Genomic DNA, 72,089 nt, shown 5'->3' on the forward strand with positions numbered 1-72,089 from the left:
GTGGTGAGGGGTGGGGAGGGGTCTCGGGACAACTGACAGAGGACATGACAGGAGCAGACACGGGACGCGGGGCAACACTTACGGGACGCGGGGAGACGACAGCTGGACACGGGGAGACAACAGGACACGGGACATCAACTGGACACGGGCCAACATTCACTGGACACGGGGCTACACTCACGGGACACGGGGCTACACTCAGGGGACACGGGGCAAGACTTACGGGACGCGGGGAGACGACATCTACTGGACACGGGAGGACAACATCTACTGGACACGGGGGACCACAGGACACGGGGGGACATTAACGGGACACGGGGCCACATCAACAGGACACGGGGCCACATCAACAGGACACGGGGAGACAACGGCTGGACATTTGGGACTTCTGGGGACAGGGTAAGGGGACAAGACAGGACTGACGGGGATTTCTAAAATTTGGACAAGACGGGACAAATAATCAGAAAATGCTTTAGCAGCTAGGACAATTGGCATCTCCTTATGAGATGAGACCGACTGTACAAGAGTCTTTGCTGCAGAGTCGGCCGCGGCTCTCTCCTCCGCTCTCACGACTGCCGACTTGCATACAGCCCTCTTCTTTGCCGGCTCGGGCACGCTAGCGCTCACCGCTGCTGACTCGGGCACGCTCACTGCTGCTGGCTCGGGCACGCTCACTGCTGCTGGCTCGGGCACGCCACCGCTCTCCGCTGCTGGCTCGGGCAAGCTCACCGCTGCTGGGTCGGGCATGCCAGCGCTCACCGCTGCTGGCACGGGCACGCCAGCGCTCTCCGCTGATGGCATGGGCACGCCCACCGCTGCTGGTACGGGCACGCCAGTGCTCTCCGCTGCTGGCACGGGCACGCCAGCGCTCTCCGCTGCTGGCACGGGAGGAAACGGGGTCACAGGACCGGCAGGCCCCCTCTTCCTCCTCTTCCTCCTTGGGCGCGGTGCAGAGACCACAGCTGGGTCAGAGGCGGGTTGGGGGAGTTCGGTCTCTGGCAGGGCTGACTCCGACGATTCCGAGGCAGACTCCCACGATAACCGTCTCCCTCGCTTCCCGGGGAGACCGACGGGTGTGGGAGGCACCTCAGGACTCGGTGAGGGATGTGCCTGATCCCCCAGAGTGGCCACGGCCAGGATACGACCCTCTGGAACCGTTGGCAGCTGGGTAGGTGGGGACCTCTGGGGCTCCTCCTCTCGCCCGCTCGCTCCGGAACGACCTCCCCTGGTCCCCCGGAACACCACAAGGCGAGAGCCCTCGAAACAATCTCGCTTGCTGGCTGACAACATCCAGTATTGCCTCCTGTCTGCTGAGTTCCCTTTTGTTCGGTTCATTCTGTCAGGGTTAGGCAAGGGAGGAACTCAAGTGCAGACAGGAAGTACAAAACAAAGAGTTTATTAAATACAAAAAGGGGAAAACAAAAACCCACGAGGGGGAAAACAAGGGCTAGGGTAGACACTAAATAATTCTACAAAACTCAATAAACAAGGCAAACAAAGACTCAAGACAGGAGAACACTAACTACAAATAACACTCACGGCTATACAGGATACAATCTCAATCACAGGTGAGGAACACTCAAATCACAATGAACCGACGCAAGACAGAGCACACTAGGAGATCTAAATAGGGGGAACAATCAAGACACGACAGGTGGCACAGATGGGACAATCAAGACACGACTAGGTTAACAAGGGGGGCGGGGCAAGGGAACGAGACAACACAAGCACATGGCCCAAAGACAAGGCCATGCGCTTGTACACAAAACACGGGTCTGTCATGATCCTGCCTCAAGACTAGGAAAAACCAAGGACACGAGGGCAGAATCATGACACCTTCACATTATAACTTGTTACAGTTCATGTACTCATGACTAATTCAAGAGATGTATTGTAATATTAAATTGTGCTGGAGGCAGAGACCTGAGACTAGTATAGCACCAATCATTTGAGCAAAGTGAATACTGGAAACCATGATGATTAAGTCAAATGAAAACAATAATGCTTTGTTGTACATTTTTTCTAAACTTAGGAAGACTGAAATACAAATGCCCTGTTGTTTTTTTTAGATGTAATTAGATCCCCGGGGAACAAAAGGATGAGAACGCAACAAATAAAATAGTAATTAAAGGTGTATCTTAATAACATAGTGCAGATAAGTGGGTTTAAGTCCCTAGCCACTATAATAAGCAGCAACAAACACAGCCGAAAAAAAGTTGGCTGTGTACAATAATAGTCAAAAGGAGAAAGATATATTAAGGGGAACAACAAAAACAAAAAAACTAAAAGGTGAAAGAGCTCAGGCTCCTGCAGGTATACATAAAAGTAAATAATTAACCACATAGAATCTGCCAATAGTATTGATACCAACGATGAGGCGGTTCTAAAGTTAGTGATTGAACAACTTAGTATCTGTAATGAAATTTACTGGACCAATTCGTACCACATCAGTGTTTGAGCTTCAGGCACAGCCTACGTTTCAGTTTCAGTGGTTGTAGCGAGGATGGTCTTCTTTATGTAGTCCATAGCCTTAACGGCATCGCTGAACTCTTTACTATCCTCCTTGTACGTGATCTTGAATCTTGCAGGGTAAAGTAGTCCAAAACGCACGTCCCTTCGTCCTCTTAGAGCTTTCCGTGCATCCGTGAAGGCGGCGCGTGCCCTAGCCACACTGGTGGTGTAATTTGGAAAAATTGCTATTCTTTTACCATTGTAGATCAGCGGGGATTGGTCTTTGGCTCTCCTCAGGATGTCAGCGGCGTCTCCATCATAATGCAGCTTGGCAATGATGACACGGGGTCTTTCTGTATCTCTCGTTTTTTTGGGTGCGAACGCTCGGTGTGAGCGGTCGATTTTTACGTCCCGGTCCATCCGCAGAGCCTCTTTGATAATTTTAGAAACCTCTTTAGGGCTGGCAGAGTCCGGCTGCTCCTCAACGCTGACTATTCGGATATTTCCACGCCTCAGCCTTCCCTCCATGTCCTCACACTTGTCACGTAGTTTGACCAGCTCACTCTGAAGTTCATTCACAGTAGACTGTAGAGTATTCACCTCATCAGACCATGATGACAGATCACCTTTCACATCTTCAATGTCCATCTCGATGGTGGCGATTTCTGCTCGAATAGCGGTAGCATTACTGGCTATTTCGGCCCTCGCAGCGTTAATGTCGGCCCTAAGTGTAGTAAACATATCATATCAGCTTTTATCTCCTCGCTCATATCAGAGCTCGTAGATTGTGGAGCGTTGTCTTCTGGAGTGTGCTGCCTCGTGGATCTGGTGTTAGCCTCTAGCTTTGACGCGCTGCCGTGATACTTGAATTTGCGAAGTTTATCCGCCATTTGACATGAAACGTCGGCAAAGACCGACTTCTTTAAAGTCCCAAACTATTATCGATCCAGTTTAAGTACCCTTTAGTTATAAGTTGCCATTTTTAAAACATAAATGTTCATAAACCTGCAGGAGCTCTGAAATGTCTGTCTTTACTCCATCTTGGCTCACTAGCGCCCCCCGGAAAACTATAAGTCTGATCAGTCAGAAGAGATGTAGCACACTAATAGACATCGGGTATCTGACAAGTTTGGGGCTTATTGAGCATCACAGTCCCGCCCACAGCCCGAGAGAGCTCTGGTGCAGGAAGTAAATTTCCCATTCATTTTTCCCATTGACTTTCGGAAAAATCCGTATCTAAAGAGTTTTAGAGCATGTCTGAGAATAACCAGCTACGGCTGAACTCATAAGCATACAACATATCATTTCGAGTGAAAAAAGTAAGAGAAAATCCAAAAAAGTCAAAGGTACAAGACTGTGTACATATTTTCATTTCGTGCGCAGGAACTACTCATCCCATAAACCACCGCGCCTCACTGAATTCGACTGAAGCCCACAGCCGCGAACGAGCCTTTTGAGCGACTTCCAAATCTGATGACGGCTGCCCGCGCAAACTTTTTCCTCCAGTGAATTTTATTTTATATAGTGAATGTGCAGTAATAGCAGTTCTTTCAGTATTAATCGTGTAAATAAATAGTGTTTTATATAGGTATTGTGTATTGATTTTTATATTTATCATCGTGTATTTTATATATTGTTTGCGTGTTTGAAAGCGGTTAACCACAACCACAGCAACATGGTGCAGTGCTTTGTACCTGACTGCAATCACCGCTCAGTCGTCAACACATGTCGTTGCCATTACACAAATGTTCAGTAACTGGACAAAACGGTATGCCTAGTCTAAATATTGTTTTGACAGTGGCATCATAAAATGCTTGATATGACTCATACCATATGAAGGCTACAGTAGCCTAGCTAAAGTGGACGATAATGCTAACTAACGTTACCAACCTCCATGCGAAACTCACCAAAATTTTGTAGGTCTTGTCCCTAATGCTGGCCCTTACAAAACCCACAAGCTGACCCTCGGACACCCTACACTCAACTACCGTTACATGACCCTCTCTTAAGTGGTTTACACCCATTTGAACACTTGTTTTCCTCCTTGAAAAAAGCCATCATGGTAGCCAAGGAGCACACGATTGCACTGTTAAGTCTACCGTGCAAAAAAACACAACACTGGTTTTTATTTTATTTTTATTTTTTTATTAATGATCTTCAGTCTTCATGGACCTTCGGGGGGTTTAACCAGACGGTTACACGAGCTCCACCACTCAGATGCATCACTGTGGGTGTCACGGATTTACGCTGCCTGAAGGAATACGGAGTCGAGGATAAACGGAATTAGGCTTTTAATATATCCAACACAGGGGATATCCAACATGGAGCACAGAGGTAGACACACGTAAGTAGCAAGTGAAGACCCGACAAACCAGAACAGAAAGGACAAGGCTTAAGTACAAAGGATAATGGGGAAACACAGGTGGATGGAATAACTAAATTAACAGGGACATGGAACACATGAGGAATAGAATAGACACACCTGGGAACTAATTAAACTAAACACCGAAGACAGAAACTGGGTCACTGGGGCAAAAACACTAAATGAGTCCAGGTGTGTGACAGTACTCCCCCCTCCCGGTAGGTGCGTCCTCGCACCGTAGAAACAACAGAGGGAGGCGTGGGTGGGAACTTGGGAGGAGGTTCCGGTGGAGGACGGACTCCCAGGAGGGGGCCAGCAGACAGGGACCACAGAAGGAGGAGCCAGGGAGGAGACGACGGAGGAAGGAGCCAGGGAGGAGACAGGAGCAGGAGGAGCCAGATGGTCCACCAGAGACCAGCCAGGACGGAGATCCAAGGTGGAGTCGACGGCGGGAGGAGCCATGGTGAAGGAGGGGTCAACGACACAAGGGGTTGACAGGCGGAGACTGCACCGGTGGGTGAGGAGCCCAAGATGGAGCAGCACAGCCGCAGAGCCAGGGTGACGTCGAGGATCCGGAGGGCCTAGGTGGAGCTGAAGGCTCAGGCGACCAAGGCCGAGGCGGGGTCCTGGCAGACCGCTGTGGAGCCGGAGTGACCGAGGATGGAGGTGGAACTGGAGGGAAGGAGGAGCCTGACAGAGCCGGAGGGATGGAGTGACGAGGTGGAACCAGAGGAGAGGAGTCCCGAGGCGGCGGATGGTCGACGACTGACCAAGGTGGAGCCGGAGGGACGAGGGAGCCCGGTGGAGCAGGTGGGATGACAGGCCACGGTGGAGACGAGGGAGCTAAGAGCCAGGGCGGAGCCGCTGGGTCGAAGGACCAAGGAGGAGTCCAGGGCTCGGAGGCTGGAGGCGGAGACAGGGCCTTAACACGCCAAGGCGGAGCTGGAGACTGGCAGTCCAGCGGCGAACCACCGCGCCCCAATGGCGCGGACTGAGGGTGAGCTGCGGGACTGACTGGCACCAGCAGGGATGGCGAGGAACTGGCTGGTCTAGGAGGAGGAGAGAGGAGAAGGATGGGAGGAAGGACAGGAGGATCAGGACTGGACGGAACCAGCGAAAGAGGAGTAGAGGGACCAGCAGGTTTGGGAGGAGGCGGGAGAGGGAGGCTGGGAGGGAATACAGGAGACACAGAAGATTCAGGGCTGGGTGGAACCAGCGGAGACACAGATGATTCAGGGCTGGACGGAACCAGTGGTGAAACAGAAAAATCATGGCTGGGCGGAACCAGCGGAGACACAGAAGATTCAGGGCTGGGCGGAACCAGTGGTGAAACAGAAAAATCATGGCTGGGCGGAACCAGCGGAGACACAGAAGATTCAGAGCTGGGCGGAACCAGTGGAGACACAGAAGATTCAGAGCTGGGCGGAACCAGCGGAGACACAGAAGATTCAGAGCTGGGCGGAACCAGCGGAGACACAGAAGATTCAGGGCTGGGCGGAACCAGCGGAGAGACAGAAGATTCAGGGCTGGGCGGAACCAGCGGAGAGACAGAAGATTCAGGGCTGGGCGGGACCAGCGGTGACACAGAAGATTCAGGGCTGGGCGGAACCAGCGGAGAAACAGAAAACTCAGGGCTGGGCGGAACCAGCGGAGAAACAGAAAACTCAGGGCTGGGCAGAACCAGCGGAGAAACAGAAAACTCAGGGCTGGGCGGAACCAGCGGAGAAACAGAAAATTCATGGCTGGATGGAACCAGCGGAAATGGAGCAGAGGAAATGACTGGAGGAGGTAGGAGTGGGAGGCTGAGAGGGTATACAGGGGAGTCAGGGCTGGACGGAACCAGCGGAGAAACAGGAAAATTGGGGATTACCTCCATAGACCAGTCCATCAGATCCAGAACTTGCTCCATACGATCTTCAGAGACTGCATATAGCTCACCCTCAGTCGCGGGAGTGTGGGCAGGGCTTTCCTCCAAGCCCTCGATCTCCACAAGGACTCCCACGATGCACGGTGTTGCCGGCTCACACACCTGGTCAGTCGCTCTCTCGAGTTCCGGCTCCCTGTCGGTAAATGGCTCGGGCTCTGCGGCTGCGGTGGGCTCTGGCTCCGTGTAGCGAGATGGTGGCTGGCTGGTCTCTGGGTCGGGAGTGGGACTGGCGAGATCCTCAATCGGGCAGACGGTGAAAGGTGAGCCATTTCTCGCCAGAGTCCACTCCACAAATGCGGCAAAATCCTCCCGAGGACCATCTTCGGACGACAACGCTGACAGTACTCCCCCCTCCCGGTAGGTGCGTCCTCGCACCGTAGAAACAACAGAGGGAGGCGTGGGTGGGAACTTGGGAGGAGGTTGTGGTGGAGGACGGACTCCCAGGAGGGGGCCAGCAGACAGGGACCACAGAAGGAGGAGCCAGGGAGGAGACGACGGAGGAAGGAGCCAGGGAGGAGACAGGAGCAGGAGGAGCCAGATGGTCCACCAGAGACCAGCCAGGACGGAGATCCAAGGTGGAGTCGACGGCGGGAGGAGCCATGGTGAAGGAGGGGTCAACGACACAAGGGGTTGACAGGCGGAGACTGCACCGGTGGGTGAGGAGCCCAAGATGGAGCAGCACAGCCGCAGAGCCAGGGTGACGTCGAGGATCCGGAGGGCCTAGGTGGAGCTGAAGGCTCAGGCGACCAAGGCCGAGGCGGGGTCCTGGCAGACCGCTGTGGAGCCGGAGTGACCGAGGATGGAGGTGGAACTGGAGGGAAGGAGGAGCCTGACAGAGCCGGAGGGATGGAGTGACGAGGTGGAACCAGAGGAGAGGAGTCCCGAGGCGGCGGATGGTCGACGACTGACCAAGGTGGAGCCGGAGGGACGAGGGAGCCCGGTGGAGCAGGTGGGATGACAGGCCACGGTGGAGACGAGGGAGCTAAGAGCCAGGGCGGAGCCGCTGGGTCGAAGGACCGAGGAGGAGTCCAGGGCTCGGAGGCTGGAGGCGGAGACAGGGCCTTAACACGCCAAGGCGGAGCTGGAGACTGGCAGTCCAGCGGCGAACCACCGCGCCCCAATGGCGCGGACTGAGGGTGAGCTGCGGGACTGACTGGCACCAGCAGGGATGGCGAGGAACTGGCTGGTCTAGGAGGAGGAGAGAGGAGAAGGATGGGAGGAAGGACAGGAGGATCAGGACTGGACGGAACCAGCGAAAGAGGAGTAGAGGGACCAGCAGGTTTGGGAGGAGGCGGGAGAGGGAGGCTGGGAGGGAATACAGGAGACACAGAAGATTCAGGGCTGGGTGGAACCAGCGGAGACACAGATGATTCAGGGCTGGACGGAACCAGTGGTGAAACAGAAAAATCATGGCTGGGCGGAACCAGCGGAGACACAGAAGATTCAGGGCTGGGCGGAACCAGTGGTGAAACAGAAAAATCATGGCTGGGCGGAACCAGCGGAGACACAGAAGATTCAGAGCTGGGCGGAACCAGTGGAGACACAGAAGATTCAGAGCTGGGCGGAACCAGCGGAGACACAGAAGATTCAGAGCTGGGCGGAACCAGCGGAGACACAGAAGATTCAGGGCTGGGCGGAACCAGCGGAGAGACAGAAGATTCAGGGCTGGGCGGAACCAGCGGAGAGACAGAAGATTCAGGGCTGGGCGGGACCAGCGGTGACACAGAAGATTCAGGGCTGGGCGGAACCAGCGGAGAAACAGAAAACTCAGGGCTGGGCGGAACCAGCGGAGAAACAGAAAACTCAGGGCTGGGTGGAACCAGCGGAGAAACAGAAAACTCAGGGCTGGGCGGAACCAGCGGAGAAACAGAAAATTCATGGCTGGATGGAACCAGCGGAAATGGAGCAGAGGAAATGACTGGAGGAGGTAGGAGTGGGAGGCTGAGAGGGTATACAGGGGAGTCAGGGCTGGACGGAACCAGCGGAGAAACAGGAAAATTGGGGATTACCTCCATAGACCAGTCCATCAGATCCAGAACTTGCTCCATACGATCTTCAGAGACTGCATATAGCTCACCCTCAGTCGCGGGAGTGTGGGCAGGGCTTTCCTCCACGCCCTCGATCTCCACAAGGACTCCCACGATGCACGGTGTTGCCGGCTCACACACCTGGTCAGTCGCTCTCTCGAGTTCCGGCTCCCTGTCGGTGAATGGCTCGGGCTCTGCGGCTGCGGTGGGCTCTGGCTCCGTGTAGCGAGATGGTGGCTGGCTGGTCTCTGGGTCGGGAGTGGGACTGGCGAGATCCTCAATCGGGCAGACGGTGAAAGGTGAGCCATTTCTCGCCAGAGTCCACTCCACAAATGCGGCAAAATCCTCCCGAGAACCATCTTCGGACGACAACGCTCTGCATTTGGAGTTCAGGCTGGTGTTGTAGAAGGTGCAGAGCGCGTCGTCCGGGTAGCTGGTGGCATTAGCTAATAGGAGAAACTGTCTGGTATGGTCCTCGAGAGAACGTCCTTCCTGCTTCAGCAGGAGGATGAGGAATTCGGGACGATAGAGGGGATCCATAGAACACTATGAAACAAAAAGACTTTGAAAACACAAAAACAAAACGGAGGGGAAAAACACGCAGTTTTCTATTTTCTTCTTTAGGTCAGGTCTTCTGTCACGGATTTACGCTGCCTGAAGGAATACGGAGTCGAGGATAAACGGAATTAGGCTTTTAATATATCCAACACAGGGGATATCCAACATGGAGCACAGAGGTAGACACACGTAAGTAGCAAGTGAAGACCCGACAAACCAGAACAGAAAGGACAAGGCTTAAGTATAAAGGATAATGGGGAAACACAGGTGGATGGAATAACTAAATTAACAGGGACATGGAACACATGAGGAATAGAATAGACACACCTGGGAACTAATTAAACTAAACACGGAAGACAGAAACTGGGTCACTGGGGCAAAAACACTAAATGAGTCCAGGTGTGTGACAGTGGGATTGTGGGATTGTTTACGATTGTGGGTAATGAAGTACTTATCCAAGACATCGCGAATAAAAGGCATTTGTCTCAAAACAAGGTTAGTGCGCCATGAACATTTGGCGTTTATATAAGCATATACTATCGCTTAGTACAGCCGTAGCCGTTTTTAAGTCTACCATGTATGGTTACGCTTTTATGGCTTATTTCCCAAATGTCAATGCAGAAATTGCATTGAATTTTTACTTCCAGCACCAGATGTGGGCCGGACTGTGATGCTCTATTGCATTAAAGCACTAGGACGAGTTAGGCAATGCCTACACGAAGCCAGATATTTCCCTATCCAATCATAAAAAAAAAGAATTCTCAAGAAATATCTGCATCCACACGAAACGGACACAAAACTATGTAGTATACATGTCAGACCAGCAATTGCAGCTGTAATTCTGCCACAGAAATACACAAAAAATGGAGGAGAATACTTGGACTATGTGCATAAACCAAGCGTGTGGTTTACAAACAAACATGGAACAATACATTTATTAATTTTGTTAATGTTAGTTAATAAAAAGACAATTGTTGTGTGTTTTTGTTGCTGTTACATGATGTGGTGTCTGACTACGGACAAGATGTGGGCTGATGACATCATCATTTAAGAAAAAATACAGATTCACTAGCCTTGTCCAAATACCCACACTTACGGTTTTTCACTTGACTACTATGATGCATTTCCTGTTTTTGGTCCAAGTTTTCAAGTGCAGATGAAGACCACAAGTGTGTATAAAACTTGTCCCCTGATGCGACACACTTATAGTATTGTAAAAATGCAAGGGTTTACATAGCTTTATTATAATAAAAAAAAAATACTTCAACTTCTAAATGTCTGTTCAGAAGTCCCTGCAACATGACAATTTTGATTTGTGGTGCTTCTAACTAAGTGATAAAAAGCAGTTCCAAATGTTGTACAAAATAAATATATTAATATATGCAGCAATAAAAACGTGTAGCACTTTGTTTTACTACCAAATAATATGTAATATCTAATTATTATTAATATTTAACTTACATTGGAAAGGTTTCTGTGATTTCTTGTTATCTTGGCAAAAAGTCTCGGAATTTATTTCCACAACATGATGCATGGTGGGACACACTAAGCATTGAATACCACTCTGGAACAGTATTCGAGTGTGTATTTAGGGTGCTAGATTTTGGACAAGGCAACTGACAGGCGAAAACGGAAGGGCAGTATTTTAAAATGTAGCAAGTGTTTACTCTGACTACTCTAGTCTGGCAACAGGTTAAACCCTCTGATGGTTTTCGTTTCTGTCCACGCTCATGTTTTTTGGGGTCTCCAGAGACCCCAGACAATAACATTTAATTTTGTAACAAGATAATAGTTTTTATTTTTATTTTTACAAATGTAATTTTACTCTGTTTGTTAATGTTTTTACTCAACATTTGTGCAGTTTTTTGGAGGATTTATGATATCCTTTAAATTTCTATAAATAAATAAATATTTATTTACTTAAATAGGCTTTTTACAAAAAAAAAACTGCATTTGATGTAAAATTCACTTTATAAAAGACCCAGATTTCTAACTTTCATTCATGTGCATAACATGGATAATTTTAAATGATTAAAATCTAACATTTATACCCATTTTTTTGTGTGGAAAATGCAGTTTTAAAATAAATTTAAAAAATCACTTTAACCACTAGATGGCTATAGAGCTCCACTATATGCTATTTGCTATTTGACTAACTGAACAATATCTTTTCACAAGTTGGATTCAGTTGGATTCATATCTAAATATTATAAAATCACAATTATAACAAAAATAAAATATTTTTTTGTCAAAGTTTAGTATTTTTTTTACTGAAAAACCCCAGTTTTTCAATAATGTTACATTATGATTAGAATCAAAACTGAACAAAATGTTACAAAGAGAAATGTTGGAGTCTTAAGATTTTATCATTTATTTCAATCATTTTAATATAATTCTACAATTTTAATAATTGTAGGAACAATAACTGGTTGTTTCATCTCATACAGTCTCCTTTAAAGTGCACTGCAGGTGTTTATGCATCAATGTATTGCATGCAGTAAGCATGGTAAACTGCATGACTTCTGTAGATGGGGTTGGAGCAGGTTTGTGTGTGTGTGCGTGCTAAATTGTTTTGTCTCATCCTGTCATCTCTCTCTCACTCTCTCTCCCTCTTTGGTGGTTCTGCATTTTGCATCATTTTTTTTTAATAATTATAAGAGAGCAGTTGTTTTATATCCTCACAAGTGTGTGTGTGTGTGTGTACACATTGTCGGTGTCAGTGTCACTACTTTATATTTGTGTTGGTTCTGCATTTTGGATGATTTTATTTGACAAATTATAAGAGAAAAGTTTTTATAGTCTCAAAAATTTATTCCTCTATGTGTGTGTGTGCGTGTACGTGTGTTGTGAGCAATATAATTTAGCATTGTGGATGTTTTTTGCATTGGTGGATGTGTGCCACTTTGTTTGTGCCAATTCTGTCAATGTGTTCTGCGTTGTTTTTGATTTTGATGATGAATTTAGTCTTATTTTGATTGCAGACCACGAGTGTCACAAATTTTGTCACGCTAACATTTAAAACAGATATCATTCCAATATTTATTTTTTTATTTTTAATTTTTTTTGTAGATCTAGAAAGTGTTGAGAGTGGTAGAAGGTTTCATACCATTTGGACAAAGGGACATTTTTTTTTTTTAAATTTGAGCAAAAGTCATTTGGGCTCAAAAAGACCCCGGAAACCATCTGAGGGTTAAAAAAATATTGTTCTCACTCTCCGAAAACGCGGGGTCTGTGTGGAGGAAGTGCCTATACGATACAAAATGTATGTGTATACAGTGAAACGCGTCTCTGTGTGGATAGGGCTTTAGAGTTGGAAAATTAAGTCTCAGAAAAAAATAGAATAACAATATGTTGGTTTTCTCAATATTTTGTCAAGCAAACATAATAATGCTGTTGTCAGATCTAGAATTCTGCACTCTTGAAATCAGACACAGAGATAAAGTACTGCTGAAAGATCACATTTATTTGATTCATGAGTTATAGAATTGATTCGAATTAATTATCAACAGAGAGTGATGAAAGTTGCATGTGTTAATTGTGCACCTTGTTCCTGCAAATAGTGAAGCTGTGAGTTTTGTTGCTTCAAGAATATCAATTTAACCCCCTAGTTGCTGAGAAATATAATGTAGCGATTTAGTATTAAAGCTATTACATTAATAAAACTTAACAAATGCCTATGTGTCACGGTTGGTAAGAGCTGTGACTTCCAGCGCCAGAAAACTACTCCGGTGAGCCAGGTTTCTGCAGAACTTTTCTAAATAAGTGTTTCATGCACTTTGCCTTACAGCCCCGCACGTTCACGCTAACTGTACTGGGCCGCCCTATGGGGGATGGCGGTGTGGGAAAATCAACATCTGTGTTGCGCCTCGATCCACACCCTCTCGCAGGAGATGAGGAGGGTATTCCATCGAGCCGCGGCCGGCAGGGAAGCCGCTCACCAGCCATCTGACCTACATCAGGGAACCTCCTCGTTCACGGATTACTCCATTCAGTTCCACACCCTGGCGGCTGCAGTGGGATCGATTCCTGCATGGGCTGGCCGACCGTGTTCAAAAGGAGATCTACCTCCTCGAGCTGCCCCCCAAACTCAACAGTTTTATTGACTTAACCTTACGAGTTGATGCCCGGATTAATCGCCTGGGTCGTCAGACCAGTCCTACGCGCCATAGAATCTCTCCGGACAGGGGGCGCTCGAGTCGAGAGAATGTGGTCGGTCCCGTTGACGACCATGAACCCATACAGGTGGGTAGAGCTCGGCTGTCCCGGAGGGAGAGAGAGCGTTGGAGGTCCCAAGGACTATGCCTGTACTGTGGAGGCTCAGGACATACCATCTTCTCCTGCCAGGTAAAAGAGCCAGCCCGGTAGTAAACTTGAGGCTACTATCTGGTGGGATCTCCGCTGGGAAGTCCTCAACTACATCAACTACGACTATCCTTCCAATGAAACTGCAGTGGGAGAATCACACTCAAGACTGTCACGCCCTTCTGGACTCCAGAGTTAATTAAAGGTAATTTCATCGACTCACTCCTGGCACGTCACCTGAACATTCCTGTCCTGCCTGTGTCTCTTCCCATGCGTGTCACCACACTCAACGGCCAGGAACTGCCTCACGTCACACACTACACAGAACCCATCACTCTACTCACTTCTGGCAATCATTGTGAAACCATATCCTTTTTCCTCATGGACTCCCCTGTAGCTCCCATTGTGTAAGGTCACCCCTAGTTAATGAAACATAATCCACGAGTGGTATGGGGTATGTTGTCCCTGTTTCTGTCTTTCAGAAGGAGAACATGGTATTGCCAAAGGTGCCCGCAGAGTATCTGGACCTGAAGGAGGTGTTCAGTAAGTCCCGTGCTGCTTCTCTTCCTCCGCATCGTGCCATAGATTTAGTGCCAGGTAAGTCTCCGCCTAAAGGCAAATTATACTCTCTTTCTATTCCTGAGAGGGAGGCCATGGAGAAATAAATTTCTGATTCCTTAGCATCTGAGTTCATCCGTCCTTCTTCTTCTCCAGCGGGGGCGGGATTCTTTTTTGTTGGTAAGAAGGATGGTTCTCTTCGACCTTGTAATAGCCGTGTTTCCACTATCAAGCTAGGACCGGGCATGCTAGTGCGTGCCAGGGCCATTCGCGTTTCCACTGTCACTTCCGGGGCTTGATCGTGCCTCGCCGGGGCTTCCTTGGGGCCAACGGCCAGGGTTTTTTGGCCCGACGAAATCCTTGGGCCAAAGCGGGCCTGCTGGGGCTAGAGGAGTGGTCAAAGTGAAAGGCGGAGCTTTCTCTGGTAAGCGAGTAGACAGGTAAAGGTGTCTGTTGCAGGATGCGCATTTCGCTGTATTACGTCGTGCAAAGAATTTCATTTAAACTTAAAATGGAGAATCGCCAGTACTGGACTATGGAAGATACCAAGGCTCTTCTTTGCATTTGGGCTGAGGATAACTTACAACGGCAGTTTGACGGCGTCTGTAGGAATGAAGATATAATGAAATACATCGTTGCCGAACTCGCAAAGTTAGGTATCCAGCGCACTACGATGCAAGTTCGAGAGAAACTAAAGAAACTACGGGCACAGTATAAAGTCATAAAAACACACAATGGACAAAGCGGTGCCCAGAGAAGGTCCTTTCCATGGTTTGATATAATGGACGGTGTACTGGGTCACCGTCCCTGCGTTAGTGGAGAGACCACTCGGGATACCATGGCAGCTACTGTAGTCGGTGAGTGAATTTACATTGCCAGCAAGTCAACGTAATATGTGAAACTGATAAAAAATGTGCTAATGACTGACATGCATGTGTACTTATGTCTTTCTAAAAATGTATTTATGTGTGTGTGTTAGAATTGGAATGTCAGAGTGATTTCTTGGAGTCTGAAGTCGAACAGGGACCATTTACACCTCCGCTGCTAACATCTACACCTGGTATGCTACTATAATCAGATTCCATCAAAGCGTGATTGCATATTTGTATGTTTTCTTACCAGTATGTAATTATAGCTAAATGTATGTTTATTGTAGAGAGACACGATGGTCCCCAAGAGATTTCAGTAATCAGAGGGGGGTCACATCGCATTCCACAAAGGACCAGAACAGGTAATTTATAGTGTCATGTACCTGCTGAATCGCTCAAACCATCCTAGATGTGGAGCTTATTGTTCATGTACTTTTTTCCTCTTTTCTGTATTTCAGAAAGTTGCAAACGCAAAGCTGCAAATATAGCATCGAGGGAATTTTTGCAGTGTATGCGTGACATTACACAGCAACAGCTGGAAGAAGAGCAGGCGCTGAGAAGGGAGGAAATTAACAAAGACATGATGATGAGAAGAGAGGAGCTGGAGTATGAAGCACAACTCAGACGAGAAGAGATGTCTGAGAGAGAGAAGGAAGCTGATTCTTTTGCTTCTGTTTTTGCACATTTGGCAGCAGCTCTACAAAAAAAGTAGATGAACACTGCACTTGTTTTTGTGTTCTCTAAGCCAAACTTTTTCATATTACTTGTTTTTAAATTATTTGTAAATTGTTTATATACATTGCACAAACACCTGTTTGTTGTGTTTGCACATTTTCATAGCACCTTTGTATTTGTTCGCTGATACAAATTCCACATATAAATAAAGTTATACGTTTGCTGTTTTCCCAGAGACTATTTGAAGTTATTGCATAAGGGGCACATTGTCCAAAATATAAACATTGTTGAATGTAGTCATTCATTTGTTTTAGTACGTTCACAATGCATTTATTCATGTCAGAACATAAAGCTTTTTATTTAAATGACAAGCAAATGTCAAAATGATAAGTGCCACAAATATTTCTTAATCTGCCAGAGAAAGGATTACTGTCTGTGGCCCAAGCCCAAAGGTGTGACTTTTTGAGGACGCTAGCTTCATGTTCCCTTCCTGGCTGTCCAACATTCAGGTCCCAGAACATACCTTTACCATCTACAACTGCTTGTAAAATGATGGAGTGCCAGCCTTTTCTGTTGTGAAAATCAGATTGGTTTTGTGAAGGTTTCAAAATAGGGATGTGAGAACCATCAATAGCACCCACACACTGTGGAATTCCAAACCTCTCCTCAAAATAATCTGCCATCACAGACAGTTGGGCTTGATCAGGTGTTTTGATAAATTTTGGTCTAAGTATTTCAATCACAGCCTTGCAAAAGGCATGCACACAGCGGCAAACAGAGGTCCGACTGACAGCAAACAGGTTAGCGACTGTCCTTTACTCAGTGGTTGTAGCAAGTTTATACAAAGCAATGGCTACCCGTTTCTCCAGAGGAATGCATAATCTGTATGACGTGTCTTGTTGCTGTAGTGCAGGCTTCAGAGTTGTACAAATGTATTTGAATGTTTCTCTTGAAACTCTGAAGTCCTCCTGCCACTGCTCATCTGTGAATCTTTGAGCAGTGTTCTCCCACCAGTCACTAGTTCGGGGATAGGTCCACACCGCTGAGGTACGCATTATATTGGTGTAGTAGTGATGCATCATCTGAAAAATAATAGATTGGAAGGTAAACATTAATTATCCAGTTATTTTATATATCTACAGATGTATATAAATGTCAAAACATAAATAGATCCATCATTTGAAGGATAATCTAAAAGGTAAACAATACGTCCCTAGTTATGTTAAATATCTGTTTATTAATATACACAGATATAAAAAGATGTACAGAATATGAAAATAATGCACTGAAAGGTATGCTTTACTGACTTAATTTTCATAAAGATCTATATTAACATAAATGTTTAAACATTTATGTAAGCTTTGTTTAAAGAACGATAATCAAACCAACTCATTATGTTGCTTACATAATATATCTCATAGGGCTTAGTTATATGTCATCAATTTAGGTTCGCACCGAATATAAGATGCGAATAAATCACTATATTATGTAATTTAACAACTCTTACCATTTCCATCAATTGTATGCGTTTCTGCTTTCGCTGCATCCGGTTTGCACGTCGCAAAATCTCTCTTTTTCGCCCTGCAGCTAACATAAGCTTCCGATGTAAACGCCGCAGAGCTTCTATCTTCATATCTTGCCTTCGCTGCCTCATCTTCCACCAAGAAAACACCAAAAGGAGCAAACAAACAGCCGCTTCGGTTCTCTCCATTTTGCTCGTTCGATAGTCACATCAGAAAGTGCCCTTTCTGAATAACTCATTCTTCCCGCTGAAAGGGGAGGGATTTTGTGACGTTGTTCATGAGAGGCGTATAAAGGGCGTGTTTTAGTGACGCGCAGTGTGCTTCAAGCCCTGCCTGTGGAAACGCGGCGCTATTTTGGCCTTGGTGCTACTGGCCAGAGGCTTTGAGCCCTGCCCGGCCCGCTTTAAGCCCTGGCTCGCACTGGCCCGACAGTGGAAATGTGGCTTTTGATTACCGAGAGCTGAACAACATTATGATAAAGAACACTTATCCATTACCACTCATGTCTTCAGCTTTCGAGAGGTTACAGGGAGCATCCGCATTCACAAAATTGGATTTACGTAATGCTTATCATTTGGTCAGGTTCAGGAAGGGGGATGAATGGAAAACCACCTTAAATACCCCTAGAGGGCACTTTGAATACTTGGTGATGCCGTTCGGGCTCACCAACTCGCCAGGAGTTTTCCAAGCACTCGTTAATGACGTGTTGAGAGATATGGTAGATCAGTTTATATATGTTTATCTGGATGACATACTGATTTTTTCTTCATCTCTCCAGGAACACGTTCAAAACGTCAGACGAGTGCTCCAGAGGTTACTTGAGAATGGGCTTTTTGTCAAGGCGGAGAAATGCGTATTTCATGCACAGTCTGTTTCCTTCCTAGGGTATATCGTCTCGTCCGAGGGAATACGTATGGACCCTGGCAAAGTTAAGGCTGTGATAGATTGGCCATCTCCAGATTCCCGTAAGGCCTTACAGTGGTTTCTGGGGTTCACCAATTTCTATCATCGTTTCATTCGCAATTTCAGCCAACTAGCCTCACCTCTGACAACCTTGACCTCTCCCAGTACTCGATAAGGACGATAAGGTACATCCTTGCACGTTTTTTTTCCCATCGATTATCTCCCGATGAACACAAGTATGACATTGGTAACAGAGAGTTGTTGGCCGTCAAATTAGCTTTAGAGCAGTGGCGTCACTGGCTGGAAGGCTCAGGGGTACCTTTCATTGTTTGGACTGATCATAAGAATTTATAATACATTAAAACTGCCAAAAGACTCAATTCCAGGCAGGCTCGGTGGGCACTTTTTTTTCGGTCGCTTTGATTTTACTTTATCGTACCGGCCGGGTTCCAAAAATGTCAAACCTGATTCTTTATCACGTCTTTTTGATCCCTATGCCCACCTGGTGACTCCCGAGTGTATTTTACCTGAGAAAGTAGTGGTCTCAGCCCTCGTATGGGAGGTCGAGTTGAAGGTCAAGACGGCCTTAGAAGGGGTAGCGCCTTCGCCCGGTTGTCCACCGAATCGTTTATTTGTGCCGGAGGAGTTAAGGTCCGAAGCCGTTCAGTGGGTTCACTGCTCCAATGTGGCTTGTCACCCAGGGATAAGTCGAACTAATGGGTTAGTTAAACAACGATTCTGGTGGCCACGTATGGCTTGTGACATCCGCAGTTTTGTTTTGGCTTGCTCCGTTTGCGCCAGTGGTAAGTCATACAACGGACCTCCTGATGGGCTCCTCCAACCGCTGTCTGTCCCTTCGAGACCCTAGTCCCACATCGCACTAGATTTTGTTACCGCCCTCCCGCCCTCTAATGGCATGACGGTCATTTTGATCGTAGTTGACCGGTTCTTGAAGGTGGCACCTTCAAGGACGTTGCGATGTTTGGTCTCCAAGAATCCTTCTTCCTGGAGTCAACAACTCTCTATTGTGGAGTATGCTCACAATTCATTACCAGTGTCAGCTATGGGCCTTTCTCTTTTTCAGTGCAGTTTAGGTTACCAGCCACCAGTTTTTCCCAGTCTGGAATCTGAAGTCGCGGTCCCCTCTGCTCACGCGTTTGTCCAGAGGTGCCACCACACCTGGATCAGAGCCCGCGAGACCCCGCTCCGGATGAGGGAGCGCACTAAGGCCAAGGCCGATCGCCACCGGTCAAAGCCTCCCGTTTATGTCGTGGGTCAAAAAGTGTGACAGTCCGCCTCAAACTACCTCCAGCGTACAGGAGGATACACCCCGCCTTTCATGTGTCCAAAATGAAACCCGTGTTTTATGCACATATTAATCCGCCTACTTCGGTTCCCCCGCCGCCGCGTCTCATAGATGGAGAACAGACTTATTTGGTTAATCGTATTCTGGTGTCACGGTTGGTAAACCGTGATCTCTGGTTTTTGCACTTTGTGGTGAAGTCTGTGTGTTTCGTGTCTGCACTGATTAGTTTGTGGGCATCTCCGTTAATTGTCATCAGCAGCAGCTGTCACTCATTACACACTCCCTATATATTGGCTTGTCTCACATCTTGTGTTTGTGAGAACGTTGTTTCATGTATGATCTCTGTCTCTTGCTTCTGTGTTGTTCTGTGTTGGATGTCCGTGTCTTCCCCCGGAACCTCATCCACTCTTCGCACCTCGACAAGCATCACGACTTACCTTCGGCTCGATTCTCCGCAGTTCCTGTGCCATCCACTCCTGCTGCCTTTCTCACTGTCACCATCCGGATTACTCACCACCTCACCGCCATCTTGGATTGTCGTCTTCCCAGCATCGTGTTGCACTCTTGTTTGTTTGTTTTATATTCATTAAACTGTTTAACTCGCACTTGTTTCCAGCTCTTCCTTCACCCAGTTGTCACACTATGCTCGTGAATGTTTCCATGTGTGCATGAAATCCGTGTCTCTGTAAGTGATGTGTGTGTGTGTGCGCGCGTGTGCATGTGTGTAAATGAATCCAGCAAAACAATATAGCAATATAAAACACCAAAAGGACTGGTTCCCTTTCTGATTTACTTTAAGTGAATGGGGTTTAGTTACTTTAAAATTAACTATATGTGAAAAAACCCTTAAATGGGACTCAGGTCCATGAAAACTAATGGCTGGATTGTAAGGTACACTTTGTGGATACTTACCCTTCAAGGACTAACACTTGAACCTTGGATTATAATACTTTGGGTTGTATTTACACGGGTGAACACATTGAACTATCAACACATAGTTTCCTCAATTCTGTGTAATGGTAAAGAACCATCCCTTGTGCGCTCCTCATTTGAGAGTCACACTCATGGTCTTCATGGTCAAAAGTGACCGGACACCTGAAATAAAACCTTTTATTCTTCAGTTAAATCAATCTATTATATTTTTGTTAGATAATATTTTTTATTTTGTATTTTGAAAGAATTTCATGGTACTGATTAACATTTATGTGATAATTATGATGTTTTCCATTGAAAATAGAAACATTTTTTAGATTTTACAAATGTTTTTCAATTAATGCAGTATTTCAGATTAAAATAGAGACTATGCCTTTGAAATCCAATTTTTGAAGGCAGAATAGCACCTCCTGGTGAGAGCAAAAAAAAGAAAAACCAGTAATTGAATGGTGTAACCACTAGATTCCTGTATAGGACTCTAGATTTAAATGTATATTAAGGCATTCTCAAAGACTACTTTTTGTCAAGGTTTATATTTTTTGTTGTTTAAAATGTTGATTTGATTTATTTATTTGTTTTGCATTATTACTACATTCAAACCTGAACAAAGAAAGCACTTTGTTACACAAAACATTACAATTCTATAAAAATGTAACAAAAATGAACAGGAATGCTTTGTCAGAGCAATCCTTCTGAGTCTGATCTGATTTTATTTTAACTTATTGTTTCACTCTTCTGACTATATGGTTATAGCCATTTATGCTACTAATTCATTTGAGTAGGTATAATTCTGTATGTGTGTGTCTGTGAGTGTGTGTAAGTAAGTGTGTGTGAGTGGATGTATCCGTTTTACACTCTTGATGTTTTAGAGTGTAACCCCTTCCTTGCTGGCCACTTTTTTTTACTACATTGTGGTCAGATTATTGATTTTATTTGACATAGTTGCAGTGTTACAGTCACACCTGTTCATAGGTGTGTATGTGTGTGTACAAGTGTGTGTCCACCATGAGAGACCATGAGTGTGACTATTTTTTTTTTATGTCCGTTTAACTTATTTGAATCATGCCCTCAATTTTTATTTTAGATTTGTGTTAAATACCAAGTGCCATAAAAGTAACCAAGTTTCGTACCATTGGTGAAGCTATGATTTTCAAAAATTCAAAATGTAAAATTCTCCGGTCAGAAATGACCGAAGACTGCACAAGGACTCTTTGTAGATGTTGTGTTGTTTCAGTTCAGAGGAAAATACGTTTTATTGTGTATTAATGTCATCATTGTTTACACCCAGTGTACAAGTACTGAAAGCAATTCCCCTTTTAACTCTGTTAAACTGTTAATCTCTGCCGAAAAGAATGTGTGTTACACTAACCATATTCAATATTACATTGTAGTATACTCAGTACATGATTTTGGATGCACTGCTAGTAACCCTTAGACCATGATTAGCTTGTTTATATGTCTTTGATTAGAGCAGCAAACCTCTTCAGGAAAGTGGCTCTCCAGGACCTAGTTATCCTAACATTATTGTTATACATAGCCTAAACATTGATGGTAACATAACTGTGTCCAATAGAATATGAAGTTTGCAGCATTGAACTGTACTGGAGATATCGCCTGTTAATCGCCTTTATACAAAAGGCTTGGCAGTAAAATGAAACTATCTGCTGCATCATTATTATTGTTATATTATTATTGTTTCTCAAATAAATGAGGCAGGCTGCTGCAGTCGGCTGTTATCCCCTCACAATGCTGAAATTTAGGGATGTCGCGATCAGGTTTTTTGTGCCCGATCCGAGTCCTTGATTATTGGGTATTTGCCAATACAGAGTCCCAATCCAATATTTATATATTCCTAGTGTCTGTTTCACAATTAAAGTAAATTAAAATGATTCAAATCAATCCAGAGTTAGCAGAATGCATACACTATATAAAGACTTTCATAGATGGAAACATGTCACAATGGTAGACAATGTAACAGACTGTGTGTGTGGTCACGATAGAAAGCATTAACAGCAGTCTGTCAGTCTGATCCGAAGATGCAACCCATTGCAGCATGCTGTAACAACGACATCTCAGATAGTTTGACGGCAGATCAAATAAACGATAAATAAATGAGAGCTTGTTACAAAAGTGCACATCAAATACAATGCACATAGAAGCTTCAGCATGTGTGAAGCGCTAGAACAGACCTCGCAGTTTCTCATGCGTCACACATGCACATTTCTTCTTTTTTGTATATATTTGAGCGTCTTTTCCTTTTAATAAGATTTGGCAAACCCACTTAAAGGCACATACCACCATCTACTTCATGACACCAGCATGACATCTAAAGGACTCGGCTTATGGCATTATAGATAAAACAGTATAACTTTCGGCAAATCTGCTTTGGAATGACGTATACTATGAAAAAATTCTAAACAAATTAAATTGACATACTTAGCTTTTTTTGACAAACATAATAGCTTTTTATCATGAGGGTCTTTGAATGAAGCATGCTAAGTTTTTGCGAATTGAAAACCTTTTATGTCCCTCATATGATATAAAGACCCTTAAAATATGTTTCAGTATTCAACAGTTTCAAAGTTCTAAAGGCACTGAATTGTAGTTGACACAGAACCACAGCTGTTTTATGAGTTCACAAACACCATTACACTGAATTCAACATTAATACATTAAACAGTGGTTTTAATACTAGGCGCATATATTTCCATTTATATACTGTGTATCTCCAGCTAAATGCAGCTGTCCTTCTGAAATTTTCTTTCGTTCTGCAGAGCAATGAAAAATGCAACTTATAAAATGCTGAATACAAATCTATAGCAGTATATAGATATAGTTAGTGTGAGTCCACTGCATTCTGTGTCCCTGTTGCTGAGGACTAAAGGATGCATACTAGATTAGATTGTCCCATCACTCCAGTGGGTAGCCCATTGTTTTTTGTGCAAAATAAAAGTCTTGTCCTGAAATTGTGTCTCTTGCCGCAGGATCTTCACAGCCTTATACTGGGGCACTTTATCTTTATACCGAACCCTTTGGAAGAAACCACACTGTAAAAGAGAAAGAAGCACAATGAGGTATTATATATATATATATATATGTATTAATAACCAGGTTAAAATCATTTTACTTGATATTCTAAGGTTTAAACTTCCATTCCATTGTAATAATAACAATGTACTCCATTGGCAAGACATTACTTCACACCATGCTTGGTCTATTTCAGCTTCAAACTCTTTTCAACTCATCTGTTATTTTTTTAGAGTTATAAAGTTAGTGCTGGACAACCGCTGCTTATCAGATCTTCTTTTGCTGGCCTTCCCACACAAGCTAAGAGTCTAACAACTCTTATATCCAGTATTTTACACATCCTGTATTCCTTGAATGTCATAGCCATCAGCCTCTATGTCACATCCTAATACACTGAATACAAACAGATTCCCATCATCCTTAATCACCAATGATCTGTAGACTTTCATTTTTTAAGAAGGCTATAATGTTTCTTAAAGGGGTAGTTCACCCAGAAATGAAAGTGGTGTCATTAATTACTCACCCTGAGTTCATTCCAAACCTGTAAGACCATGGTCCATCTTTGGAAACACAAAGTAAAATTTTTTTTGATGAATTCAGAGAGTTCTCTGACAACATATGTATCTGGATACATTGTTTACGTTCAGATCAAAGTGTAAACAATGTAAACAATGTATCCAAGTATGGTGCTGTTGACACAGAAAAGCATATGTTGTTTATGTATGGAAACTAAAATCTTAAACTATGTTCCGAAGACAAACAAAGCTTTTACGGGTTTGGAACGACAAGGGGTTAAATGATTATAGGGATGCTCCACCCCAAAATGAAAATTTTGTCATTAATGCAGAATTTTGGGTGAACTATCCCTTTAATGATGTTTATATGTTGAGTAGGAGTATGTAACAGAGAGAGTTGTTTTTGTTGCTGACCTTATTGCATATGCATTTGTTAAAGTTTCACTTTCAGATACAAAATGTATACATTTAGAATAAATCATGCAAGGCGATTTACTAAGGTATGTACCATATTTTTTGGACTATAAGTCGCACCTGAGTATAAGTCACAACAGTCCAAAAATACGTCATGATGAGGAAAAAAACATATATAAGTCGCACTGGACTATAAGTCGCATTTATTTAGAACCAAGAGAAAACATTACCGTCTCCAGCCGCCAGAGGGCGCTCTATGTGTTCAGTGTAGTCTACAGGAGAACTGAGCAGCATAGAGCGCCCTCTCGAGGCTGTAGACGGTAATGTTTTCTGTTAGTTCATTTCTCTCATGTCATGTCATGTCATGTTCATGTCAAATTAATTTTGATAAATAAGTCGCACCTGACTATATGTCGCAGGACCAGCCAAACTATGAAAAAAAGTGCGACTTATAGTCCGGAAAATACGATACTTTCAATTTATTGGTATTCGCATCATTTAATGTCACCTGCACTTGATTATCATAGGCTCTACTCATTTGTGACTCTATGCTCATTATGGAAACGATGTGTTCTTTAATTTGCTAATTTGCTCAGTTACAGGAAATCAATTGCTTGTTCTGCCTTGCATCACTAAAACCACTGCCATCAAGAGTTTTTTTCAAATGTAAATCTCAAATCAAGTGGCTTGTAAGTCTGTAAATGTGCATGATAAATATATTTCCTAGGGAGAGAAACCCTAGCGTTTTAGCATAATAAGAAGGTCTCAATGATGCTTCAATGACAGCGACTCGTTTGTAAGTTGTTAGGCATGCCTATTATTTTTCAAATGCTGGATATCATGCCATGACTCTTCTAGTTTGGAAAGCCACAGCACAGCAGCACACTCCACTGCAGACCGGAGCTGTACCACATGACGGCTGTGCTGGAGGAAGATCAGGCTGGATGAGGCTCTTAGTGAAGTTCAGCAGCCTGCTTCCTCTCCACATCAGATGGCTGCAGCTGCAGTTGAGCGCGGTAAAACTCTGTTTCATACTGAGGCTGCCTCTCCGTGCGCTTGAAAAAACCACACTGCTCCACCAGACGGGAACAGATAACAGAAATATGCAAACAAATGTAGGTACAGACAGAAGAAAACAGAAGGAACTAACAATGGGTGGTTAGTAATTAAAGGAGAGCAACTATTATGCTGAAGGTTATATAAGACAATAGAATGGATGGTAGGAAAATGGAATAATTTTCTTTTCTTTATATGGCTGCACTTCATTAAATACATGCATGAATAAGAATGCAGTCATCTTTTATGAGCGAATGACAACTGTGCTTGCCTCCTATCATATAGCTAGCTGTATGGGCTGCTTTTATGAAACTATGAAACATTCATGCTGTTTTCAGTCATTTACAGCACTGCCCTCAATCATTTCCTGTGGATGGAAAAGAGTTTGGGAACAACATGAGGCCGAGTACATTGTTTATTTTTAGGGTTTGTTTTCATGCCTTTAAATGACAGCAGACTGACTTTTGAGAACCACATTTCCGATGTTTCATAAAGTGAAAGATGTTTCATCTGACCACTGCAGTTTTCTCGGCTCCTTCTTTCTTAAGCATCTTAAAGAGAGAGCCACAGCAGCTCTGTTTGTCACAAAGCTGTTTTACTATACACAAATAAATTGAAAAAAAAGAGAGGGTCATTCTGTTTCCAGAAAAGAGCATAACTGGCAACCAGTAATCAAGCCCTGATCAAGTTCTGACTGCAAATTTATAGCCAATTTATATTCTTTAGGACATTCACCATGACAGTAGTCAAACAAGTGACGAATCACCAAGCTCAACGATGCAAGTTGTGTGGTAGAATTATGGTTTATCTCCTTCGTCTGCAATAAAGATGCTTGTTGAGCGGGTGCAGGTGCACACTTACCTTCCACAGTAAACACACGAGCAGCGCGAGAACAATAATTCCAGCCAGGACAGCGATAAGAATGATCCACCATGGGATGCTGTGCTGGTCTGAGAGCCCATACTCTGGGTAAATCATCACTGACACCTGCACACACACACAACAGTTAATACGCTAACATGAAGATGCTCAGACGTGAGGATGTGTGATCTCCAGTGATGTGTGTTGTCTGACCTGTGTAGCAGCGTCCTTCAGCACCAGATGTTTAATGTTGGATTTTATGGTGATATTGGCTCTGACCAGCAGCTCCACAGCACTGACAGATGAAAACTCCTAATGGACAGAAAGTGTAAAAGTGAACACTGTACGGAGATTTCTGCTTCGGCAGTCGAACTGGATGAGCCGATAAAACAATGCACAAATACGCCGGCACTTTGTATTAAACATCATTAACTTTGCAGCAAGTTTATTAAATATTATTTGTAGAAAAAAAAATACATCGAAGGCAGAAATATTGTGAAATATTATTACAGTTTAATATAACTGTTATCTATGTGAATATATGCTAAAATGTAATTTATTCCCATGAACACTATTTTCAGCATCATTCCTCCAGTCTTCAGTGTCACATGATCTTCAGAAATCAGAATAATATGATGATTTACTGCTCAAGAAACATTTCTGATTATTATCATGCAAGCAGTTGTGCTGCTTCATATCTTTTCTGCAAACCATTTTTACAGTTTGAACAGAAAGTTCAAAAGAACAGCATTTATCTTAAATATAAATAATTTTTTGTAGCATTATATGTGTCTATACTGGCACTAGATCATTAAATGCATCCTTAATTAATAAAATTATTTTTTCTTAAGAAATATTGTATTGATTCCGAACTTTTGGGAAGAGTGGTGCAATTAATATTGAAAATTGGTGTCTTTTATGATGTGACTGTGTCTGAATCATATTACAGTAACAGAAGAAAATGTGCAAAAGATGGCACAGCAGACCAGGAGAATATTTTAGTGCAAATCTTGTAATGGGAATTTCTGTCCATTTAAAACTAAGAAACCATAATTAGAATATTACAATACTCATTTCTGCACAAGGAAATGCTGTTTACTTGTTACTAAGTGTCTCGATAAAAAGTCTGAGTATCTTTCAAACATGCAAATCCAAGGATTCCTTTATTGTTATGTTGTTCATCAGTCAGGAAAATTTTGTGCATATAATATTTGCTGGATGATCCGTAAACCGCTCTGAGGCGGAGATGTTGTCTACGAACAAAGAAAATGCAGGAATGCTACTACTCTGTCTAGGAGTTGTGGTGCTACTTGCATTAAAAGCCCAACGCGCTTCACAGTGAAGTACATCAATCCATGTTTATCTGCTTCATATATACGTATGGGTTGTCATGCACAGTATGCACATTTATGGGTTATATTTCACTAGCTGTGGGCTTGTACTTTATGTGTTTGTGGTGATTGCTTTGGCACTGTTTTCTTGTCTGAAGTAAAGTGTAAATGTGTTTTCCGTCTTTTGAAATAATTTTTATAATGTACAGTACATACAAACTCTTTTATTTTCCTCACTGAGTTACTATTAAAAACAATCGTTCACCTCAATGAAAGTGCTGTTCCACACGTGCGCTCGGATCCTGAAATGGATCGAGCCGGAGAATGTGTGAAGAGGACACTGGAAGAGCAGACAGCGTGCAGAGCCCAGTAAACAATCCTGTAACAAACCAACAGATCCATCACCCACACCCTCAGATTAGAAAATAATATACGTCAGGAAAGAGTTTCTAATTTGGTCTATGTCCTGGTCGGCACTCACCAGTGTGAGAGACTTCCTTCTCTCAGAAGCAGAAACAGCTGGAGTGACTTTTCCTACTGGTCTTTTGGGAATAAGGTCTTCTTCGGTCTCCAGATGCGAGCGCACCTTTCTGCTGCCCTGTTCACAGATACCGTCCGTCTCACTCAATACTTGCGTTTATCAATGACGCGCGGCTTCTACTGATGGTGTTTGTGTGTACCTTCAGGTTCTCTGTGTGCGGCGGCTGGTCGAGGGCCAGGTGCAGGGGGTCGAGTGCTGACTGGGGTTCACAGCGAGTGGGGGGCTGACCGTCCACCTGCACTGCACTCGGATACAACAGCCACTTCCTATTGATCAGCTCGTACGGCCACAGGATGTTCATAGATGCCGAGCCAAAAGTTTGGAGAGACGGCCCAGCATTTGACACCTGTTATCACACAAGATAACAATAATCATTGCAAATTCTTATTTAAAAAAAAAAAAACAACCTCTCTCACCACTAGGTCTCGACTTCCCCATAGATTCCCACCACGCCACTCGGTAACCCTAACCTACCTGAGTTTCATTGTTTTAATTTATTACTGACTAGTACTGTATAACCTAGATGACACTATTCGTTACTCATTCGTAACATGAAGAAATGCTAGCTTTGTACAGAAACCTACGAAGATTGTGGAATTTAACACGGAATTCAACAGAACAAAAATATCTGTAGTGCAGAAATTGAGATATGATGCAGGTTCTTCTGAGCAAAATAACTTACAATGAATTCATAGTCCACTGCGCTGCCGATGTCCTGCAGTGATGTCATCGCGCTCTCCCCCCTCACTGCTCCGCTGAAGAACAGCTGATGGGGGCGAGCCAGTCTGCAGGAGACCAAGACAACTTATCAACCCCAGTCCACACATTTAAAGAACAAATTAATAAATCTATTTACAGACCATTTCGAAATAAACTGAAGTGAGAGCATCAGTCATGAGAAAATAAGCTGTTGTTTCAGAAAACAGGTGTAAACATCAAAAATCAGAGACAGGAAGTGAACAGCTACCCGCTGAGCACCAGAGGAAGCTCGATCACCATCCGTGCATACGCTGTGACGGGGGCCAAAGCAGGCTGCTCACTTATCCTGCGTGTGATTCACACATGCATTTCACATCATTTGTTTTGCTCACAAAATAAACAGAAGAAAACAGAACTGAAAAGTCTGGACTCACGTGGACAGTTCAAGATGAACAGACAGTGACGTCGTTTCTATCGTGATCCCAGAAGTGCTCAGAACAAGATAAAATTGGACCTGTCATGAAGAATTCATGGTCAGTTTCTCGAAGGTCAGAATAGTGTAACTGTGAGAAGGTTACTTTACCGTCGCCTCTCTTTTCAGCGGATTGCCCAGTTCACACAGCGCCTGAGAGCCGTTCTGATTCACTTCACACAATACCTTCAAGACACGAACACACAACGCAGTCAGGATGAGGAAACGAGGAGAAATATGACTGAGAAAAGAAAGACAATTGTCTGTCACTGAAACAACTGTAGACCTGCTGCCCCATGAGTCCAGAGTACGAGAGAGTGTTGGGCAGAGACACCAGTAGCTGGGTGTTATGGGCATCATCTCCATCTTCCTGTGGGTTTTCTGGGTCAGATGGCATGTTGGTCACCGTGACCTCCAGCACGACTGACTTCTGATCCGACAGAGAGAACACTGGCACATCAGACTCGTCTCTAAACACAAAGCATGTGGGAGTAATTAAATAATGATGAGTAGAGTTATTAATGCTAAACCCTTGGTGAGATGTCAGAGTTAAGACGTCCATGAAGCATGTCAGCACTGTCTGTAGATGTGGTCAGCTCACACTCTAAACATGACGTAACTCAGACAGAACATATGTGTGTAAGCACTTACCGTGGCAGAGGAATAAAGGCATTTGAAATAGGTGCTTTTGTGCCAAACTGATAGGAGAGTTGAAGGTTGCTCTGGCATATTTTATCCTCACCACAGCCTTCTCTGACAAAATTGACCTGAGTAGTAGACAGAAAGCTTGTATTAAGCATTGCATATTCATTTTTGCTGTTGTGACACTGTTTTTGAATTCCTGATGGGATACTGGAATTACCATTCCACGAATGTTACATAAAAGATAATGTACAGACAGCTAGTCCTTTTCACAAAATAAGCATGGAGTTGATATCTGATTACTTACCAATTAATACACTGGTATGCCATTTTGAGGGTAATATTGCAATATGTAACATTGAGTGAAAATAATTGTATTATGTGAAGATTTAAGGTTGCATGACTATTGCACAAAAAAAGTCAATGGAAAATACTTTGTGTGGACCACTTCATATTCATCATGTAGCCTGTACCAGTAATGACTGTTGCTAGCTGCACACAAATATAATGGGAATACTAATATCAATGATAAGTGCACCAGTGAATGTGTGAAGTAAAAGTGGAGCAGAAGTTAAACATGACACATGTGGAATACATTGTTAGAGACTGTCTAACTAGAAACCATCCATCCAAAGGCACTAGATCTGAATATAAAAGCTCATAATTTGTCACAACGGCCATAATGAGTGCTATGAGAGAGATGAAACTCACACAGCTATTGGGTCAGCGGTGCAGCGGTTGACCAATCACAACCAAATTCAAAGAGTAGAGCACAGAAAGTCCATGTGTTTTACCTCGGAGTAGAGTGTGTTTGAGGGACTGAGGCTCAGGACAGGGCTCAGCTGGTTATGGTGTTTATGTCCCGTGTGGTGGCCATGTCTGCTTCTTCGTATAGTGTGTGTGATAGCCAGAGAGACGGGCCGCAGCTTGTCCCGAATGTTGTCCTAGTGAAATGAGAACATAAGAGTTCCTTCCCATTTCACTTAATATTAACATGCATCTCAAATGCATGACCACTTGTGATCTGACATCACTGAATGCATGCATGCATTAATGAATGTTCTACCTTTACAACCAAAGTCACTGTTTTGCAGTCAGGATGTTTTTGTCCATGTAGCTCCACTACCACCGAATGAACGTACTCCGGCTCTGATGAACTGCGTTCCAGGAAGTGAACTCTGTGAGGAAGACTCAACTTCCTGCGCTCTATGTCTGCCTCAAAATGTACACCAAGTGCTGATGTGGGAGAGCAATACAAACATTCAAACATGTGTGTATGTCTGCACTTACGCTGTATTTTGTGATGGTAGATGTGGTTTATCTTACTGATATGTGGTGAGTAGGAGTCAGGATAAGCAGTGTACGTGTAGCAGGCCTTCACATCCACACTAGATAGACAACACACACATTACAAGTTTCCAAACAAGATGAATTACAAGAACATAGATACACATATTGTTCAGTACTCATCTAATTGCAAAAAATATATAGTGCAATCAATAAAAAGTAACTTCTGACCAAACACCATCTTGCTCCTGGCAGTTGTGCTGTGTCAGATCAATATACTGAGGCTCAATGGAAATGTCTCGGATCACGTGAAGCACTGGACGTGACCTAATGGACAAACGATCAAAGAGTCAAAAAAGATCTGTAAAGGTGCCATCTGTAAAAATTGAGGTAGAAATATCCAAACAATGACCTACACGCATCAAAAGAATGAGAAGAAATAAGTTCGATGATGTCATTAAAAAAATGTCAAGTTATAGTGCTGCAGAGATATCAACCTTAATTAGCATTAGCATTACTAGCCACGGCCCGACAGGTGTCGTAATACCGGTTTCGGCCATGGGAGGCGGTATGTGGGCAACATAACCACCAGCCAACCTGCAATACACGAGTAACTCGCACGGCTTGTGGGCGTGTACTTGAACCTGATGTCAATCGTGTGGAAAGTACAGCCCACTACTTCATACAACATTCCGCCCTCGGAATCACAAATTAAATCCGATAAGAAAAGGAGCCAAACCAGAGTAAACATCAGCACTGCTTTCCATCGCTGGAGACAACTGATGGACCTAAAGAAATGAGGTTCGACTCCGAACTTGCAACAATTATTTTGGATTGGTAAGTTAGATGCTGTTAGTATTTCGCTAGAAGTTTGTTTTATATGTTTATGTATTTTTTGTTCTGGAAGTTATAACATAAAAATGTATCGAAGGCTGTTCGATAAACGTACTAATGTTAGCGATTGCTAACCGTAGCTGCGTTTGATAATTAGCTAGCTATAACTTACCCATTTTTTTATATCATAACTAACCTGCTCTGTCTGGTCTGTTGGTTTCCGTGTCCTCTTTGCTTCGTGGTTTTTCTGTGCATGAGAAAATTGATGTGTGGCGTGAAAGCATGTGAAAAGAGTCACTTGCGTGTGTCTCATGGTGAATGCTTGAGAGTTGGCAGCTCTGGTATCGTTGGTTGGCGCTAGCTTGGTCAACATCAGCTGTCTGATGTTTACCAATGATGTTGACAGAATGCTGTCTGTCAAATTAATTTAATTCAAATAATGTGTATATACAACTCAAAATGTAATATGAACAAAACGAATATGAACATATTCACTGGTAAAGGTGAAGGGGAGTAGCTTGAAGATGTCATGTTTCAAAATCACTTTACATCACCCAACGTTCCTCTGGAGGCAAAACGTCCTCTTAGTCTTCGGCTATGGCTCTAGGGTTGTTCTGAGGGTAGGGGCGGAGCATAGAGACTATGCCGATTCTCGTTTGTTACTCTAGAGTAGACCAATTCACTTTATTGAGGCATACTGCCCCCATCTGGTATGGAATGTGGAGTATGACTTGATTTTTTTGCTAGACATGACAGATGGCACCTTTAAAGTCTCTTGAGTAATAATGACTGCAAGGCATGTATTTTTAAACATTCAGTAGCTATTTTTGTTACAGGACACATGCTTTCAATTCACAGCTCATGTCGATAACATATACAGGCAGTTCATATCTCACCTATAAAGCACAACCTGATCGCTGAGAGAGCCAATAGCTAGATCTGGATACAAATTCCCATCAACATCTAGTCCTCCAGATATGGAATAGCCCAGCCGCTTGACTCCTGCATTAAGCCCGTCCAGAACCTTGAGATGATGACAGATAAATTCAGAATGCTGAGATGACACTCTTGGCTGAATGTTAGTTCTTTAGTACAGCAATTAGTTTGCACTTATTTCTTGTGTGAACAAGAACTTAAAAATATCTTCAGTATAGTGCATAGAGATGGAAATATTTTTGTTGCATTATTCCAAATTAATAGATTATGATCCACAAAATGTATAAATATTATCAGAAATAAACATATTAACAAATAAATAGAGTGGAATCCCCAAATTAATCTTAGGATTTCACAAACGTGAATTAAATTAACAAATAAATAAAATTACATTTGCAAATAAAAAAACATATTCACAATCGTTACAAACATACGGAGCTACAGACATGGCATGCCGGACAAAAATAGTATGTATGCTACATTTTACTATGTTGTTCCCTCGATTTATAAATTAAATGCACAATTTATCAAATCGAGGGAACAAAATAGTGAACGCATCGCATGCATGTTTTAGTACATCGAGGGAACAAATTAGTAAATCGTGTGCATAATACATTTTTTCTTGCATGTCATGTGAGGGGCTTCATACAAACACAACTTTGATTTGTGAGTTGGGTTCTGTGCATTTGTAGATCACTGCACATATTTGTGGATCATGTCTTGTACATTAGTGAATGGCTTTCTGTGCATTTGTGCATCGCTGCAAACATTTGTGGATTTTGAAACATTTCTAGCGAAAAGACATGCTGACAAATCCACAAATGCATGGACTCCACCCACTCAAGCCAATCAGATAACAGCCACATTTCACTGGCCAATTGTAGCATGTTCCCATTACAGCCTTCTTTAATCTGCATTGGATAAGCAAATTTGTGTGGGTGTGATGACCCTGAGTCTTTTGACCCCCCCCCCCCCCATGTTAATTGATAATTAGAGTATATAGGAGTGTTGTGTTTTAAATGGGATAAACACACTCTGTGGGATAGTTTCCCTCAGGAGTGGCTATTGCTCAGTATCTAAGACCTTGCTGATTCTTTCGAATTTTGGGCCCTATTTTAATGATCTAATTGCATGGTATAAAGCGCACAGTGCAGGTGCACTCAGGGCATGTCCGAATCCATTTCTACTAGTTTAACAACGGGAAAACGGTTGGCACGCCAGGGTACATGGTCTAAATAAGTTGTCCCTATTCTCTTAATGAGAAATTGGTATTTTTTTGGGTGTAACGTGCAATAAACCTCGCACCATGAACGGTGTGCTACTTGCATGGCAGAATGTAATTTTTCATTTTTAAAAATGTTTTTGTGCTGCTGCGTGTGCACCCGTCTACAGGCACATATTACTAACATGTTCTTTAAATAACAAAGAAAAAATATTGCACTAGACTTTAGACCAGGTTTGAGTTTGTCTATAGCGCCTGAGCACACCTTTGTGTGTGTGAGTTAGTGAGCCAGTGAGCGAGTGTGTGTGTCTCAGAGAGAGGTTTGCCTGAGAGGGTTTGGTATCAATGCCAGATGAAGAGCCATGGTAAATAAAAACTTTCCCATCTCCATCAAATGGGGCCCCAACAGCAATATCTGAAAACAAACAAATAAAAAATATCAAATGATTAAAAAAAATTCAGTTCTGTAATTGCATTATTTCTAATTTGGCAAGTAGAGTATTTTCTCTTGTGGACAACCACATATGCAGGTCCCAAAGTAGAAAATAGCGCAATAAACGTGAAAACACCTTCATCATGCATCACCAACATCATACAAACAAAACTGATAACACTGAGATTTTCAACGCAGTGATAGACCTATGAGCTGTGTCTATCTGCATGTCTGCATCACAACTCCACATGGAGAATATCTGACTGAGGAATTGAAAAATCTGACTGTGAGACTTCACAAAGATGGAAAAGGATACAGGAAGACCAGGGATCAACTAAAAACAGTGATTGCTGCAGGAATCAGGAGCTATAGAATGAGCCAGAGCACCACTAATCAGAGCGATAATGGCCATCCTCCTAAAACAACACTACGGAAAGTGCACTACTTGCACAATATAGTAAAAAAAATAAATAAATGAACAGGGGTTATCAATGGAAATCATGCGAGTTTATTTGACAATTCAGGTAGACATTGTATAATATCCAGGCTCTTGTTTGCTCTTCAGTACAAAACTATAAGTATAACCTTTGTTTAAGAACATGAAAAGAAGCCTAGGTGAATATTTTGGTAGCATGGTCTTTGGTCTGATGAGTCTATGATAAATTTGTTCATCTCAGATGTTCATCTCATGTGGCATTAACCTGGTCAGGGATACATTAGTGTTGATTCTGAGGAGATGACATTTGTAGATGACACCATAAATGCATGTTGATGTACCAAAATACTGCCAGACAAGATTACTTCCAGTCTGCAGATGAGGAATATTACAGCAAGACAGTGATTTAAAGCACACTGCCAATGTCACAGATGATTATGAAAAGAAGGAACCTTTAAAGGTATGTCATCTGATGGAAATCCAATGATCACCATTTTTAAAAGGTTTTTTTTTTTTTAAGAAAATGAACAACACAACTCCTCCAGTAAAGATCATATATTAAGTACAATGCCTTCTTCTTCTTTCTTTATTTATTAAGGGAAAGGCCTTATATGAGTAATGATGTTATCAGACTTTGTTCCTTGTTTTGTGTGTGTTTTGATCCCCATGTGCCTTCTTAGCCCTTATTCTGTCCTTTCTGTTCCTTTCCCCATTTAGTTCTAATAGTTCCAGTTCCAGATGTTCCTTGTTATTAGGTAACCTCCTCACCTGTCTGCTCTATTTGACTTCTAGCCCGTTCTGTTCTCCCTCGTCCAGAGTTGTTTATGTCAACCCTAGCTACGTGTGTTTCCCTTGTTCCCTGAAAGTGTTTAAAGCCTATATGTTTCAATTCCACTCCTCGCTCCTTCATCTCCTTGCTCTTCACATTAGCAAACCGTGACAGATATAACTGTTACATGTCTATTTTTTAATATATTATAGAATTTGAGGTCAAAGAGGTATGAGGATGAGGTTGTTCTGTAGGTCACTTTACAAGTAGGCTCAATGTAGAGAGAAAAAAAACGCATTAGAAGATCTTTATAAGTATTGTGTAATTACACAGGAGTGTACTCACTTCTGTGCTGTAACAGTAATACAACATTCCATTGCATTTTTTTTTTACAAAGAACCAAATGCAGAATTCAATGTAATCTGTTTTTCTGAGATACCATGAACTAAAGCATATAAACACACTTGATTTCATTCTTACCTTCATAACCATCCCGGTCCAGATCTCCAGCACTACTGACAGTCATCCCAAACATAGAGTCATATGTTCCATTGAGCCTGATCGGTCGTGCCTTTTCCCAGTGGCTGGCCGGGTTCAGGTACACATACACAGCACCTCCAATCTCAGCCTTTCGGTCAAAGAAATTCGGAGCTCCCACCACAAGATCTGTCCAACTGTAGGTGGAATCATGCTGTAAGAATTTATGCACATCAGGTCCATGGCTTTACACATTGACATATAAAGTGTCTTACCCATCACTGTTCAGGTCAGCTACGGCCACAGAATAACCAAAGGAGGAGGCCAGCTCCTCACCCCACAGAATGTGGTCAGGCATCAGCCGGTAGACGTTGTCTTTCCGTAGCAGAACCACGGCTCCTTTGTGACTGGCTCGAGGAGCTCCAGCGACAAACGTCAGCTCAGACTTACTCATAATACCTCTGGCTGAATCCACAGAGAAACCTGTGATGAGAAGGGACACATTTACAAATGGAAACAAATCTTGATCTTGCCTGTTGGACAGTGATTATGTTATATGAGTTTATTCATGTTAGGGTACCACAAAATCAGCCAATACCAGTGTAATGGAATTTGAAAGTCAAAAACAAAGTATTGAAATGTCAACACGTCAATGTTTTTTGTCTACAAACCCAGGTAACTGTTCTGAGCGATGTCCTCAAATGAGCTTTTGGACGGTTCCATTGTTTTGTAGACCAGAGCATCCTCGACTGGACTGGCCATAAATAACAGCCCTGAGATGAGTTTAGATGAGAAAAGGATGATTTAGAGAGAGATAAAAAAAACATCAGCTCATCAAAAGCATATCTCATTACCTTTCCAGTTGTAGGTCCCAGGAGCCCCAAAGAGGATGTAGTTTTTGTCAGGTGTGAAACTCGCTGACAGGCCCTGCTGGCAGAATCCAAACTGCTCATGTCCTTGAGAACGACCTTCACAAAACTTCCACTCTCCTCCATCCAGATCATCTCTCTCGGTCAAATCTTCACTCAGCACATAACAGCGTCCGATTGGGTCACGGGTCTCAAAGGTTTGGTTGACGTGTTGTCTGAGCTCATAGAGATGAGCGCATGTCTGACATCACAACACAAACAGGATCATGTAGTGCTCATGCCAAGATGACCAGGTCCCCATTCTCTATAATTGTGCTTTGATTTTCAAATTAAAACTTTAAGATTGAAAGTCCACATTGTAAGAAAACACGGATGGATGAGATACTTGAGTTGATTTGAATCCCATTTCTGAGGGAGAACTGGAATAAATCTATCTTTGTTTAAATCTATGTTCATTTCCTATTGGGTTGTGTTTTGAGTGTGCATAGTGGTCATGATGAAGAACGCAACAAGGGTCACACATTTGCTGGGCTGGAGCTGATCTCGAGCGTGCTCAATGCTGATGATTGTGGGTGTTTCAGGGACACAAAATGTATTCTTTTAGAAATGTTGAGAACTTGAAAAGAAGGCTGCCTTCCAAGGACCCTTCATACTGAGGTGGCCTTTGATGATCTGGCAGGTGAAGTAAGCCACTTTACAAGGATTCTAAACAAAGACACTTGAACCAGCTCATCAAAGTGATCAGGAGGACTGACAATAACTGAAGTCTGCAGGAAGGTAGCCCTCCTGGAGCAGGGCTGACTAACCCCATTATGTTATTTACTGTATACATGTCTGATCTACCTGTCACAGGTATAAAACATACTCACCACTACTTTTCCACCAATTCCTTGACTTTTGACTGTGACACCCAACCACTGGTTGTCTTTGCTCTCTCGGTCCAGACTCACTTGAGAAAACGAGAAACATTTCTCCTTGAATGGATACAGTTGAGCAGAGCATACATTTTAGTTCATCACATAAAAATGAAGCTAAAATGGTCTTAATAAGTGTTACCATGTCCATCGATGTCCACTCGTTCACACTTCTCCGGTGTAATCGGACATCGATACAGTGCACCGGGACGGCTGCCCCACAAAGTTCCTATGCCCCGGGCCTGAGGCGCCCCAACCAATATCCTGCAGAGGAAGACTAACACTTTAAATGTAGTTACGACATCATGAACAGTTACCAGTTTAAAGAAAATTAAATCATAGCTGCACATTTTTTTTTAGAATTCATTAGATCAGTGGTCTTTGGCTCCTGGGCTTGAGGTTATGTTTGGGCCCTATACCTACACTACAAATGCCTTCAAATAGAACATCATTATGGAGTAACACAAAATATACAAACATATGCTTTGAGGTTCATAAATAGTACAATTAATATGCAACATGTCTAGGCTATAATCAAAGTTTGAATGTTCATCCATCCATCCATCCATCCATCATCTTCCGCTTATCCAGGCCAGCCAGGAGACAGCGTGTCCTAGGTCTTCCCCAGGGCCTCCTCCCGGTGGGAGGTGCCTGGAACACCTCCTTGGGAAGGCATCCAGGAGGCATCCGAAATAGATGCCCGACCTCAGCTGGCTCTTCTCGATGTGGAGGAGCAGCGGCTCTGCTCTGAGCTCCTCCCGAGTGACCGAGCTTCTCACCCTATCTCTAAGGGTGCGCCCAGCCACCCTATGGAGAAAGCTCATTTGGGCCGCCTGTATCCAGAATCTTGTCCTTTCGGTCATGACACACAGCTCATGACAATAGGTGAGAGTAGGAATCAAGATTGACCGGTAAATTGAGAGCTTTGCCTTACAGCTCAGCTCCTTTTTCACCACGACAGACCGGTACAGCGACCGCATTACTGCAGAAGCTGCACCGATCCGTCTGTCAATCTCCCGTTCCATCCTTCCCTCACTCGTGAACAAGACCCCAAGATACCTGAACTCCTCAACTTGAGGCAGGAACTCTCCACCAACCTGAAGTGGGGAATACACCCTTTTCCGACTGAGAACCATGGCCTCGGACTTGGAGGTGCTGATTCTCATCCCAGCCGCTTCACACTCGGCTGCAAACCGTCCCAGTGCACGCTGAAGGTCCTGGTCTGAGGAGGCCAACACGACAACATCATCCGCAAAAAGCAGCGACGAAATCGTATGGTCCCCAAACCGGACACTCTCCGGCCCTAGGCTGCGCCTAGAAAATTCTGTCCATAAAAATTATGAACAGAACTGGTGACAAAGGGCAGCCCTGCCGGAGTCCAACATGCACCGGGAACTGGTCTGACTTACTGCCGGCAATGCGAACCAAGCTCTTGCTCCGGTCGTACAGGGACCGAACAGCTCTAAGCAGGGAGCCTCCGACCCCATACTCCCAGAGCACCCTCCACAGGATGCCACGAGGAACATGGTCAAATGCCTTCTCCAAATCCACAAAACACATGTGGACTGGTTGGGCAAACTCCCATGAAACTTCCAGCACCCTGGAAAGGGTATAGAGCTGGTCCAGTCTTCGTCGACCGGGACGAAAACCACACTGTTCCTCCTGAATCCGAGGTTCCACTATCGGAACAAATTCTCCTCTCCAGTACCCTAGCATAGACTTTCCAGGGGAGGCTAAGAAGTGTGATCCCCCTATAGTTGGAACTAGGGCTGTAGTACTCGAGTCCGGTCTTGGACTCGAGTCCGGACTCGAGACATTTTTCTGTCGTCTCGGACTTGTCTCGGACTCGTTGAATTTGCACTCGGACTTGTCTCGGACTTGGCCATTGGACTCGCCAAGTCTTCTAGTTGGTCTCGACCGAGTCCAGAAAAAAAATAAAAAAAAAAATTTCTCCTTCAAAACAAAACCACATTTGCATGATGTCGCGACTGAAAACGTGTGGAAAACGCTAGGCGCGCCGCTCTCCTTATTTCCAAAGCACTCTGTAATCTGCGCTTGCGCTCCAGTGGCGTCTGCTGTTGCTGGGCAACCATGACCCGCTCTCCATGATGACGCAGAAGTTTCAGCAAAGAATAAATGGAATTCCAGCACTTAAAATCACTTGCAGTAGCTCTGCTAATAGATTCATTTAAAAAATGGCTATCCTTGTACAACTATGATCATCTGTTTCTCTATCTTAGCTTTCAGTATTGTTCCGGGAAAGGATGTGCATGACAAGTGGTGCACTTACTGCGACCTGAAAAGTTTAGATGTTTCTAATTAAATTTTCTACATGTTCGATTGTGTTTTATTTACGTCTACACCTAGATAGCCTTTTTTTTTTCAATAAACGCGTATTAATGTATAGCCTTATGCAACAATTACATATGTAGCTAAATTTTAAAAACTTTATATATGACATTACATATTTACATTTTCATGTAACAGCCAGTATTTGTATCTGTAACAATCACAAAATTTTTCCTATCTGCATTCGGATATAACATCGTACAGTTACTTGATAAGACTGTTATGACTTTTTATATATTTTTTCGTAGTTATCACTGAACAAGTATGTCATGTTAAACTGAAATAATTATTAATTTCTAAAATAATATTTATCATGCAAGCAGAGAGATTGAACAAAGTTAAGCATTAACTGTTCAACAGAGTATTGATAGTTGTGTAAATATTGTCATATAATCCACTACATACCTTTCTATCAAAGTTATCAAGATGAATTTGTGATGACACAGTTTAACTCTGAGTTCTTGTCATATTTTATTACCATTTTATAAACTATAGTGAATAAACTGTGATAATGTGAAATGTTAAAGTTGTCTGAATAAATTTTGGTTTGATTGAATTAAATTTTTACAATGAAGACTATGCAGTGCTATTTTACATTAGATTTTTTGTTTTTTGTACTTGGACACCTACAAAATTGGAAAAATAATACATGTGTAAATAGCACAACTAAATAAATATAAATGAACATAAAAAAAACTATTTCAAACAGGGTCCACTGATACAACCTGCACCTGGGCCCAGCAAACCCCAGCTACAGCCCTGGACAGGCGTGGGCTATTCTTTTGTTATTTCTACATCAATTACGCAGATAAAAGGTCATGGTTGACTCCATGTGTGTCATTTGTGTTTGGAAGCTGTTGCTGTTGAGTCCACATCATTCAGTCAAAGGACGTCCACGGAGGACAACAGTGCTGGATGATCGGAGGATCCTCTCCGTGGTAAAGAAAAACCCTTTCATAACATCCAGCCAAGAGAAGAACACTCTCCAGGAGGCAGACGTGTCTCTGTCAAAGTCTACAATCAAGAGAAGACTTCACCAGAACAAACACAGAGGATTCACTACTAGGTGCAAACATGGCCAGAGTAGACTTTAAGAACGAAAAAACATCTATAATTTACATTAAGATCTACCTGTACCAGAATGACGTGAAGAAACTGGTGTTAGTGGGGTTTATTGATGACGTGACAGAGGACAGAAGAAGTTAGAAGAATTCTCTCTGCCCAGATTCAGTCAAATGGAATTTTAACAGGTTTCTTAAAGCGTCTTAAAACCTTTGCCACAGTTCTTCTGGACTGAGTCAGTCTCAGTTTGTTCTGTTTCTTCATGTCACTCCAGACAGACTGATGATGATCAGATCACATCTCTGCTGTCAGACTCCTTGTGCAAACAAAAATCTCCCTGGATTATTACAATTAATGAAAAAAATGAATGTTTGGAAATGTAATCTTATATTTCCTACTGACACACTACAGCAAAAGATAGAAATAACTCAATTTTTAGTTGCTGAAAATACTAGTGTTCTAATCATTTTGGCCACCACTGTATATGTATGTGTGTGTGTGTGTGTGTGTGTGTATGGAACTGATGTGATATGTGATTTCCAGCTTGAGTCATCGTATGAGAACCTGTCCCATGGATTTTATTTGTAAAAATAGAGAAGGTATTCAAGACAGTGTCAAATCTAAAATCTAAATAAATACGTAGTCAACAGACCATAATGAGTTGATGTGTCTGTCCTATATTGGAGAAGGCTGTGAGGTCGGGTCAATTCTCTTTTAGTCTATAACAGGCAGCAGTTCTCATCTGAGTATAAATAGAGTGCAAACACAGTAACAGCAGACACCATGTGACTTCCTTATACAAGGCCAATCGTTTGTGTCCAAAAGTGCATTTACTGCCTGTACACTGAGACAAGGAAGATCTGATGTCACTGTGTGTGTGTGTGTGTGTGTGTGTGTGTGTCTGTGTGTGCATGTGTGTGTTAGTGTGTGCGTATCCAAAATCATTGTCCTTAAAGGGAAATTAGGAAAATAGCTTATAAGTCATACAGAATTAAGTTTTCTGAATATCTAAAAATAGTAGTTTTGTGTGAGGGGCAATTTTTATGTGCAGGGTTAGTGTAAGGGGATAGAAAATATAGTTTGGATAATAGAAAATCCATTATGCCTATGGAATGAACCTATAAAGCATGGAAACCAGTGTGTGTGTGTGTGTGTGTGTGTGAGCGTGTGTGTGTGCGTGTGTGTGTGTGTGTGTGTGTCAGAGAAAGATCAGTGGCATACCAGAGGCATTAGAAATGATGATCTCAAAGAGATATAAACAGCGAACATTTTTTTGCGACATGTACACTTACTGAATGCGGTTAGTAGTCAATGTTCAACAGTCATATATTCGGGAATTCCCTGGATCGAATCACATGAAACTCTAAACCTTTTAAAAAACGTTTATAAAGAGGGAGAAAAGCACCAGAAGTCAGTGTGTCATGGAGATTGGGTTTATGTCTGGCTGTACTCCTGAAGCTCCCCTTCGAGGATCAATAAACAATATATTGAGATTAAACAACGTGAACAAAGCAAATAAAACCAAAGACAAAAAAAAAACTAAAACAAACAAACAGACATTTAAACGGTAATGCATAAGTAGTAGCTTTCGGGAGCCAGTTAACCATGAGGACAGAAAGATAAGCCACTGACTGAAACCTGTGTCAGATTCTGAATTTGAATTCAGGCCTAAACTCAACCCACTTAAAGCGTCAGACATTAAACTTTTAATGTGACGTCTTTTAACAGCTTCTTGCTAAAGAAGTGTCTTGTAACCGTATAGCTCCTGAACACACACAAGCTGCTTTTAGACGCTGGAGACAGACAGACTGCAGTATGAGTGTGGGACGCTAGTAAACATACAGGTCTGATGGACACTATGAATAGAGAAGAGAGCGATACTTTTACATAAGAGAGAGGGGGAAAAGTTAAACTTCATAGACAGAGATATCACATTTACAGAAGAGATGAGTCAGTGGGGAATGACAAAGCCCTGTGTAATAAAATGACAAGACGTGCCATTTCCCAAGGACACGGAAAAAAACAAAAACATTTCAGCCATATTGAGTTGTTAAAACAGGTGCGCTCGTTCGTTCAACGGTTGTGTTCGATCATTCGCTGGCTGTGCTGTTTTAAATGAAGTGGTTCTGCTGTGTTTCTTGTCACAAGTTCAGTGATGATATTCTCCAGCCAATCAGTGATCAGCAGAGTTTACACGTCACGTTTTGTGGTAATGGTATGGTCCACAGAAACTCAACTCAGGTGTTATTTACATCATACGTGATCAGACGTGACACTGGACAGATCAGATCAGATCAGATCACAGGTGTCTGAAAACACTTTTTCTAAACATCTCTAACTTGACATCTTAAAGGCACAACAGTGTACATGTGTACGCTGAAATCAGAGATGGATTTGTTACAGAAGTGCTGCATTGATGAATATAGTAGTGAATTTAGAGACACACTTTATAACGGGTACTGCCAGCACCCTCATTAGGTGACTAGATGACCAATGGTTCGCTAGCCAACCATCCTAACATACTGTATTATGGCACTATATACCCATTCAAGCTGCGGAAAAATGCTTAGCTATTTTCCATTCAAATCGATGAACATTCATGTATGTCACATAGCATTATAGTGTATGGTGTGATGGTGTTTTGGTGTTTGCATTGGTTCTAAGGTGTTAAATATGATGCAACTGCTGATATCATGCAACGCACAAAAGACTTGTTTAATATATAATACATTAATATGTATGTATTCATTTTACCGAGGTTCTTTAAAGGAAGTGAACATGTTATAAAGCACAATTGGACCCACTTTATATTAAGTGGCCTTAACTACTATGTACTTACATTTTAATTAATAATTTAGTACAATGTACTTATTGTGTACATACATGTTTTAACATTGTACTTAAAAAAAACTACATGTAATTACATCTGTATTTAATTTCTGTAATTACATTTATAATTAGACTGTTGACCCATACTTTACACCTTAACCCACCCTTAAACTTACCTATACCTCCAACCCTCTCCCTAACCTTACCCCTATCCCCCCTCAATAGCAGCAAAAGTGTTTTACAATACAATATGAACACAATAAGTACATTGTACTTATTTTTATGTAAGTACATAGTAGTTAAGGCCACCTTATATAAAGTGGGACCACACAATTAGTTAAAACATGATCACAATGTATACGTCTCTATTAGATTCTAGTCTTGCTGTCTTTTTCACCCTTTACTAGTCGGAGAAACTATGCACCTGATCACTTAGAAAAGCAACAAACCTCTCCACAACAACACATGATTTGTGGAATCAAATCCTCAAATAAATAATGCTTAGTGCTTGAATATTCATACATTATCACCCTTATATGAGCAATAATAAGAGTGATGCTGGCCACTAATAATAGCTGATAATAAGCCGTGAGCTCAGCACAGCGTAATGCTTCTGACTGTAACTCATCTCACACACTCATTGCATGTCTGACAGACCGCAAGCGTCCAGCTTTAACAGTCTCTGCACGACAATATCTGCTGTGTCACTGACTGAACATCATTCTGAGCATGAACAGACCTGTCTCTGATCACAAACGATTCAGCATGAGAGATATCTAATGCTTTATCTCACACGAACACACATTAACAAACTGACAAAATCTCCAAGAGAAAAATCGGATTCCTAGTGTTATTTAAGTATTGACACCAATGAAGAGTGCTGCTATATAAGATCATGTTTCAGCTCACAATCATTCTTTTGCCTTCGATACAAGCCGAGCGATAGACTCACCAGCTGTGAGGTTCAGGTGTGAGCTGCTGGTGCAAAGCCAAAGAGAAGCCGAAGAAACTTCCCTCCTCACCCTCCTTGATGAGGATTGTTGTTGTGTCCAGGTTAAACGCTGAGATCCAGGAGCAGAGAGTGAGCAGAAGGCAGCAGAGTCCTGCCGTGCACCTCCGCTGTGTGCACCACAGAGACATGACAAAGTTCAGCAGCTCTGATAAACACCACAGTCCTGGAGCAACTGCTGATCATGAACACAAGACACTAGAAGAACGAGCAGTGTCAGTCTGAGCTGGGCTCCAGGCAGGAGTAAGACTGCCAAAGAAAGACTGCACAAGTGCACGGCCGCCCCTCCTCACACACACACACACACACACACACAGAGCCGTGAATAGACCACCCACACCCCCCTCAGCTGACATCATCACTCAGCGATCCGTGGCACATTGATCAGGATCACTAGATACGACTAAACTCTGAACAATACGAGGACCTGCATCTGCAGATCAGTGTTCGGTCGCTCCACAAAACTTCCTGTTTGAAATGGTGATTTGTAGATTTTGCAACCTTTCAAACATGCTTTCAGACACATGATGTCCTGAAGTGTTATCCGATTGCATTGTGGCATCTCAGGCAAAATGTTATAGTTAGTTTGTAGTGATATAGCCTGACAGGGTTGATTACTTACCAGCTCATGTCAGTACTAGCCTTGTATTCAAGGTCCTGACACCGCAGTGTGTTTGCAAGTTCATCTTATTTCTACAAACATCCATTTTTCAAAATAATCTATTTACTTTACACAATCATAATATTAGGGTTGACTATTTTCAGTCATAACCTACTGAAAATCTTAACAAAACGTACGGTAAGATAAAGTGAGCTTAGAAAGATTAATGTTGTCATTATAACTATGCAGTCATATTAATGCAAATTTACAGTTTGGACTGTTCCTTACACAAAAAAACAATGAAACTGTAGACTACTGTTTAAACACTTTAATGAAGCTTTACAGTGCATTTTCGTCACTTTTGATAGCATCCACCCTTTTACACTTTCATTGCATAAACATCTGAACGTTATCTTCCTTTGTGTCCACTGAACATCATGAGGGGAGTAAACGATGACAAAACTGACTTTGTTAAGATGAGATCTCACTGATACAAACTAAAGCATGCATGAAGAGGCAATGATGGAGCTGTAATTATAACATTAAATGATGAAGAGAATGTAAAGATGCTTTGGTGCTGTAATCACAGCTCAGCCTGTCATGCATGTGACATGCTCCCACAGCTGTTTCCATGAGTCACGTGACCTCTCTTCCTCTCTGGCCTCATGCAACTGTCAGTCAAAATCTCACAAATTATAAACCCGTTTCTGAAAAGAGAGATACAAGTTTCTGAACTGAAAAGCACATGGTAAGGCGTTTCAGAATTTGTTTACTAGTGATATGAATATGGATTGATTTGCAGTTATGTTGTAAGATAAAAACAACAGTTGCATTTCTGTTTTCCCACACTGAGACAGACGATTAAGGTTTGTTGAACTCTCTGCTATTTTTGTGAATGTTATTTTGAACTTCTGTGGCCCTCAATGCTTCGTGTTAAATGAAATGCTATTTTAGAGTGAGGAGTGCCGGTCCATCAGGAGTAAAACACATTTTAGAAACAGTTAATAATAAAAGATGGGATATTATCAGAAAGCACTGTTCACACATGACAAGGCATGTCCATGACTTTTCAATGTTTTAATTCAGACAACACTGCCTGTAGGTTGCAAAAGTATACTTAATAGACTTTTTTGTCTAAAGTTAATATTTCAATGAAGCTTAGTGTACCTTATGTTTGATGTTATCTGCTATAGTAGCAATGTCTGTTTTCTACAGACCACTATCTGGTATAAATAGACAGAACAGAACGCCTTTGTTCCAATTTAAGGTTTGACATGAAGTGGGCTATATCCTCCCTTTTATTTGATATTATAAAAAGCTCAATTCACTTAGTTTTTCAGTAACAAATGTAGCATTATGATATATAAAATGCAATAATTTTGTGACAATGTCATGCAAAGACATGTTTTTACCACTCAATATATATTAAGATGGTTATATATATATATATATATATATATATATATATATATATATTTGAGATTTGAGTTTTAATTGTTTTACATGTTGTCTCAGCCCTTTTAATCCTCTTAATTATTTAATGTGTGGATGTGACGATTGCGACCAGTGAGACACAGGAGAGAGATAGATCCAATCACAGGTATGTTTATTGGGGTAATCCAAATCGTGGTCAAAAACTCAAGCCAAGGTCAAAACCAAAAAGACAGTCCAAAACAAAGGAAAGGAACAGGAAAGGGAACTCGGAAAACAAGGGGTCTCGGAGGACGAGAAGACTGGAAACACGAAAGGTAAGGACTCTTATACAGACAACATGATAAGACTGGTAAATATAGGGAGGCTAATGACAATTAAGTGAATGCACCTGGTGTAATTAACAGGAGTGCAATTATTGTGATGAAAGAACAACACTAGAGGAATTCTAGTGCCTACGGTGAAGTGCCTAAGGGGAAGTGAGCTCACTAGTGGACACCCAGGGAAACAGAGACTAGACAGCGAGTCAGTGGATGTCTTTAAATGTTCATGGGTCTGCCCATCATGTGATTAGTCACATACAGTTACAGGAATCAGGCTGTAGACCAGTATAAAGTAAGCAGCATGAAAAACAAACAAGGTCATTGACCAAACACTGAACACACTGGATTGTGGAGTTTTTTTTTTTTTTTTTAATGTATTTACCATTCCAGTATCTCACTCATCTTGTATTATCACTTTCTTTGGATTGTATATACACTGTTGGACATTTTTTTTACCTTGGTCATTTTTTGACTTTTTTACCAGCACAGTAGGATTCTTAAGGATTAATTTAAGGTATGATTCAACTGGACAATCTGCTTTTAACAAACTAAGTTATGCTAGTCTTGTTGTGTTGTTTTAAGTTCACTTTTGTAAATACACTATTTATTCATTCTACTTTTGTTGTTTGTCTTATATTTTTAAAAACACTTCTTTTACCTCATACAGTATAATCTGAACCCTTTTAATAATTGTAACATCTTCCTATAAGGGTGAGCATTACATTTCATTCCTATAAGTACTATGTCTTATTACATGCAAAATGGACATTTGTTCCTAGATTTTCCTTTATAAGTAGCTACGAAGTGACTTTCCAAAACCTTCACCCCCTTACCGTGTCTCTCTTGTAGAACTAAATTTGACCTGATCTGATACCACCATCAGAACTTTTAAAGAAGCAGCAGAAGACAAACCTCTTCCACAAGCACTTAACTATCCTAGAAAAATACAAATCATGTACTTAAAATCTAATCTGGATGTGTACCTGCCACTGTGTACTTTGAGTGTTTAAGACAAACTATTTGCTCCTGATGCAGTTTATAATGTGTACAATCATTACATTATAGGTTATGGGACATTTGTAAGTCACCATGATTAAAAGCATCTCCTAAATGAATAAATTTAAATGCAATGCACAACCAACACATTCTCACTCCCAACTCGTCACATTTTGATGCTTGGTCAGGCCCCTTTTGGCGTCACTTTTTGAGACATGGTCCTCACTGCAGAACACAAGATCCAGGGGGCAAGGTTGGATTCAGATCCAACTCCTCCCACCTTGCACATACTTAAACCTACCCGTCTCCACCCCTGATCCCTGAACCCACCCATCTCCATTCCTAAACCTACCAATTTCCACCCCCTAGATGTGGCTCCAACCAACCCCCCTGGATCTTGTGTTCCGCAGTAGGGGCTACTGCTTTTGACTCTCAAGGTACCCAAGTGTCACTTTTCGATGTGCAAGGTCCTACGTTGTTTTTAGTTGTTTGTTTTAATTTAATGGTTTGCATTCATTCATTTAAAAAAAAAAAAAAGTAAATAATTTAATAAAAATGTATACTTTAATTGAAGCACCTAACCCCACCCCTACCTTAAACCTACCCACTTCTGAACAATATAAAACACTTAACGGACAAATATAAGTGCAGTCACAGGTATTTATTGCTAAAACTGACCATAAACAAATAGTATAAAAGCATTAAAAACAAATCATGTTGCAATCCAAGTCTTCTGAAGCCAGAGTAAAACAGTTTTAATCGCCCAAAATTATCCCACTCCATTAACGGGCTTAAATCCCATTCAAAAAGATACTCCCATACCTTAGTATGACGCAGTTGGTCACGAGACACACAAGAGTTAATAGCATTACACAACCAAGGCTGATTTTAAAGGGTTAGTTCACTCAAAAATGAAAATTATGTCATTAATAACTCAACCTTATGCTGTTCAAAACATGTAAGACCTCCTTTTATCTTCGGAACACAGTTTAAGATATTTTAGATTTAGTCCCAGAGATCTCAGTCCCTCCATTGAAGCTGTGTGTGTGGTCTACTGTCCAGAAAGGTAAGAAAAACATCATCAAAGTAGTCCATGTGACATCCTAGGGTTGGTTAGATTTTTTTGAAGCATCGAAAATACATTTTGGTCCAAAAATAGCAAAAACTACAACTTTATTCAGCATTGTCTTCTCTTCCGTGTCTGTTGTGAGAGAGAGTTCAAATCAAAGCAGTCTGGATATCCGGTTCGAGAACGAATCATTCAGTTCACCAAATTGAACTGAATCGTTTTAAACGGTTCGCATCTCTAATACGCATTAATCCACAAATGACTTCAACTGTTAACTTTTTTAATGTGACTGACACTCCCTCTGAGTTCAAACAAACCAATATCCCAGAGTAATTCATGTACTCAAACAGTACACTGACTGAACTGCTGTGATGAACACCGAGACGAGCCAGATAACAAACAATAGACTGACTCGTTCACGAGTGAAGAACCGTTTCTGTCAGACACGTCCGATTCATGAACCGAGGAGCTGATGATACTGCGCATGTGTGATTCAGCATGAAACAGACAGACCCACAGAGCGTCTGAACTGAACTGATTCTTTTGGTGATTGATTCTGAACTGATTGATTCGGGTAAACCGAAGTCTTGAATCAAGGGCAAATAATCGCAAATGATGCCATTACATCGGTTTATTTTATCGAACTGTCCAAAAGAACTACTGGTGATCCGAAAACCCATGCAACCGGTTCTTCACTCGTGAACGAGTCAGTCTATTGTTCGTTATCTGGCTCGGCTCGGTGTTCATCTTCATAGCAGTTCAGTCAGTGTACTATTTGAGTGCAGGGGGAAGAGAAGACAATGCTGAATAAAGTCGTAGTTTTTGCTATTTTTGGACCAAAATTTATTTTCGATGCTTCAAAAAATTCTAACGGACCCTCTGATGTCACATGGACTACTTTGATGATGTTTTTCTTACCTTTCTGGACATGGACAGTAGACCGTACACACAGTTTCAGTGGAGGCACTGAGAGCTCTCGGACTAAATCTAAAATATCTTAAACTGTGTTCCGAAGATAAAAGGAGGTCTTAAAAGGGTGAGTTATTAATGACATAATTTTCATTTTTGGGTGAACTAACCCTTTAAGGCTTCTCCTGGCAGCATTTTTTGAATATGCACAGACTGCAGCAAATGGCAGATGGCTTGTTGGGTTGCGGACAAGTGGGAAAGATGGCGGCAGCGTCAGCGGGGCAAGATCGGAAAGTTATTAATCGTAAGTTTTACAAAAATAATAAGTCTTGGAGGAAATATCTCTTTTGAGGTGGTTGAGCACGACTGTTCCGTGAATGTATCAGAGGTAGGTAGTTGGGCTGACATGGAATGTAATGATGAGAATGATGAGAATGAAGAGGAAGTAAGGAAATTGATATATGTCAATCAAGGAAAAGGCAGCAAAAGAGTTAGAAGTGATATTGAAGAGAAATCGTGGAATGAAGATGAAGAGAACGTTGTAAGAGAAAGACCTGAAAAGTGTACAGTCATAGTAAGATTTAATGAGAAATCGCAAAGTGTCATGAAGAAAATCAACCCATTTACTTTGACAACAGCCCTGGCAAATAAAATAGGGAAAATAATATATGTAATAATAATATAATAAAGGTCCTAAATGATGGCAATCTACTGATAAGATGTGCAAAAGAAAATCAAGTTGAGAAAGCTCTCAGAATTAAAGAAATAGGGAAGATAAAGGTGGAAAGTGCAGGAAAAATTGGGACAAATGGTGGTGGAAGCAAAGGAGTCATTACAGGAGTACCAGTGAGTGTAGGAATGTAGGAAATCAAGAAGATTTAATCAAAGCTCAAAAGTTAAAGACTACAAAATAAATAAGAGAGGAAAGTGAAACTATATTGATTGAATTTGAAGACAATATACCAACGAAAGTGTTCCTGGGGTTTTTGAGTTAAACAGTGAGAGTCTATGTTCCAAAACCATTGAGATGTTTAAACTGCCAAAGGTTTGATCATATAGCAGGTAAATGTAAAGAACAGAGAAGATGTGCAAGATGTTGCGGGGATCATGAATATGGAAAGCGTGGAGCAGGAGTTCAGCCAAAGTGCTGTAATTGTGGCGGAGCTCATAATGTGGCCTACGGAGGTTGTGAGATTTATGAAACGGGAGAATGAAATCCAGAAAACTAAAGTAGAAAGAAAGATACCTATGCAGAATCTGCAAGAATAGTGAATGGATAGAAAAGAGATGTTATCAGCCAAGGGACAGTCAGGAACCAGGGGCAGGAAAAAAGATCAAATGTCAAGTCAGGATGTACCATGGATTGGGTCATTTTAATTATGGTAATCCTATTAAAATTGAATGCCAGGAGTTTACTGGCAAATGGTCAAGAATTTAAACACTTCGTTAATACACGTGTGGTAAAACATGACATAACATGGTTGAAATCAAACCTAGATTTTATAATATATGGGTTTTTAGGCATAAGGAAGGACAGAGTTCTTGGGAAAGGTGGGGGGGTGCTACATTTATCAAACAAGGAATTACATATAGACAACTGGGTCTGGGAGATGAATAGGAATATGTAGTGTTGGAAATATGGGATAGGGGGGAGAAAATGGTCATAATAAATTACTATAATCCCTGTAAAATTTAGATCTGAATAACTTGCTGACAATACAAGGACAAGACAATAATAAATTGGTATGGAGGGAAAAGAAGGGAAAGATCGCAAATTATCAGAGTGGGTTTAGGAAAGGTAAAAATACCATGGATGCAGTTGTAAGACAGTTGTAGAAAATCAAATAAGGAAAGCACAGGAAAATAATGAGACAGTGATTGCAGTATTTTTGGACATAGAAAAAGTTTATGATAGGATGTGGAAGGAAGGAGTATTAATTAAGTTACACAAATTGGGAATCGGAGCGAGAGTGTATAATTGGATAAAATATTTTTGGTTTGAAAGGAAAATACAAGTAAAGATAGGGTCTAAAATGTCAAACCAGTATACAGTAGAAAATGGTACACCTCAAGGTAGTGTAATAAGCCCATTTCTATTCATAATAATGATTAATGACATATTTTTTAAGATAGCAGCTGATATAGGTAGGTCACGTTTTAAAGATGATGGGGAACTGTGGAAGAGAGGGAGGAATAAGGAGTTTGTAGTTGGTAAAGTTTAAGGAGCTGTGGATAAGGTGGTGGAATGGGGGAAAGAATGGGGATGTCGATTCTCAGTGGAAAAAACCCAAAGTGTTTCTTCACTAATAAAAGACTAGATGAGAGATTGAAAATAAAGATGTATAGGAAAGAAATACAAAGAGTTAGAACATTAAAATTTCTCCATTAAATTAAATTAAATTTAAATGTATGCTTTTAGCAGACACTTTTGTCCAAAGCGACTTACAGTGCATTCAGGCTATCAATTTTTACATATCATATCATTTATCTATTATTTCTGGGGGTGTTGTGTGATTCCTGATTAACATGGGCAGATCATATAAGGAAAATAGTTGAAAAAAGTAAAAAAGTAAAAAAGTAATAAATGTAATGAGGTGCTTGACGGGCAGAGAATGGGGGGCAAGCTGCCAAGCATTAAAAAGAATATATGTTGCCCTGATAAGATCTAATATGGACTATGGCAGTATAGTATATGCTTCAGCAGCTAGATCCCATTTTAAAAAGCTGGAGGTAATTTAGGCTCAGGCATTGAGAGGGTATTGTGGAGCTTTTAAAACATCACCTGTATCAGCTATACAGGTAGAGGTAGGATAAATGCCACTGGAAATAAGGAGGAGACAGTTAAAAGCAAATTACTGGGTTAATTTACAGGGGCATAATGATTTTTGCACCCCACAAAAGAAGTGCTGATGGAATGCTGGAGAAAAGACAGAAGTAAGAAGAACAACTTCGGTCATATAGGAAATAATATGGCAAAAGAGCCCCATGGAAGATGACATGTCCGAAGGTGGATTGGCATCTACTAGAGGCTAAGAGGAAAGAACAAAATGCTGATCTGGTTGGAGTCTTTAATGATTATATTTCTGAAGTGTATAAAAACTATACTCAAATCTATACAGATGGTACAAACATCCCTGAGACAGGAGTAACAGGAATAGGTGTGGTGGTTCCAGAGAGGGGAATTGAAATCAATAGAAGAACAACTAATAATGTAGCAGTGTATTCAGTGGAGATGGTTGCAATTTTAATTGCATTACGGTGGGTGGAAAAATAAAAAAAATAGTCAAAATCATAATATGCACACACTCAGCTTCAGTTCTTGATAGTTTAATGTCTTTCCATTCCGTTTTATTTTTTTTTTTGCCTCCCTAAATTAGTATAGAAATATATTGTGATGTAAACCCACTGACTGGTCCACACTCCGGAACAGAAGGTGGCGGTAATGCACCATTAAGCTTCATGCCAACCGCCCCTTAAATAAAGAAGAAGAAGAAGAAAAGAAGAAGAAGACTGAAGCAAACAGGATGAGCTTTATTCCTGGGGGGCATAATTTCTATTTTATTGAAGCACCCCTGGGCACCGCCATTGGCTAGCGGACCCCCACCTGCTGTTAGCATTCTGACTCCCATTCATTTTGGCGTCACTTTGACAGCGAATAACTTAACATCTGAGGCTTTTAAAGACTCAATTTGTACGTTCATTATTTCAAAAGAAATGCGAAAATGTATAAAATGCCCCATTACCCCGTAGAACTAGTTTTTGTTGAAATAGGCTAACGATTGCGTCATAACCTGCGGCTCTCTGTCGCACAGTAGATAAATTACCATATGGACAGGAGGAGAAGCGTGCAGGCAATCTTTTACTGTCTATGAGGCAAATGGGGGGACGTGGAGGCATAAAGTCAAGGGAGAAGCCCATAGAGAGTCCATAAAAGCAATGGGACAAAATTATTCAATAATGTCTGCAAGATTCAGTGGGTGATTCAGATTTCTCTTGGCACAGCGATTAGAAGACTTACAATTGTCAGACAGGTTGCTCACGTGACATCTACGTCATCCAGCTCATTTTGAGTCTGCGCAGTATGCTCGACCCCCAGGAAGTGCATGCTTCTAATTGACTTCATTGTCTCCGTTGAATCCAATGGGGTCACTGTGTCCATTTCTTTTACTGTCTATGGCTTTATCCACCTTTTCCTGACGGAAAAATGGGAGCCGCCATTTGTAAATTCTATAGGTAAAGCTTCCGGTCTCAATTGCATCCAGCTATTTTTAGCTGTACGAAACAGTTAGTTTTGCTGCTTGATATTGACAATGTCCTATCATATTATTTGAATCTATTATATTAATTAAGAACACACTGGTTTGTACTGCAAACAGTTTTACCGTTTACTGCACGTTGTTACTCTCCTCGTTATTTACCTATAGCAGCTAATGGAACAGAAGTCTCACCCATATGCTCACTTCCACGTTGAGGGAAAAGATGGATAGTGCACTGAGACGGCAATTGCATCTATTCTTCTCAAATCAATCATTTGCCTCAGAACACTTGGAATACTAATACTTTTTGAATAAATTATGATGGTAGTTGTATCTGCCTGTTCTATCTTGTTTATATATAACAGTTGTGACTGTTTACATTGAAAAATCACACCCCAACATATATGCAATACAGAAATTATTATTATTCAATGTATATTTTAATCATGATGTACACAATCCCTGTACCTTTTGTGTGGCATATTGACACCAAGGGTTTCTTATTTAATGCAATGGAGGGCCCTGCACGCTGAAAAAAATATGCTAAAGGGGGACCCTTTACAATAAAAATGACTCCAAGGGGTCCTGTCCAGGCATCAATATGTGACAAGTTGGGAGTGAGAATGTGTTGGCACAACACAAAATTCAGAGTAATGTGTATGTACAATCACGGAATAAATGCATCTTATTCCATCTTATTCCATAAAGTTGGCAAAGTTATAAGAGGTTTCCTGTAGCTGTTTCATCTTTGTGCACCCCAACCAACACAGTCACACACTCTATAATCATAAACCTATATATTTAGAATCAAAATTGGCTCATTTGAAATGCCAGACACTTCACCTTGAATATAGACTGTAGGGTAGTAGGTGGCTGCAGTCCAGGAGAAGAGTGAGCTGTGGGGAACATTCATGCATAATTAAAACAGACAAACTAAATTAGAAATGCATTTTAGACATGCATTCTTGACAAGAACAAAGCATCCTGATTGTTCTAGACTAACGGGCATTAAGGCGTATAGTTAAGGTAGTTAACGAGCCATTTCCCATCATGCTTTAGTTTGTGCAGCTAGTAAACAGTAGCTGCAGAGCATGGATCTAAAAACTGTGACAGCTTGGCTGATTTTTTTATAATATATATATATATATATATATATATATATATATATATATATATATATATATATATATATATAAAACATTTTATTTTCAGATTCATTTATTTAGGCATGATTTCGAAATACTTTTAAAACATTTTTAAAGTGTTACTCTACAACATTACCTAATTTAAATCAAAATATAACCTTTTTGAAACATAATGAGTCTCATTTTAGGAACAAACATACGACAAAAAAAATTAAACAAATAAAAATAAAAATAAAAATGGGTGTCCAGTGTTCTGTTTCTACAGAACATTAAATGGCATGTCGGATCTCAGCTTGTGTATGCAAGTTTTTGAGTTAGGCTGAACTTGTGTGCAGCATAAATTTGATGGAGAATTGTATAGTGATAGCATTTTGTTCATTTTCCTGACTGACAACCAAAACTCATTAGTCAATCAGTAACCAGTAAGATTAGAATATAATGTTTGTTTGTATATTAATTTTCAGGGCTTTAGCTTTATATACATAAATAGCAGCAATCAACAGACCATGACGATTTACACATCCTTAAATCAAGCACTTCTGTGTACAGAGACAATTATAAAACAGATTAAATATATATAAGAATGAAATAAGTAGGACTACACAAAAATAAATTTATCTTAAATTAATAGATTACCAAAAGAAAAAAATAAATTTGTGCCACCAGTATGGGCTAAGATACTGATAAATAAATCTACAGAACAGCTTGGCCTGGCACGGTTTGCGTTTCCACTGCAGTTTAGTATCGCTTTAGAACAGGTGGGATTACTCACAAGTTGCTATAGATGCGCCGCCTCTACTGCCACGACTCCTAATAAAAACGTTTTCATTCCGCATTGCCCCATCAAGCCCTCGCTCTGCTATCAACGAGAGGAACGTCTGTACCTCCACAACATACAACAAAACATTTTGGTTGTTTATAAAAGGTGCGCTCATTAAAAACAGCTGCGTTCGATCCTTGGCTGGCAGTGCTGATTTAAATCTAGCGGTTCTTTTGTGTTTGTGTCGCAAGTTCAGTGATGCAGGTACCGATGTTTCTCTCTGGCTAATCCATAATCAGCAGAGTTTACACATTATGATAATGGTACGGTTCACTTGGAACCTCAACCGAGGTGGTCCTAAAAAAGTACCAGGTACTATACCCAGTGGAAACCTCCCCATAAGTTAACCTTACCGAGCCGTACCGTGCCATACCATGCAGTGGAAAAGCGCCATAAATAAACTTGCCTTGCCTTGCCTTGAACTCTATTTGGGGTTAGACATCACATGTCAGGACCCACTCATTGTTGAAATCATCCTCTAGATTTAATGCTTTCACATTGAATTGATGTTAATGGTGTTGAAATTCTATAGCAAAGCGATGATATCTCAGATCATTTTCTAGTCTTGTGTAAACTCCATATATCTAAAATTTTTAATTCTATTCCTTGTTACAAGTATGGTATAACCATCACTTCTACCACAAGGACTGCATTGTAAATAATCTCAATTTATAATCTGAATTTATATCTTATTTATAAACTGATTTCTCAATTCCTTAGCATATCCAGTAAAGATGTACAGTAACACAAACTATGGACTTTCTCTTTTCTAACATTTTAGATATGGTTCCTTTACACTTAAGGAAGCTTAAGGAAACCAAACATAACTCCATGTATTTATTCAATTCATCTGCAAAATTAACAAAAAATAAAGCATCAACAGGCATTGACATTTCACAACAACATAGTAGCAAGGATTTTAACTAGGCAAGGCAAGTTCATTTATCTAGCACATTTCGTACACAATGGTAATTCAAAGTGCTTTAAAAAAAGAAAGTATAATAATTGTGAAAAAAAAAATCACTGTGACGAGTGGGGCGGGGCCGAGAGCCGTGGGAACGGAGCAAGGCCGGTGGAGTGATTGAAAATGAGTGACACCTGCTCCACTCACCGGTCTCAAGTCCCACGGAGGAGATTGGAAGGATACAAAAGAGGAGCGACGACAGTGAAGGACGAGAGAGGACCAGACCTGGGTTTTATTTTGTGTTTGGTTTTTGTTTGTGCGCAACAGTCATCTGTGAGGGGCTGTTGCGCTGTTTTGTGTTTATTATTAAGTGAATATCATTTATTATCTTAATGAGCGCTGTCTCTGCACTGTGATGCGGTCGGAAACCAGATTGAAAATTGTCCAGGTATCTATTTGAGTTTAAGTATTTGTTCAGCTGATTAAAAACTACCTTTTCAATAATTTTGCCTATAAAAGGAAGATTTGATATTGGTATATAATTGCTCAAAATGGTGTTATCAAGATTGCTCTGTTTTAGAAGTGGCTTAACAACTGCAGTTTTCAGGGAGTCTGGAAAAGTCCCAGAAAGAAGTGAGGCATTCACCACATTTAAGAGATCTGTTTCTAAACAGTTTAGCACACTTTTGAAAAAAGATGTTAGAAGTGTGTCAGCACACTTTCGGAAAAAGATGTGTCAAGATAGCAAAAATAGACTCTCAACAGTAGCAAAAAGAGTGCAAGTGTTGTTTAAGTAACTATTTATAAGGAGGTCTGTCTAGCTGTGGCTAGTTCCACATTGAAAGCTGTTTTAATAGATGCTATAGTGAATTTCAAGTTAAACACTGAATATACAGTAGTCTATGGTGTCTATGGTGACCCATACTCAGTCTATGGTGACCCATACTCAGAATTCGTGCTCTGCATTAACCCATCCAAATAACCCATCCTTGCTCAAGGGCACCTCAGTCGTGGTATTGCCAGCCCAATACTCAAACCCACAACCCTAGGGTTAGGAGTTAATCTCTCTAACCATTAGGCCATGACTTCTCCTAACAGGAAGTTGTGCAATACAGGAGCAATATCATCAATAATTCTTAACTTTTGAGTTAAGGGAATCAATGAGAAGATCAACAAAGTCTGAAGAAATGCTTGGTGTTAAAGATATAGCCTCCATAAATAGCACACTAGAAAAAAAAAGAGACAGATCTAGCTACAGTGGTAGCAGGGATCAATATATCAAAGAAAATGCAGAAGTGATCAGATAGTGCTACTGTGACGGCTGGTGAAAGACAGTCCGGAAACAAATGCGAGTTAACAGGATTTAATGAGATGAAGACAAGTAGCACAACGACACACAAAGACGATGGGACGATAACACTCCAGGGAGACGGTGGTTGGTGAGAAATCCAGCCGGAAGTGGAGTGCAGGTGGGGAGTCCGGGTCTTGGTGGCGTGAGGCAGCAGGAGAGAGTGGCACAGGTACTGCGGGGAATAGAGCCGAAGGTAAGTGTCCGTGGCTGAGTGATCGTGCGGAGAGTGGATGAGGTTCTAGGGAAAAACACAGACATCCAAACGCAAACTAACACTAAAGCCAGACGGGGGTAACACAATGACATGAAACAACGATCTCACAAACACAAGACGTGAGACAAGCCATTATATAGGAGATGAGTAATGAGTGGCAGCTGTTGCTGATACAATTAACGGAGACGCCCACAACTAATCAGTGCAGACGCAGAACACACAGAATTCACCACAAAGTGTAAACAACCCGAGATCACGGTTTACCAACGTGACAGTATCCCCCCCTCTAAGAACTCCTCCTGGAGTTCCCAGAAGGGCCTACCTGCTGATTGAATTCATCAATAAGGGAGTGATCCAATATGTCCCTAGCAGGTACCCAACTCCTCTCCTCCGGACCGTAACCTTCCCAGTCCACCAGATACTGGAATCCTCGTCCCCTCCGTCTCGAGTCCAGAATACGATTAACCGAATATGCTGGTTCCCCTTCTACAAGACGCGGCGGCGGGGGAACCGGAGTAGGCGGATTAATACGTGCATAAAACACGGGTTTAATTTTGGACACATGAAAGGCGGGGTGTATCCTCTTGTACGCAGGAGGTAGTTTGAGGCGGACTGTCACCGGACTAATGATCTTGGTGATAGTGAACGGGCCGATAAATTTGGGAGCTAATTTGTTAGAAACGGATCGCAATGGAATGTTACTGGTAGAAAGCCACACTTTTTGACCCACGACGTAGACGGGAGGCTTTGACCGGTGGCGATCGGCCTTGGCCTTAGTGCGCTCCCTCACCCGGAGCAGAGTCTCACGGGCTCTGGTCCAGGTGCGGTGGCACCTCTGGACAAACGCGTGAGCGGAGGGGACCGTGACTTCAGATTCCAGACTGGGAAATGCTGGTGGCTGGTACCCTACACTACACTGGAACGGAGAGAGGCCCGTAGCTGACACTGGCAACGAATTGTGGGCGTACTCCACCATAGAGAGTTGTTGACTCCAGGAAGAAGGATTCTTGGAGACCAAACATCTCAACGTCCTCTCTAAATCTTGGTTGGCTCGTTCAGACTGTCCGTTGCTTTGGGGATGATAACCCGACGACAAGCTAACTGACGCTCCTAATAACTTGCAAAATTCTTTCCAAAATTTGGATATAAACTGGAATCCCCTGTCTGAGACCACGTCTACCGGGAGGCCATGGAGCCGAAAGACGTGATCTAAAACAGTAACTGCTGTCTCTTTGGCTGTTGGTAATTTGGGCAAGGGAATGAAATGTGCCGCCTTAGCGAACCGGTCCACTACAGTCAAAACGACTGTCATGCCATTAGAGGGCGGGAGGGCGGTAACAAAATCTAGAGCGATATGTGACCAGGGTCTCGAAGGGACAGACAGTGGTTGAAGGAGCCCATCAGGAGGTCGGTTAGATGACTTACCACTGGCACACACTGAGCAAGCCAAAACAAAATCGCGGACGTCGCGAGCCATACGTGGCCACCAGAATCGTTGTCTAACCAACCCATTAGTTCTACTTATCCCTGGATGACAAGCCATGTTGGAACAATGACCCCACCGGACAACTTCGGACCTTAACTCCTCCGGCACAAATAAGTGGTTCGGTGGGCAACCGGACGGAGTCGTTACCCCTTCTAAGGCCGTCTTGACCTTCGACTCGACCTCCCATACGAGTGCTGAGACAACTAATCTCTCAGGCAAAATACACTCAGGAGTAACGGGACGGGCGGAGGGATCAAAAAGACGTGACAAAGAATCGGGTTTAACGTTCTTGGAACCCGGGCGGTACGATAGGGTAAAATCAAAACGACCGAAAAAAAGTGCCCACCGAGCCTGCCTGGAATTGAGTCTTTTAGCAGTTCTAATGTATTCTAAATTCTTATGATCGGTCCAAACAATAAAGGGAACCCCTGAACCCTCTAACCAGTGGCGCCACTCCTCCAACGCTAATTCGACCGGCAACAACTCTCTATTGCCAATGTCATAATTACGTTCGGCAGGAGATAATCGATGAGAGAAAAACGCGCAAGGGTGGACCTTATCGTCTGAACAGCACGTTGGGACAACACTGCTCCTACCCCCACCTCTGATGCGTCGACCTCCACCACGAACGGCCGTGTGGGATCAGGGGCGACAAGGATGGGAGCCGAAACAAAGCGACTCTTTAGGTTGGAAAACGCAGTTTCAGCTGCGTCAGACCACCTGAACGGAGTACTGGGGGAGGTCAAGGCTGTCAGAGGTGAGGCTAGTTGGCTGTAATTATGAATAAAACGCCGATAGAAATTGGCGAACCCCAGAAACCGCTGTAGGGCCTTACAGGAATCTGGAGATGGCCAATCTATCACAGCCTTTACCTTGTCAGGGTCCATTCGTATTCCCTCAGACGACACGATAAACCCTAGGAAGGGGACCGACTGTGCATGGAATACGCACTTCTCCGCCTTGACAAAAAGTCCATTCTCTAGTAACCTCTGGAGCACTCGTCTGACATGTTGGACATGTTCCTGGAGAGATGAAGAAAAAATCAGTATGTCATCCAGGTAAACATATATAAACTGATCTACCATATCTCTCAACACGTCATTCACGAGTGCTTGGAAAACCCCGGGCGAGTTGGAAAGCCCGAACGGCATAACCAAATATTCAAAATGCCCTCTAGGGGTATTAAAGGCAATTTTCCATTCATCCCCCTTCCTGATGCGGACCAAATGATAAGCGTTACGTAAATCCAATTTTGTGAATACCGATGCTCCCTGCAACCTCTCGAAAGCTGAAGACATGAGTGGTACTGGATAAGTATTCTTAATAGTAATGTTGTTCAGCTCCCGGTAATCAATACAAGGTCGCAGAGAACCATCCTTCTTACCCACAAAAAAGAACCCCGCCCCCACTGGAGATGAGGAAGGACGGATGAACCCAGAGTCTAGGGAATCAGAAATGTATTTCTCCATGGCCTCCCTCTCAGGAATAAAAAGAGAGTATAACTTGCCTTTAGGCGGAGATTTACCTGACACTATGGCACAGTCATAGGGACGATGCGGAGGAAGAGAAGCAGCCCGGGACTTACTGAACACTTCCTTCAGGTCCAGATACTCTACGGGCATGTTTGGCAACGCCATGGTCTCCTTCTGAAAGACAGACACAGGAACAACAGGACAGACAGAAACCAAACAAGACTCATGACAACATTCACTCCACAATGTGATAGTGTTCGAACCCCATTCCACTCGTGGATTATGTTTGGACAACCAGGGGTGACCTAAAACAATGGGAGCAACAGGGGAGTCCATGAGAAAAAAGGATATGGTTTCTTGATGATTGCCGGATGTGATGAGTGTGATGGGTTCAGTATGATGGGTGACAGGAGGCAGTTCCTGGCCGTTGAGTGCGGTGACATGGATGGGGAGAGACACAGGAAGGACAGGAATGTTCAGGTGATGTGCAAGTGAAGAATCGATGAAATTACCTTCGGCTCCGGAGTCCAGAAGGGCTTGGCATTCATGATGTTGATTCCTCCACCACAGTTTCACCAGAAGGAGGGTCGATGATGTAGGTGAGGACTTCTCGGCGGAGATCCCACCCGATAGTAGCCTCAGGTTTACTATCGGGCTGACTCTTTTACTGGGCAAGAGTAGTTGTTATGATCAGCGCCTCCACAGTACAAACATAGTCCTTGGGACCTCCGCTGTTCCCTCTCCCTCCGGGATAGCCGAGCTCGACCCACCTGCATGGGCTCGTGATCGTCGACAGAACCGACCGTGTTCTCTCGACTCAAGCGCCCCCTACCGGAAGAGAAGGGTTGTCTGGAGGGACTGTGTTGACGGCCCAGGCGATTAAACCTGGCCTCCACCCGCAACGCCAGGTCAATGAGTTCGTTGAGAGTAGGAGGCAGCTCGAGGAGGTAGATCTCCTGCTGAACAGGGTCGGATAACCCATGCAGGAATCTATCCCACTGCGCCGCCTCGTTCCACTGGCACGCAGCCGCCAGGGTCCGGAACTCGATGGAGTATTCAGTGACAGATGAGTGTCCTTGTTGGAGTTCTGAGAGGCGATGGGAGGCCTCCCTGCCGGTCGCGGCCCGGTCGAAAACTCTCTTCATCTCTTCAGATAGGAGGTGGAACGAGGCACAGCACGGATGTTGATTCTCCCACACCGCCGTTCCCCATAAGGCAGCCTTGCCTGATAATAGTGTGAGCGTGAACGCTACCTTGGATTCTTCTGCGGCGAAAGTGCGGGGCTGCAGGGCAAAATGCATAGAGCACTTGTTAAGAAATGTTCTGCAATAAGTTGGCTCACCAGCGTAATTCTCCGGTGCCGGAAGTCGCGGCTCAGGCCGGAAGTGGTCCTGGGGAATCCCCGGGGGAACGGTCGGCGCAGGCGAGGCGATGGGCGCAGTGGGAGATGTGAGCTGATGGATCTGCTGGGTGAGCTCGGACACCTGTGCCACCAGCGCTTGGACAGCGCGTCCGGTGTTCGAGATGCTCTCCTGCTGCTGATCCATTCTCTTGACGCTATGGTGCATGAAATCAGTGAGGGTGTTGGTGCTCGCTGCTTCCATGTTGGGTGAGATCGTTCTGTGACGGCTGGTGAAAGACAGTCCGGAAACAAATGCGAGTTAACAGGATTTAATGAGATGAAGACAAGTAGTACAACGACACACAAAGACGATGGGACGATAACACTCCAGGGAGATGGTGGTTGGTGAGAAATCCAGCCGGAAGTGGAGTGTAGGTGGGGAGTCCGGGTCTTGGTGGCGTGAGGCAGCAGGAGAGAGTGGCACAGGAACTGCGGGGAATAGAGCCGAAGGTAAGTGTCCGTGGCTGAGTGATCGTGCGGAGAGTGGATGAGGTTCTAGGGAAAAACACAGACATCCAAACGCAAACTAACACTAAAGCCAGACGGGGGTAACACAACGACATGAAACAATGATCTCACAAACACAAGATGTGAGACAAGCCATTATATAGGAGATGAGTAATGAGTGGCAGCTGTTGCTGATACAATTAACGGAGACGCCCACAACTAATCAGTGCAGACGCAGAACACACAGAATTCACCACAAAGTGTAAACAACCCGAGATCACGGTTTACCAACCGTGACAGCTACATCCTTAATAACAATGGATGAAATGTTTAGACCCCTACTGGTGATTAAATCTACAAACCCGATTCCAAAAAAGTTAGGACACTGTACAAATTGTGAATAAAAACAGAATGCAATGATGTGGAAGTTTCAAATTTCAATATTTTTTTCAGAATACAACATAGATGACATATCAAATGTTTAAACTGAGTTAAATGTATCATTTTAATGAAAAAATAAGTTGGTTTTAAATTTCATGGCATCAACACATCTCAGAAAAGTTGGGACAAGGCCATGTTTGCCACTGTGTGGCATCCCCTCTTCTTTTTATAAGAGACTGCAAACGTCTAGGGACTGAGGACACAAGTTTAGGAATAGCAATGCTGTCCCATTCTTGTCTAATACAGGCTTCTAGTTGCTCAACTGTCTTAGGTCTTCTTTGTCGCGTCTTCCTCTTTATGATGCGCCAAATGTTTTTTTATGGGTGAAAGATCTGGACTGCAGGCTGGCCATTTCAGTACCTGGATTCTCCTTCTACGCAGCCATGATGTTGTAATTGATGCAGTATGTGGTCTGGCATTGTCATGTTGGAAAATGCAAGGTCTTCCCTGAAAGAGACAACATCTGGATGGGAGCATATGTTGTTCTAGAACTTGGATATACCTTTCAGCATTGATTGTGCCTTTCCAGATGTGTAAGCTGCCCATGCCACATGCACTCATGCAACTCCATACCATCAGAGATGCAGGCTTCTGAACTGAGCGCTGATAACAACTTGGTTTGTCCGTGTCCTCTTTAGTCCGGATGACATGGCGTCCCAGTTTTCCAAAAAGAACTTCAAATTTTGATTTGTCGGACCACAGAACAGTTTTCCACTTTGCCACAGTCCATTTTAAATGAGCTTTGGCCCAGAGAAAATGCCTGTGCTTCTGGATCATGTTTAGATATGGCTTCTTTTTTTACCTATTGGGCCCTATCTTGCACCCAGCGCAATTGACTTTGTACACCGACGCATGTGTCATTCCTATTTTGCACCTGCGCAAAGCGCGCTTTTCCCTCCACAGAAGCACGTCGCTAAACTAGTGAATGAACTTGCGCTCCCTGGGCGGTTCAGCGCAAAAAAGGAGGCGTGTTCCGGCGCAAACGATCCCTGGTGCTATTTTGTTGTTCCATTAAACAATTGCGCCACTGACCAGAAAAAACCTAGTCTAAAGTCAGTGGCGCGTTGCGCATTATGCTATTTTAAGGGCGCATGCTTGACCATAATGTATAGCGTGCACAACGCGCATACACTTTGCTCATGTAATCTACACAGATGCAACAGTTATTTTTGCAAATCATAAATTGTTACACTAAAAAAATATTAACACGTGAGATGACGGAAATCATTGTGGTGTGCCACGAAGATGTGAAAAAAAATAGGCATAAAACTAGCTCACAAATTATTCAGGCTAATTATTCTCCCATCCCCATACAACACAACTTCTCTGTCTTTCACTGCTCTTACAAGAACATCAGTCTCCTCGGCTGTGAACCGCTCCTGGCGTGCGCCTGGTAAATACGCCATAATAATAGCAATCCATAATGGAACTTGCGCACCTGCTTTTAAAGGGAATGTTGGATGACGCTCTGATTGGTTTATTTCACGTTACGCCCAAACCACACCTATGAATAATGAAGCTACTTCAGACCAACCCATTTTAGATTTGCGCCGGGCGCAAGAGCCATTTATCCCGCCGGGAAAATAGCAACAGCGCCGAGACCCGCCCACAAACTTACTTGCGCTTCGCGCTTTGACACTTGCGTTTCAGATCGTTAAAATAGGGCCCATAGAGTTTTAGCCGGCAACGGCGTATGGCACGGTGGATTGTGTTCACGACAATGTTTTCTGGAAGTATTCCTGAACCCATGTTGTGCTTTCCACTACAGTAGCATTCCTCTATGTGATGCAGTGTTGTCTAAGTGCCAGAAATCACAGGCATCCAGTATGGTTATGACCCTTGACCCTTATGCACAGAGATTGTTCCAGATTCTCTGAATCTTTGGATGATATTATGCACTGTAGATGATGAAACTCCTCTGAGAAACTCCTTTCTGATATTGCTCCACTATTTTTCACTGCAGCATTGGGGGATTGGTGATCCTCTGCTCATCTTGACTTCTGAGAGACACTTCCACTCTGAGAGACTCTTTTTTTATGCCCAATCATGTTTCCAATTGACCTAATAAGTTGCAAATTGGTCCTCCAGCTGTTCCTTATATGTACATTTAACTTTTCCAGCCTCTTATTGATACCTGTCCCAACTTTTTTGGAATGTGTAGCTCTCATGAAATCTAAAATGAGCCAATATTTGGCAATGCATTTCAAAATGTCTCACTTTCAACATTTGATATGTTATCTATATTCTATTGTGAATAAAATATAAGTTTATGAGATTTGGAAATTATTCCATTCCTTTTTTACTCACAATTTGTACAGCGTCCCAACTTTTTTGGAATCCGGTTTGTAGAGTGTGTCCACTTCTGTGTGTGGGTCCATGCACATGCTGAATCAGGTCAAAAGTATTTAAAAACAGTTATCATTTTTTTCGTAGTTTTGTTTTCTGGATCATCTATGTGAATATTAAAATCCCATGCAATAGCAAAATAGTCAAACTCATCATTCTCACTCATCAAAATCATTGCTAACATTTCTGAACTCTTCAAAAAAAGCTGGAGAGTATTTTGGAGGCCTGTAAATAATGATAAACAGAATGTGTGGAGCACCTTTCGACACAATCCCTAGATATTCAAAAGATAAGTACTGACCAAATGACACTTGCTTGCATTGATAGACCTCTTTAAATAGAGCAGCTACACCTCCTACTGTGATTCACTAATGATGAACAACTTTACTTCCTAGATCGATACTGTTAAAGATAATATTGTAACCATGCAGCCTTCAGCTAAAGTATTGCATCAGATGGTGTGCTATAGATAACACGAGGAACAATTCCATTCATTCTCTACTATAGGAGAGGAAGAATTGTTTAAATTCAAATCATCTAAATTAACAACATGTATGTTAGACCCTATTCCATCTAAGTTCCTAAAATAGGTGCTTCCAGAAGTCATCCTCTTCTGACTATTATTAATTCCTCATTGTCATTAAGATATGTCCCCAAAACCTTCAAACTGGCTGTTATTAAGCCTCTCATCAAAAAACCACAACTTGACCCCAAAGAAATGGAAGCTTTAGCCTAAGTTCTGCCAGGAAGACTCAATCACTTCGTCACTAATTACCTTCATCATTATCCAATCACGTCTTTATACTCCTGTATAAAAGATCGTACTTACACATGTTTGAGTTCGCAGATGCCAACGCGACAACAACCGCAGATTCCGACGCGATTGTACTTGCTCAAGCTGTTGTGTTTATTCATCTACTTGCTGTAATTAAGTTCGTGCCCCGCAAACTATCTAGAGTTTGACGTTCCTCTAAGATGCACACGGGATCGTTGGCTTAGCTCCGCGTGGCGGCGATCATCTGCAGTCGTTGTGTTGGATGATTTACAAGCTTTTCTCGGCAGAGGATGTGAACATTGGCGGAGTTCCGTGTGCTTCCAGGCCAGGGTTGCCAGGTTCTCAAAACCGCCAGTTACTATTTAATAAAAAAAAAAAAAAAAAAAAAAAAAAAAAAAGCCCAATCGCGTTCAAAAGGGATTTATCGGTAGAATTCACATTCTAGGGGCTATATATAACACTATTGGGGTCACCTCAAACCCAGGACAGAAAAGGCATCCCACAAAAAAAAAAAAAAAAAAAAAAAAAAAAAAAAACGGTCTTGGCAACGCTGGTGCTTTCCGAGATGTCGCGTCAGTGCTGCTCGGGTCTCAACACCTGAAAAGACTTTGGTCTCAATCAACAAATATTCATCTGTACGCTCACGTGAACCTGCACGAATGAAGTCTCTCCGGACCAGCAGACAGAATTAAGGCTGCCGGTCTCTTCGGCATCTCGCCTCCATCACTTCACAAGTCTACAGCATTATAAGTATCATTTCGTTCTATGCACTTGCGGCGCCTGGGCATTAATTTATTCTCTGCAAGGATTTTTACTTACACGTTCAAATAAAGCACTGGGCGTTTCGTGCTTGTTTATCTAGCAGACTTGCACAGCATAATTAAGATGTTGATCATAGTGCATGCAATTTTCTGAATAACTTCTTCGTAATGAGGCACTTTAAGGCTCATCATAAACGCTACAATCTTTATACTGATAAAGCTTTTTCGCATTTCTTATAAAAAAAAAAAAAAAAAAAAAAAGCTCTGTCTAGCACACTTGAGATTCGCTGTTTTAATCCTATGCTTTAATATTTGTTTATTCAGTCTTTCATTTGCGTTATTCCTGAAAAGTTCATACTCTAATGGGATTCTATGGTTGCAGATGCAGGGAACCGCTGCTCTCACCTCATCTTTACATGGCTTACTCTTGGGCTAGTGAATTATGAACACTGGATCTACCAAGCTGATGCGTATGGACCCTTCTTTTGAGTCGTAGGTAAGATTCGGCTCAATGCTCAGTCAGCAGGCATATATTACTCCACGTGACACGAGTTGCTGCTGACCTTATTTCAGAGTAGTGGCATATCTCCAGTTTAAACCGAATATTAATTAGCAGGCATGGTTTGTTTGCACTCCTGGTCTCCGTCTCAAGGCGCGGTCACACTAGACTTTAAACATGCGAAATTATTTCGAACGCCACTGCGAATATGGGCGGGAGCAAGATAAACAGTCTCCCCTCAATTCACAAGATGGATTATTATGTTTCTAGCACTGTGTCTTTTGCAACGGCGTCGAAAGCGTTTTATATTGTAACTTTACTCTGTATCTCTCTATAAATATATACACCCTAAGGGGAGGAATGGGAGAAGAGAGAGAGAGAGAGAGAGAAAAAAAAAAAAAAAAAAAAAAAAAACCATTATAAAACGTTGTCATTCCAATGTATCACCTGTTCCCGTCGACACTACAAACCATGCAGCTTCTTTCTTTTATAAATCTGTTAATGTAATATAAAATAGGACGCTGCGCAACAGCTAAAGTTATATAGCGCTTCCTTTTTGAATTTTTGTCAGAGAGGTCATGCAACAATGTATCGCTCTTCTACTGGTCCACATCCTCACGTTATGCAAATTCCCTGGTCAGAGTTCACCAAACTTGAACTTTGGAACGCAGCGAAATGCAAAATTTTTCGCATAAGCTTGCGTTTCCGGTCCGACGCATTCGCATGCGTATGAATGGAAGTCAATGGAGAGAAAAGTGCAGTGTGACCGCCATCACTCATAACTAACTAACGGCTGGAGGGGCGCGTTAAGTAGGTTCTGCTCATGCTGTCAAACTGACGTCATCAGAAAAATTATTCGTTACAGGGTGGAAGTGTTCAGAATTTGATAAGATTGCTAAGACAAACAATGTTTAATTGTTTACATCAAGATTAGCAATGTGTGCTAGTAAGCTTAAGTCCCTTCGATTTATGCATATTTTAAACTTAACCTCCGATACCTCAACTTAATATATAAAAAAAAAAAAAAAAAAAAAAAAAAAAAAAATTGGGGCGTGACAGTTAAGGGGTTAAGCTACAATCAAGGCTTGTTTATATTCGCGCATCTACTGGTGTTGGTTCATCACTCTTACTCGGCTATTGCGGCTTTCACTTTACACTTTTAAACTTTCAGACAGCTGTGCCCTCAGCCAACCCGGATTCTTCAGTCTGCCTCCGTTAGCAGACATAATAGCCTACTAAACGAAGTGCTTACGTCAGCTGGAAATCACATTTCTAAGGCGTTGCTCCCTCTACAATCAAGCCTACACGTTTGCATGGTCCGCTTCTAATGTTTTTCCTTCCAATTTTTGCGTTCCTATTCTAATTTCAACCGTTGCTCCTTTCTTGTTTAATAAATAAAAAAAAAAAAAAAATAAAATAAAAAAAAACCCGCAATCTTAATTTCTCTATTAGCAGACTCTTTGCCAGCATCTATTCCACGCTAAATTTTATAATCAAATTTTCAAGCCTTTTGGCTATTCAGTTCTATTACTACTTGAGGGATTCGCTAAATCTTCCAACAAATTAAAGACAAATGTCTGCCTATTACCCTGCCCATATTGCAAAATGAATTACTTCCATCTGCTACGGCCTTCCTTCAAAGTACCTCAATATTCTTCTGGAGGCAGTGTTTATCTGCTTTCTACAGGTTATGCTTCCAGGGGAATTCACTTCAAACCAATCAATTTGATCCTGCTCGCGGCATTTCCTTCAGATCTATGATTCGGACCAAAAATTCTTCACACTCTCCTCAAGCACTCAAAAACCAATGTGCAAGGTTCTGGAGTCACCTTAACAATTCTAAAATCAATAATCCTGTCCCTTCTCTGCATGGTGAAATTTCTTAAAAATCCGACCTAGAATTTCTAAAACGCACCAGCTCTATTTTTCCTAACGGAGCCCCCTTTCCAAGGCTGTTTAGAACTCGCTTAACCACTGTTCTCAAAGCTGCAGTCTATCTACTAGCCATTCATTCAGAATTGGGGCAGCTACTTCAGCAGCTGAATGAAGGATCTCTACATCAGCTGTTAAGATCATGGGCAGATGGTCTTCCTAAGCATTTGAATCATACATCAGACCTGATTCAAAACCATTATTGAAGCTCAGCAAGCTCTCCTGTAACTAATCAGGTAAATTCATGCAATTACTGGTGGTGGTGTTACTATATCTGTATGGTCTTTCAAGGCCTGTCTGTGTCTGCCTATCGTGACTATTTCTGTACGGTCTATCGAGACCTGTCCGTGTCCGGCTATCATGGCTATTTTTCTGTATGGTCTATCAAGGCCTGTCCCATGTTTGCCTATTGTGGCTATCTGTGTCTGGCCTATCGTGGCTATTTCTGTACGGTCTATCGAGACCTGTCCGTGTCCGGCTATCATGGCTATTTTCTGTATGGTCTATCAAGGCCTGTCCCATGTCTGCCTATTGTGGCTATCTGTGTCTGGCCTATCGTGGCTATTTCTGTATGGTCTATCAAGGCCTGTCCCATGTCTGCCTATTGTGGCTATCTGTGTCTGGCCTATCCTGGCTATTTCTGTACGGTCTATCGAGGCCTATCTGTGTCTGGCTATAATGGCTATTTCTGTATGGTCTATCAAGGCCTGTCCCATGTTTGCCTATTGTGGCTGTCTGTGTCTGCCTATCGTGGCTATTTCTGTACGGTCTATCGAGACCTGTCCGTGTCCGGCTATCATGGCTATTTTCTGTATGGTCTATCAAGGCCTGTCCCATGTCTGCCTATTGTGGCTATCTGTGTCTGGCCTATCCTGGCTATTTCTGTACGGTCTATCGAGGCCTATCTGTGTCTGGCTATAATGGCTATTTCTGTACGGCCTATCGAGGCCTGTCCGTGTCTGCCTATCGTGGCTGTCTGTGTCTGGCCTATCGTGGCTATTTCTGTACGGCCTATCAAGGCCTGTCCGTGTCCGGCCATCATGGCTATTTTTCTGTACGGTCTATTGAGGCCTGTCCTGTGTCTGCCTATTGTGGCTATTTCTGTACGGCTATTGAGGCCTGTCTGCGTCT

General features: G+C 42.4%; 2 protein-coding genes across 2 annotated transcripts; one reads left to right on the plus strand and one right to left on the minus strand.

The window, feature by feature from the left end:
• The first annotated feature begins 14,466 nt into the window (after window positions 1-14,466).
• LOC113068114 (uncharacterized) lies at window positions 14,467-15,917 on the plus strand. The gene is made up of 4 exons (XM_026240723.1): window positions 14,467-15,042; window positions 15,165-15,245; window positions 15,342-15,416; window positions 15,513-15,917. Exons 1-4 carry the CDS (start codon window positions 14,646-14,648, stop codon window positions 15,764-15,766), a joined length of 807 nt encoding a protein of 268 aa, XP_026096508.1. The 5' UTR covers window positions 14,467-14,645; the 3' UTR covers window positions 15,767-15,917.
• A 7,134-nt stretch (window positions 15,918-23,051) lies between these two features.
• itga7 (integrin, alpha 7) lies at window positions 23,052-45,669 on the minus strand. The gene is made up of 25 exons (XM_026240784.1): window positions 45,322-45,669; window positions 38,272-38,393; window positions 38,085-38,164; window positions 37,201-37,456; window positions 37,018-37,119; window positions 36,622-36,829; window positions 36,350-36,543; window positions 34,558-34,646; window positions 32,970-33,097; window positions 31,471-31,566; window positions 31,279-31,340; window positions 31,019-31,188; window positions 30,747-30,896; window positions 29,962-30,077; window positions 29,597-29,780; window positions 29,422-29,496; window positions 29,273-29,352; window positions 29,107-29,184; window positions 28,822-28,924; window positions 28,279-28,485; window positions 28,080-28,196; window positions 27,864-27,977; window positions 26,481-26,579; window positions 26,268-26,393; window positions 23,052-23,441 (listed from the first exon to the last, which is right to left on the minus strand). The coding sequence occupies exons 1-25, from the start codon at window positions 45,507-45,509 to the stop codon at window positions 23,292-23,294; spliced, it is 3,294 nt and encodes a 1,097-aa protein (XP_026096569.1). The 5' UTR covers window positions 45,510-45,669; the 3' UTR covers window positions 23,052-23,291.
• Window positions 45,670-72,089: the final 26,420 nt, after the last annotated feature.

The sequence above is a fragment of the Carassius auratus genome, linkage group LG36F, assembly GCF_003368295.1.
Source record: "Carassius auratus strain Wakin linkage group LG36F, ASM336829v1, whole genome shotgun sequence".
Taxonomy (NCBI): Eukaryota; Metazoa; Chordata; class Actinopteri; order Cypriniformes; family Cyprinidae; genus Carassius; species Carassius auratus.

Coding starts and splice junctions, on each gene's coding strand:
- LOC113068114 (XM_026240723.1), top strand. CDS start 14,646: ATGCGCATTTCGCTGTATTACGTCGTGCAAAGAATTTCATTTAAACTT. Junction 15,043..15,164: donor CATGGCAGCTACTGTAGTCG/GTGAGTGAATTT, acceptor TGTGTGTGTTAG/AATTGGAATGTCAGAGTGAT. Junction 15,246..15,341: donor GCTGCTAACATCTACACCTG/GTATGCTACTAT, acceptor TGTTTATTGTAG/AGAGACACGATGGTCCCCAA.
- itga7 (XM_026240784.1), bottom strand. CDS start 45,509: ATGTCTCTGTGGTGCACACAGCGGAGGTGCACGGCAGGACTCTGCTGC. Junction 30,897..31,018: donor CAGTGACTTTGGTTGTAAAG/GTAGAACATTCA, acceptor TCATTTCACTAG/GACAACATTCGGGACAAGCT. Junction 26,394..26,480: donor TGAAGGACGCTGCTACACAG/GTCAGACAACAC, acceptor GTGTGTGTGCAG/GTGTCAGTGATGATTTACCC.